The sequence below is a fragment of the Halichoeres trimaculatus genome, unplaced genomic scaffold, assembly GCF_033239565.1.
Source record: "Halichoeres trimaculatus isolate MK-OKI-2021-1 unplaced genomic scaffold, fHalTri1.1 fHalTri1_scaffold_2, whole genome shotgun sequence".
Taxonomy (NCBI): Eukaryota; Metazoa; Chordata; class Actinopteri; order Labriformes; family Labridae; genus Halichoeres; species Halichoeres trimaculatus.
In genome coordinates this window covers 42257501-42328101 of record NW_027437180.1, presented here as the reverse complement: position 1 = coordinate 42328101, position 70601 = coordinate 42257501, and the positions used below count along the sequence as shown (strand labels likewise).

Below are 70601 nucleotides of genomic sequence, written 5' to 3'. Positions count from 1 at the left end.
TCAGAGTTTCTCCAAAGGGCAAAACTTCTTCTCCTCTCCGCTGTGTGTGAGCACACCGTGTATGCACAGCTTTCACAGCTGATTGGCTGTTACTTGAGCCATGGCTCTGTGTGTAACCAATCAAACGGTGCTGTGGCTGGGAAAATGCTAGGGACAAATACGGACTGCAGACAGCGGTGCACCTGCATCAGAGCCAAAATAACACAGTCTGAGTTCATAGTTTGGAATTTTAGATTAAAAAAAGTAGAAACTGATGTACCTCAAAGTGACAAATATCTGCACCAGTAACTAGGGATGGGCAATGAATATTCTAATAGTCCTTTACAGAAAACAAAAAAAGAATTGTTCATGTAACGATGGCTTTGTCCTGTCTGTAGCTGGTTGCAGGTTAATGCCAGAGCTGTTGCGCATCAATTAAAAAAAAAAAAAAGTAGGTTGAGCGGGACAGGAAGTTATGAAGGAAACCATCTAAAATCAGATTGTATTCCATTTGACCACAGCAACAAACTGACAAAATGAACAGAGCCAGACCAGGAAGAAACAGGTTGGTGGATTTACAGCCAAAACAAGAATCAAGAGACGCTCAAAAATGGATTGGAAAGGGTGCAAACTCCAAAAAAATGAGCAAAAATGAGGTACAGAGCAATCTCTGTGAGGTTAGTTTAACATATCACAAGCTGCACAACAAAAACTTAAATCTTATGAAGTGTTTTTGTCTCATTTTGAGCACAAATTATCTTTTTACACCTGATATGATCCACATTCAACTTATCAGTCCAGAAAATGTCTTGATTTCAGTTAAATAAAGTCAAAAATGAGGTCTGAACTGCTTGTAACAAGTAAAAATAAAAATCTGCCAAAGGAACAAGAGAAACTTGCTTGAAAATTTGCTTGAACTAGAATAATGGTTTAATACAAGTGACTTTCTGTTGTTTCATTGGCAAAGTTTCTTTCACTTGGTACAAGCACCTCAGAGCTCATTTTGTCTGTAGATAAATTGAAACAAGACATTTTTCTGGACTGGTCAGGCAAATGTGGCTCATATTAAGTGGGAAAAAGATATTTTCTACTTTAAATAAGACAAAAACACTTGATCAGATTTCAGCTTTTTGCAGTTTGTCACAGATCAACAGTCAGTGGTAGACTTCATCACCCAAGAAGAAGGTTTGATGATTGATGTCATGTCAAAGCGTAGCTCGCTTCCTCCACGGCCACAGACCAGAAATAATCTCTCAGGGGCTAAACTCGTGTTTTTGTGTCTCCACTTTGGCGTCAGCAGTTTTTCTTTAGGGAGGAAAAGCAAAGGTTTTACTGTCAGAGCCCTGATCACCTCCCTTTCCTGCATGTATTCCCACCACATCCCCCTCAGCGCTGCCTTCCTCTCCCTCCGTGTCACTCCATCCCTCTCCTCTAATTACACACATTACACACCGTCTCACTGTCCTCCACCAGCCGCTCCATTTTCACTTGTTTACCTCTCCTTTCTCTCCTTCACCGCCCCAGTCTCTGTCTCTCCTCCTCATCTTCATTCCTGTTGCCTGGCTGCACACACGCATGCCGACACATCACCCTTATTGTGCAGCAGCGCTCCTCCGCCTCCTGTAGGTGACAGGGTGCAGGCAGAGGGTTGGAGGAGCGAAGGAGGAGACGGCAGGTGGAGCGAGGTTACGAGATGTCTGCAGAGAGGAGGGAAGAAATGATGATCAGCTCATTCAGAAAGGGATCATGTATGACGAGCTGGAGCCCTGATGGTAACGAAGGCGTCAGACACAGGCGCCGTGCACCACCTCATGGGCCTCCAGGCGAGTCCAGTGCTGACTTCTGGTTTGGCTGAACATTGTTTTACCATGTCCATGGGATAGACTTATCAAGTCTACTAAATATTAACCTCAAGCAATAATTTAACAGTTGGTCATTGGGCTGATATTCCACTTTTATTAAACACAGAAAGAGAACGGATCATGTGTTGAAATTTGCAGTTTCTGTTCTGTCCACTTTGTCAAATGTCAAGTTTACTCTTCAAGATCAACAGAGGAAAACATGTTTGTAAATACTATTTTCTGTATTATTTGTTTAAAAAATCATTAAAACATGAAAAAGGTGTTTCAAAAAGCATTTTGATAATTTATACAGATAAAATAATTCTCTTTGTGTGTGTCCAAGAAATCTGCGTCAACCTTGTTACCCAATGAAAAAAAAAACCCTATGAATCAGCAATGGTTTGCTCCAAAGTCACATGACCCCAATCAGCTGAGGTCCCATCCTTTTTGGTGTGAACCTTGAAGAAAGTGCGTCATGTTTCAGCTCCTCATCATCAATATTTCATCAGAATGATCGTCTGTACATGGGGCGCGTTAACTGTTCATGAGCTGTTACCAACATCTTCAGGTGTTCGTACTTTAAATGTTTAAAAAAAAAAGACAAAGTGCAGAAATGTGAGCTGATGGAGGTCAGGTGGTGCCATTTTTGAGGTCTGCAGTTAACACAAGGGACAAAAATGCAGAAAATGTTGACTGTTACCCGTCTCAAAAAGGTGATGTTGTAGAGACAGGTTTGTCCTGTCAGCTGTTACATGTGGTTTTTGTGCCATCACTCTTTTAGATTTTGTCTAAACTGTGAAATAAATGATGAGGGACATTTCTAGGGAGTGTAGTCTGACAGAGAAATGTTGAATAATTCTAAATTTAGTATAAAATGGATTATGACTGAATGATTTTGGAAAATAATCTAATTGAGATTTTTTGGACCAATTTTGTGATTGTGACTTAACATGCAATGTTTTAGAGGGTACACTTATCTTCTGCATTATTCACTAATTGAAAAAGAAAAAGGAACACTGTGAAATTTTACTGACGTCCAGTTATCAGGAGAAGCAACAAACCACACAAACAAAGTGAACTATGGGTATTATGGAAGATCGAGGCCACGAGAAATAAATAAATACATAAATAAATAAAAACGTCCACATTTCAGAATTCTTTCTTGAATGTTAAAATTCTGACTTGATCTGAGAATTTTTTTTTCTCATAAAAAAACAAAAACAAAAAACAAAAACAGAAAAAAGATGGATCCTTTTTTTTCAGTGGCCCTAATCCTCTTCCACAGAATTCTGACATCAATCCCAGAGTTTTTACCTTTTTTCCCAGAAAAAGATAGTGATGGACATAAAAAAGATTTTTTAAGATTTATTTTTTATAAATTTATTATTATTATTTTTTTTTTAAGTGGCCCTATTCCTCTTCTGTATGGGATGCTCTGCAGATTAACTTTTGCATGTTTTGAGGAAGAACGAGTTCAAGCTTCTGTATTTTCTCCAGGTCTGTGTACATGAAACTTTTTTTAATTGCAGCGATTTGAAAACTGCAGTACATCACATTGGGATGTAGGTTTCAAATCGATTAATGTTTTTTCATCACTTAAATATTTATGAATTCATCAGAGCTTAAGCTCTCCAACTAATGAATTAAGTACACTCCAGGTATTTCATTTGCAATCAAATACAAGATGAAACAAAAAAGCACATATTTTGTCACTTTTTGTGTACCTGAAATGTTCCCCCGATGTAGGATCACTCCATTACTGCCCCCGTTGTTGGCAACACTGTAAATGATTTCCAGCCTTTGTTTCTCAAAGGAAATCAGGTGACAGCTTTGAGATCACAGAACCAGAAGAACCTCTGAGGGGAAGTGGGGATGCTTCTCCAAACCTCTTCAAACCGCTCCTCTCTTTTTGTTCAGATCTTCGACACAGAGCTGAAGGACCAGGAGAGGGAGGTGTGTTTCGTCGACATCGCCTACGATGAGATCCCCGAGCGCTACTATAAAGAGTCTGAGGTGAGCTGGTGTGTGGGTGGGTGGGTGTAGACGCTCTGGGGGATGGGGGGCTGATCGCGTTACAGAGGTTTCAGTGCAGTGGAAGCTGAAAACGCTGGAAACGCTCTGATTTAAGTCCTTGATTTCCAGTTGAACAGCGCTCATTTCCTTGTGTTTGATCTCCCACTTGACTGTGTTTTTGTTGTTTTGTAGATGCGTCTTCAGAGCTTAAATTCTCACTCTAACAGAAACTTTAGAGGCTCATGTCACTCAGGTTTCCCTGGAGTCTAAAAGCCTTTTGTACCACAGCCTCTTTAAATATCTGAGCTGCTCATTGTTCAAAGATAACACAGTGCCTCAGCTCTGATGAGCCTTAACTGAGATTCATCAAGGATCAAACTAGCGTTCACTCAGGCATCTAATCTGTCCCCCCCAGAGGGATGTTGTTTACCCTCCGATGTTAAAGATATTTATTTTCCATACAGGACCTGAGATATTTCAAGTCAGAGAAGACGTCCCGGGGAATCCTGCAGGAGGGCTGGAGGGACACTCAGGACCCCATCATGTGCTCGTACAAACTGGTCACAGTCAAGTTTGAGGTGTGGGGTCTGCAGACACGGGTGGAGCAGTTCGTACACAAGGTCAGAGGTCACCTGTAGGTCACCTTTTACAGCCTCTAGTCAAAGGTTAAAGTCACCGTGAGGACTTCAACAACAAAAAAGCAGGGCTGCCAGTATTCTACTGTTATTTAACATTCATATGCTGTTATAGAATAGAATAGAATAGAATAGAATAGAATAGAATAGAATAGAATTACTTTATTGATCCCAAACTGCCCAAACTGGGAACTTGTTATTCTGACATCAGCATTTTACGGAGTAAGTAAAAAAATACAAAAATAATAACAATGATAAAATAAAATATATACATATTCACTCTAGTTACAGCTCAACCCACAGTATTATATTGTAAAAATAAATTATAGCACATGCTCTGTAAAATAACAGAAAACTACAATCAGCCCCTGCTGCCAGTATTTTACCCTAAGTTTTCAGAGTGTAGTGAAAAGTTTTACAGTGTAGAAGTTGAGTTAAAAAACAAATATAATTCAACTACACATGAACGTTTTACATAACTGAAAATAATAATTGAGCTGAAACAGAATTTGAACAACTACCTTAACAAGTTAAGTCAACTAACAACTTTAAATCAACCTTAATCAAGTCAACTTCTCCTAACTCATAACTTTAAAGCAGCCCTTTAACTCAATTTATTACATTGAAACAACAAGTTAACCTTTTCAACGTATGGTTATGTATGGTTATCACAAAAACTTCAGAAATCTGTTGTCATATTGACTTAAAATAATATTTTACAGTGTATCAATTTTGGCCAAAGGTGTCTCTGCATTGACACTAAACCAAAAAGCAAAGAACACAGAAATATCACGGTGAATGTCGGTCGTTGTTCTTGTTTTTGACCTTTTGACCGTCTTAGCTGTTCAGTTTGCTTTATTTCTTTACTTGATATTATCTTTAGTAAAGGACAAAATAAAACATAAAGGCATTTACAGTGATCACTGTTATTATTATTATTATTAGTATTAGTGTTAGTATTATTAGTATGACTATAAGTATTATTATTGCTATTATTATTCTTTATGCCTGGGAAAGCAAATGTGTCAACTGTAGATTGCTACAAACACCTGTGTGACCACAGGAGGATTTCAACAGGTGAGATCAAGTCACTACAATGGCCATGGCCGCCAATCTGCTTCAAAAAAAAAAAAAAAACGCCACAGTTTCCGATACTGGGTTTACGATGCGATTTTCTAACAATTTTTTAACAGAATGAGCTCGCAGACAAAATATGACTGAGAAAGATTCCTCAAAGTATTTCTGCAACTGCAAAACACAAACCATGCAGCGAATGCAAAATTTAAAACACACACACACACACAAAAAATTAAAGAGAATTTCTTTTTTAATTCTCTGAAGTTTATTTTAGATAACAAACAAATATATATTTTAAAGTATTTTTTTGAATGAATCTCATATCAAAATGACTAAATGAATAACACGAATGCATAAAAACTATAAAATATTTTTTCTCTTATTAGAAAAAAATCAGAGATAATTCCTTTTTTAACTCTGAACTTTATCTTGAATAACAAAAAAATAATTTTTGATTTTTTTTTTTAAATGAACCTTGCATCAAAATGACTAAATGAAAAATAGAAATTAACAAAATGTTTTCAGATAAACAATCTGAGGTTTGCACATGTTCCTAATTAAAGATTTACATGTTTTATTTAGGGTGCTCTGTTGTTTCGATAGGGCATCAAATTTATTTTTTATCTCATCCAATTTGAATCCTTGCACATTGTTTTTTTGCAGCAGTACGATGCATTTTTACATCCCTTACACAGTCTATGAGCCAAACTGAGACAGTCACATTAATGTTATTTGTTGATGATGCTGTGCTCCAGGTTGTTCGGGATGTGCTGCTGCTGGGACACAGACAGGCCTTTGCCTGGGTGGACGAGTGGATTGGTACGTCTATCACCACCTCCTGTTGGCTATCATTTCTCTTCTGATAATATCAGTCATGTTTGTGTGATAACTGTTTGTTCACCAGTCAAGGTGCATGAAAGTTCACGCCATCTGCATCCAGCTCTGTCATTGCTCACCCTGCTTGTTGCTTTACTGCACGGATCCTCCGCTCAGCGTCTCTTCACTCACCCTAAAGACAAACACTGAGGCCAGACACGCTCAGTGTTTGAGTCGAGTCAAACCTGCACAATAACAAAAATCCTCTGCACCCCCCTCTGACATGTTTCATGTGAGCCAGATTCATTTATTTTGATCAAAGCCAAATAAGATGTCTTTTCTAACTGGATCCACAAAAATGGATTTAAACGTGGAAAACAGGAAATGTATGTGACACACGGCACAAGAGGCAGACGTGTTTGCAGCCACAGATGCAACACGTTTGCCTCTAGATGGTTTTTTCATCGCTGAAGGGCTTGGAATCAGAAAAAGCCATTATCTTTGCCATGAAACATATTCTCCTTCCCTCTGCAAGCGCTAACCTTTCTATCACAACTCCCTCCAGCCTGAGAGCTTCAGATGCTACTTTAGTCCTTTCACATGTGCGGTGATAGCGCCTGGAGGATGAGTGAGCCCCTCCGAGTGTGACTTTCCTGTGCTTCCTGAAATCCAACCTCTTATGAAGGTGTGGATTGTCTTTGCTTCTCCTTTGTCTTGAGACACCATTTCTTTCCTCCTTTTCCTGCTGTGGCTCTGGCTCCTTAAAGCTCTCTCCATCATAGGAGACGGATACTCTGTCACAAAAGCTTTTAACCCTAAAACACTGTCCTGATTTGCTTAAACCCCAACACTTACCTCCCAGAATGCACTCTGGCCACCTAACCCTCTGCGTCCCTTACTGTCTGTCAGCGTGGAGTGCCTTGACAAGCAGAGGCGTTACCAACATTTTGACCCTCGTTCCAACCCCCCTTCCCCTCTTCCAGATATGACTTTGGATGACGTGCGGGATTACGAGAAACAAATGCATGAGAAAACCAACATTAAAGTTTGCCTTGAGCAGCAGGAGCATTCCACAACAAACTCATCTTCACTGGATGACATAGAGATCCATGACAAAGCAAGCGTATGTGTCCTTTTCATTGTTTCCTTACAACATTGCTTGTGTTGTTCCTCATAGTTTACATGTTGGTGACTGGTCAAGTCGTTTTAGAGATGCACAAACTTTACATCCGTTTAGGGCTGGGCGATATGATAAAAATCATTTATTTCATATCAGTCGATATCGATATTTATCACGATCAGCGATGCAGGATATATCGGTGTCAGTATCAGCATCTGCCGATGTTGGTCATTAGCTGCCGGCACTTTCAGAGCATCTTGAATGATCTTTCAAGACCCCAAAAATATTTTTTTTTCTGACTATTTAAACACCAAAACTACCTGAGAAGAGTGGACTCTCCTCTTTCATGTCTCTCTTCCTGTTTTTGATCCAAAAACAGACAAAACGTACTTTTTTGATCGCAATTTTCTCACAATTGTGCCGCTCTTTCTCTCAGAACTACCTCGACACATCATCTCAGAGTGTTTTTTTTTTTTTTTACCGATATCGATATTGGTAAATATCGGTAATCGGCCATAGCAACAATATTAATATCAGTCATCGGTATCAGCCAGGATATATAAATCAAATAACTACTACATCAAGTTTAAATGCTCCATTACTCATAAGTGAGTTGAGACGACGTCAGAAGTTTTTTTTTTTTTGATTTGGTTTATATTTTTTCAGAGGTTGAGAACAGATGTACTGAAGAACATTACACTGCAAAAAACTGAAATCTGATCAAGAGTTTTTAATTTATTTTCAATAGAAAAAATCTTTTTAGACTCGATATGAGCCACGTTTGCATGACCAGTCCAGAAAAATGTCTTGTTTCAAGTTATTCAAAGACATTAATGAGGTAACTTTTAACAAGTTGGAAAAAAAATGCCAATAGAACAAGAGAAAAGTTACTTGCATTTTAACATTATTCTAGTTTTTTTTTTCTGAAATTGTCTTTTTAATTGGAAAAGCACTTTTCGTTTTCCATTACACATAGCTTTCAGTATCTATCCTACTATCAATCAATCAATCAATCAATCAATCAATCAATCAATCAATCAATCAATCAATCTTTATTTATATACCCCCAAATCATAACAAATGTTATTTTAAGACACTTTACAAAAACATTCACAGGTCTAGACCCGTAAATGTTAATAAAATGTTATTAGCAGAAACCCAACATGAAGACAAGATCAGGAGTCTGATCTGATCTTAATCCACCATGAGGACAGGACTCTGCAGTTTTTAGCTAGTCCATGTACGAGTACATAAAGTCTGAGAGACTTTGTCCATAATGCTTTCCAGATTCTTCTTCTTATTTTTTCTTTGTAAGTCTTTTCAGTTTACACTTTAACATGAACCACAGAGCTGGGGAGCTCACCACTTCTAGATCAAATAAAAAAAATAATAATCAAAAAAAAAAAACAATGTGTATTTGGTTTATCTCAACAATTAACAGCTAAAGTCAGTGAAAGTCTGGTCTTGCGTGTTTTTCATACTCGTTCCATTTAGACCACAGTTTGTGATTATCTTCTTGTTGTACTCTGAGGGAAAAATTTTATCTTTTCCATGATCTCATGCACAATATCCATCCATTCCTCTGAGGTGGGTGGATTTACTGTTAACGGTTTCCTCGTTATGGCTTTTTTACTGGCTGCCAATGGTAGACCAAGTCGTTTTTTATCGTTCATATTACAACTCACTGACAAGAAATCACCAAGTTCACAATTTCACACTTGAAAGGAATGTCTGATCCAAACACATTACCAACATGTTGATGGACATTATTCTAGTTTTAAGCAAATTTTTCTTGTTCCATTGGCAGATTTTTTACTTGTTACAGCAACTCAGACCTAACTTTTGTCTGTAATCAACTTGAAACGAGACATTTTTCTGGACTGGTCAGGCGAATGTGGCTCGTATCAAGTGTAATCAGAGCGAGTTTGTACCTGCCTTTCAAACGTGCTAAATAGAGACGCAAGAACAGTGAAGGCTAACAGTTTCAGGTTTGATAAATCACTGTGAGAACGCTAAATGTTCAAGTATTTGCATCTCCTCCTCTCAGATATGATTGGCTCATCATACATCTGTCAAAACATGAACAAATGCAGTCTACTGAAATTCCATGTCTCAGAGACCTTGTCTCATATTTCTATCAAGAAAAAGTTATTTCATAATATATCTTCATCACTTTATCGCCCAGGCCTACATTCATCCATTGTCTAAAGGCGAAGGTCTTAGGTTTATCCTGTGAACGTACTGTTGATGCATGTTGCTCTGATCTTTCCTTTCCTTCCTCTGATTGGTCGAAATCTTCTCCTCCATCCAGACATGACGATGGATGAGGTGAGAGAGTTTGAGCGCACCATCCAGGAGGCCACAAACCAGAAGATTGGGATGTTCCCCCCTTCCATTTCCCTCAATGAGACACCCCTGTCCTCCTGTGCCCTCACCGGCCCCGCCAGCGCCCCCACCACGCCAATGTGCACAGATGCGCCCGAGTCCCTTTCCGTCCCCAAAGACCGTCCCCGCAAAAAATCTGCACCGGAAACCCTCACCCTTCCACATCTTCCAACAAGTGGCGTCCCACAGGGCTCTATGCTTAGCCCACTACCAGATTCCAACCACCTCCCGTCGTCCACGACGCCGTCCTCCAGCTCTGATCTCACTGAGATGGATGAGCAGTAGAGAGACCTCGGGATGTCTTACCTCTCCAGTTTCTCCACATCCGCCCCCAAACCTGGAGTGTGGGTCGTCCAATGAGACCAGCCTAACCTCCAAACAGCTGTGCCCAGATATTTCAGTTTTCAGGCCATATCCGTGGCTTCACAACAATCAATCTTTGTCAGTGTTAATGATCGTTTTGGCAGCTGTGAGTTCAGCCAAACTGCCTACTTTTACAACAATGTCCAATTTAAAAGCCGCCATAGTTACTGTCAGAAAGAGGCAGTTTCCTGTTAGAAAATCTCCCAGTTCTGCTTTTGTTTCTCATTATTTCTCCTGTTTTGATAACGATGAATCAGTTGCCTTACCACCACAGAGCCAGTGTTCCTTAGTCTTCAGTTTTTACAGTCTGCTCTAATTAGCGGCTGACTTTTCCGGCTGTATGATTTAATTAGGAATTAAACCCATTATTTAAACTAGATTAGCACAGCGGACACAAAATGCTTGTTCATTAATGCTTACCAAAAAGTCAGCCAAGTGCCGTCGTCAGAGAAGAGCTTGCCCCTGTTTCCTGAGCTGTCCTAAAAAAACAGGCCTGCAAACCAGGTTGTACCCAACCTCTCCATCGCTAACTCTAGCTAACTAACCGATGCAAGATCAGTACAATCATAGAGAGTTTACTCCTCAGGTCCCCCCCTGACTCTTCCTGAAAAGCAGGGATATAACTCAACCTGCTTTGTTGCCAAACAGCTGCATATGATACCTCTACGGATATTGCAAGATAGCACCTATTGTATGTACTATACCAGTCTACTTAACCCTTGGAATGTTTACACATCTGAAACCTTGGAGCATTTGTGTATTATAGCATGACGATTTAATGATTCTAAAATCCAATTTGATGAAGTTTATTGTTACATATATCTGTGTTCAGGCTGACGGTCAGAACAGCTTGTGAAAAGTTGCCTGAAGTTTATGCTGGACGTCTCACGTGCCGTGAAGGTGATATCATTTTACCGAATCAACACATCACTTTGGCGTCACGTGTAGGAAAAAAGGCCATTTTGGGGAGTTTTTTAAAGCACTCAGAGATCTTTGAATTCAAAGGAGAAGGGCGCGTGCATCAAGCTGACTTGAGTATGTGCCTATTTGCAGAAGTACTTGCCAGCATGGTTAGTGGTATTGAGCCAGTGCTTTGGTTAGCGGGATTCTGGGATGAACATCTGCTGTTATCTTACCTGAGCTCGTCTCAAACCCCTGAAGGAGGAACGTGAACACAGCTACTGCAGGTTCTTCTTCAAACCCCCTTTTTTCAGTTCGGTGTTACGACACAAAGAGGGTTTTCTATGCTGCATGTAATGTTCACAGCATATATACATATTGTGTAAAGGAAATATGTATATACTGTAAATGAATGGATTGGTAATGTTTATTCTGTGATGCAACTGTATGAAAACGCGAATGCCACCTTAGGAAGCTCTGTATTCATTCTGTTTGGTAGGAACATCTGATTTTGAGTAAAAGGTAAGCATGTCCAGAGAATATAGGCCTACAAATTCTTGCAACTCAGTGCCTCTGCATGAAACTATTGTATCATTGCCTACCAGTGCGTAAACCAAAATCTCCTCATATGTTTTCATCTCCTGCACAAAAATCAACTGTTTCTTTGATTTCTTTCTTTTTCAGCTGTTGCATCTGAAAGCAAATTGAAAAACGGGCCACAGCCCTTTAATCCAGAATTTAACCACGCATCATATCAAACCACCAGGGGGCGTGATGAGACTTTCCTGACTGGGGTGGCCCATCTAGGAGTTACACAGGGTGACGCAAAGTTCATCTCCACAAACATATAATCATATTAAGCTTCATTCTTCAGAAACTCCAAGAAGATCAAAATACTTGTGCTGAAAATTTGCCCTGAAATGGATTTCTGACAGTTGGACAATGTGCAGGAGAACTTTGAAAAACTAATTCCTCCCCTATGCAAATCTGTCATGAAATTAAAGAAGCATTTTTCTACAAGTAAAGCTACCAACAAAAGAAATATGCCACATTTAGATAACTATTAGCTACGATATATGCTGCTAGAAACTGGATTTAACTCTTTATATTTTGTTGTGAAATGCTCAGTTAATTACTGTGTAGAGAAACAGAGTTTGGATTCTGTGACTTGAAGTTGAAATAAATGAAACTTAATTTATTCTCTTAGAAATTTATTCTGATGTACCGGAAATTTCAATTCTCTATATATTCTTAAATTTAATGTTACAGTTGAATTACAGTTCAGAGAGACGCACTTCCAGTCCCTGAGTCCTGACACTTCTAATTTAGAAATATAGGGCTGAATTTTCAGGTTTATGAAAAGGGCACATAAATTCAGTTTCAAGGTTTTTGGTGCAAGCGGTCAATAAAATAGTTTAAATCCATTTTCTAGTTGCACATATCTCAGTCCATAAACCAAAACCTGGCATTCACCTGTTGCAAGATGATTGCCCAGTTACTCCAGACTCACACCAGATCTGTCTCCACTCTGTTGCATTTTAACTACGTGTGCTGTCATGTGTCAACTCACACACGCAGACAGCACGAGTCATGTGATGGAGGACACCGCCTGGTGTCCATAAGGTAGTCATGGGCCCCGAGGCTATAGCTCATCTATAGTTCATGCTTTCCCACATCCTCCAGGCAACGCCACCAGATCTTGAAATAAAAATAAGTGACCAGCTTTAAAGAAACTAACCCAAACAAACCCAATCAGTGACTTGCCACATTGCGTAGATGACAGACCTGTTGATATCAGTATAAATATTTATTTTTGTTGGCTGTAAATTGGCAATAAACACAGTCAACATAAAAACATTGAAAAACACATTTTTTTAAACTTAAATTATAAGAAAAAAATTGTGCATTATGCATAAATAACAGGAAACTGACAAAAACAGTCAATATAAAAAAATTAAATTATATATTTTTTCTTTGATTAAAAAAACAATTAATAAAATAGGAATAATTAGAAATAATATAAATTGATTAAATAATTAAAATAATTAAATTGAGTACATAATAATAAATGTTTCTTGCTTTTTCAAAGAGCTGAGAGAGCATCGGTTGGGTATCGGCCTGGGGGGCCCCAGCATACATGGGGCGCCCCGAGGCTGCAGCCTGTGTATTGATCCGCCCCTGCACATGGTGTGTTTTGTTCTGAAAGATGTTTTTAGCCTGGTTTTGGTTCCTGACTTCCTGCTTCGCTAGATCTGCTCTGTGCAAACTGGTGCGCCATAGACAGCGTTTCTGATCTGGAGTGCTCTAAGTGGACAGACCAGGGACAGATCTGGTGTGATTGATGGTTAAAATGTAAGATTTTAGGGTAGTACCTGGAATAAACGAAGTGGGACTGGTACCACACCTCACAGCTCATCTCTACACCCCCCCTGCATACTCGACCACCACACGCTTCAATCACAGTGCTCGTATTCCATCGATCAACCACTTTCCTCCAATCTTACAGCGCAAATGCATTTCTTTTGCACTTTCCAGTCTTCGACACCTTATTTGACAATGAAGAAATGTGTCACATTACAGTCTTTCAGGTTTGTCGGACCAAAGTCCTACAGTACAGCAGTGATTTTAAAAAGAGCAGGTCGAGGAGACAGTCCTCCGTGGTTAAACTGTTAATAATCTGTACAGTTTCTCACTTGCTTTTGTTAAAAAAAACAAACAACTGTAGCTATTTATCTGTAACTGTAGCTTATGTCTTTGCCTTTTGAGGATAACGATGTTATATACCGTTTATGGGCCCTCCGTGCTGGTCTTTTATGTATAGATTATACATACTAACAGCTCTGGTCTTATCCATCTCTCTTTGTCAGGAACACAGAGATCCAGGGATGTTTGATCTACCACAGGCCGTTAAAGATAATGCAAAATCTCCATTTGTGTAACATTAGGCTCTGCTCTGTTTAAAAGAGTAACACGTTAGTTATTGTAAATACTGTTGTTAATGATGATATAGTACGTTTCTTACATTGAACCTGTTCCAAGTCGCATTTCTGATGTGACACGAATGTGCTCAAAGATTTCAATGAAGGATATTCTTTAGTGTCGGGATGACTTCTTCACAGACAGATGAGCGCTTTGTCAGCCTGAAGTAACACCGTGGTATCTATGAAGTCCAGGATTCAGTCGGTTTAGTATGAAGATTCCTCATCGTAGTGGTTTGACTCTTCTTTTGTTGATGAAATTCTTTGTACACGTTGTAAAACAAAATGAAGCTCTTATTTTGGTGGGATGGCTGCTTTGACGTTAGTTGATGTTAGTTGAAAGGTGATCGGCTTTTCTGATGTTTCCTTTGTTTTGTAGTAAATCTGCTGTACTTTGATTTTGTGATTGCTGTATTGTTTGAAGGGAGATTTCAATCCGTTTATCATAGTTTCTTTCGAGACGAGGACCAAGCATTTCACTCCTCCTGGTGCCGTTTGCATTTTGACCTCCCTGTTGTGTTGTTGTCCTGGGACCTGTCTCACAGTGCAGGATCATGGAGCTGGACCCCAGTTCAGCCCAGTATTCCTCACCCTGTTGGAGAGCGGTGGTTCCTGCCGTGTGAAACAGGACCCAGAGGTGCCGTTCTTGTTCGGCTGCTGGAAGTTGCTTTTATTTCTTCAACTTTAATTATAGTTATTGTATTTGGTACATTTTTACTGCCCTTTGGAAATCATTTGGTTCTCTGTTGTAACTTTACTTTTTTCTGACAAATAAATTTACAAGCTATTGCAAAGTGTTGATATTCTGTTTCTTTACCATCAACCTTCCACACAACACACTTATCCATGTGTATTTTACAGACCCCAAACACTTGAATGCACAGGTTGTCGTCTGTGGCTGCTGCTCGAGTCTCAAGACATGTCCACACACAGACAGGAATCTGGGGAACCGCATAAATATTTATACATTTAGGCCTGTCATTCACACCAAACCACAGCTTTACATACAAAAAAAACAAAAAGTTTTCTGAAAACTCCGGCCAAAGTGAAGATTTTGGAAAACTCTGGTTTCATGGTTTGGTGTAGACGCCAGAAAACCTGAGTTTTGGCTCTCAAATGTCACATCTAAGGCCCCGTTTACACGACAACGTTTCATCTGAGAAAAAAATCTGCATTTACACTGAAACGCTAATGGACTGAAAACACTGTAGTGAGCATGCCACGCCTGTAGGTGGTGCTATAACTGTTTTGAGAAGCCGCTTTTGGTATATCTCCCCTGAAGTAGAGTTGAGCCAATCATCTGGGTCCAGTATTTCAAACATAATCCACCAGGATTAATCCTGGTGGATCGGATTAAACCTAGATCTGATCCAAAATTGGGTATTTCAAACAACATTTAATCTTGATAATTTAAATCCAGATTTGGAAATCCAATCCTGCCTTTAATCCAGATTTGAGCCTGTGTTGGGTATTTCAAAACTTCAGTCCCAAATCTGGATCAGGTTTGTCCTGAAAAACAGCATTAAATTAATCCCACCTCAGGGTAGGATCAGAGTGTGATCCCATGTTTTGGTTCCACATATACTCATCCATAGACAGCTTTTACTTGCATTCCTCACAATCATTAGTATAAAAAGATATTTTTAATAAATTAAACCTCTTCATTTTTTTTTATTGAACAGAAAAAATCCAAATTTCACAATTGTCAGAAAAGTAATTCAAACAACACACATTTCCTCAACACAAAATTGTACCACCTAAACTTAAAGTTTTCACACTACTTTTTCATTTGCTTTTCCAGTAACTGTATTTTTAACTGGATGTGTTCTTGCTGAAGCATGGTTAGTTTTATTTGTTCCTTAGCAAGTAGAATTTGCTGGTGTGCCTGCTCAGTTTCCATCTTGAGGAGATTTTGGTAGGTATGATCCTCATCATGACGCCTCTTTCGGTGATGTCTTGGTGGAGGTACAGGAGGAACCTCCCCACTGCTCTGACTTGTGCTTGGCTCCCCTCTGGTCTGTGTGTCTGTGACCCTGAGGGCGGGTTGATCCTAGGGGCGGGATGGATTTGAAAATCTCAATCCAAGAGGATCAGGATTATTCTGATCCAATCTAGCAAAATTTTGAAATACCGGGATAGAAGATCCTGATCCATGGATCAGAAAAGTGGGATTTGGAAATCTGGATCAATTTAATCTGGAATTAATTTTTTGAAATACTGGGCCCAGGTGTGTTGGTGAATACTAAGTTAAAAAGTGGAGCAACAGATGCTCATTTAGTTACAGACAGTCACAGATTCAGCAGATTGAGCAGAACAAGATCAACATGGTAGTTCGTGACGATCATAACAACAGTACTGTTGTCCTGTGTGACGTCAGCGTTTCCACTGAAAACGCCGGCTTACTGTTTACACGGCAACAGTGTCGGGAGTGTTTCAGAAAAATCCCACTCTGAAGAACGTTTTCAAAAGTTTGCGTTGAAGGTTGGCTGAAACGCTGTTTCTGTGTAAACCTGAGGCTGAAACGTAACAAAACCGTTGTGGTGTGAACGGCAGTTAAATGACAGGGGCTTACCTGATTGGTTGGCATGGGTTTCAGGTAAACTGAAATCTTGTCAAGTTTTTTTTTGTTTTGTTTTAGGGAAAAATCCTCTTATTATACTTGATATGAGCCACATTTTGCTGATCAGTCCAGAAAAATCTCTAATTTCAAAGTATTTAGAGACAAAAATAAGGTCTGAAATGCTTGGAGCAAGTAAAAAAAATCTGCCAATAAAATAAGAAAAAATTTCCAGAAACTCTTAATACCAGTAACTTTTCTCTTGTTTCATCTGCAGATTTTTTTCCTTGTTACAGCAATTCAGACCTCATTTTTGTCTTCAAATAACTTGAAATAAGACATTTCTGGACCGACCAGGTGACTGTGGCTCATATCAAGTACGAGACATTTTCTACTGAAAATAAGACAAAAACCTGAGATGAGATTTCAGATTTTTCCAGTGGGCATGCCCCCTGTGTAAACACATATATCTAGTAAGCCAATCACGTGGCAGCATCTCAGTCCATTCACACCCTGTTCACACATAGCCAAGTATTTTCAGAGACGAATATCCTCCTTTCACTTGTTTTTAAAAATACTTCTGTCCACATGCATTGGGCAAATTCGCTGATAAGTGCAGCTTGAAGCATGTCAGAGCATCTCTGAACACACAACACGTCCAACCTTGAGGCAGATGGGCTACAGCAGCAGAAGACCACACCGGGTGACCCTCCTGTCAGCTAAGAACAGGAAACTGAGGCTACAATTCACACAGACACACCAAAACTGGACAATAGAAGATTGGAGAAACGTTGCCTGGTCTGATGAGTCTGGATTTCTGCTCCACATTCAGATGGTAGGCTCAGAATTTGGCCTCAACAACATGAAAGCATGGATCCATCCTGCCTTGTATCAACGGTTCAGGCTGCTGCTGCTGGTGTAATAGGGAGACAGTCCCCAGATCTCAATCCAGTACAGCTCCTTTGGGATGTGGTGGAACGGGAGATTCTCATCACGTCAATATGAAGCAAAATCTCAGAGGAAGGTTTCCAGCAGCTTGAAATATTAAGGCAGTTTTTAGGGTGAAGAGGGTCCGACCTGGTATTGGAAAAGGTAAACCTAATAAAGCCTTTGGTGCACTTTGACTGCAGCATCATAAAAAAACTCTTAAAGCTGAGAAAACATCATCAAGGAAGAAAGACTTTGGTTAAAAATGACAGAAAACAGTAATTCACATTTAAACACATCTGGTGACATTTATCATCCTCACAAACATTTTCTTTAAATCTTTTTTCACATCATAATAACCGTTTTACCTCCAGAGGAGGGAAACCACAACGCTGATCCACAGACTGTGTAAAGTGCTCAAAGTGTGCCCCCTAGAGGACGTTGTATTAATTGAACCGGCAGCTGTAGTCACAGGAACAGCTGTTGTAAGAGCTCTGGCCTGTCCCACACATGAGCCCACATTTCCCACTTTGTCCACAACAGTCAGCTCTACACTCTGTGAACAGCAGAGGGCGCTGTATGTAGCCACAGTGATGTTCTCCCCGGCTGTCCCCGTGGTCGTAGTGGTGTTGAGGGTGCCGTTTCCTTGGCGGATGGTGACGCTGTCGATGCCTGTTCCGTTGACGCCGTCGGTGAGGTTGGCGACGAATGTCCACTGAGAGGACGCACAGAGGGAGGAAGAGGCTGGACAGCTGCTCGATGAGTCCCTGACTGTCTGACACACTGGGCGGGTAACGTCTGTAACCTGAGGACAAAGATAGAGACAAATTAAAGTTTCACTTCATCTCCTGAGCTCATCTTGTGTCTCATAGGATTTTGTGAAAATAACCAAGGGCCAGCAGCTTTGACTAATTACAATTATACAGTGGGGAAAATAAGTATTGAATGTGTCAACTTTTTTCTCATCACATTTATTTCCAAAGATGCAATTCAAACTAAATTTCTCCCAGACATTGGTATTAACTCAAATAATCCACACATGAAAAGAAATCACAACGTTCAGGTCCATAAATAATGATTATGGTGAATTAAGAACGATAACACAGGAAAAAAGTATTGAAGACGCTAACTGAGACTCATCTAATACTGAGTGGAGAAGCCTTTGTTTGCAGTGACAGCTTCCAGAAGCTTCTTGTATGTTTGAACTAATGGCCCACACTGCTCAGGTGTGATTTTGGCCCATTCCTCTGCACAGATTGTCTTTAAATCTGGAATATTCTTTGGTGCCCTCTGGTGAACCCTTTTCTTTACTTCTTTCCACAAATGTTCAGTTGGATTGAAGTCAGGTGATTGACTAGGCCGTTCTAACAGATTGATTTTCTTTTTCTGAAACCATTTGAGAGTCAACTTTGCCGTGTGCTTTGGATGGTTGTCCTGCTGGAAGGTCCAGCCACGTCTCATCTTCATCATCCTGGTGGATGGCAGCAGATTCAGATCAAGAATTTCCCCATACATGGCTCCATTCATTGCTCCGTCAGTTAGATGAAGTTTGCCAACACCATGAGATGAGAAACAACCCCATGCCATGATGCTTCCACCTCCAAACTTCACTGTTGGTGTAGTGTTTTTTGGCTGATGTGCAGAGCCATTTCTCCTCCAAACATGGTCTGTAGTATGACAGCCCAAAAGTTCAGTTTTGGTCTCATCTGACCAGACAACATTCTCCCAGTATTCTACAGGCTTGTCAAGATGCTGTTTAGCAAACTTTAAACCAGCTTCAACATGCCTTTTCTTGAGGAATGGAGTCTTGCAGGCTGAGCGTCCATAGAGGCCATGGTGGTGGAGTGCATTGCCTATTGTTTTCTCTGTAACAATCGTACCTGCTGCCTCCAAGTCTTTCTGGAGCACTTTCAGGGTGGTCCTTGGCTGGTTGAGTCCTCTTCTGACTATCTTTCTGACTCCCTGGTCAGAAATCTTCAAGGAGCTCCTGTGCGTGGCCTGTTGATGGTAAGGTGGTGCTTCTTCCACTTGTGAATAATGGCCCCAACGGTGCTGACTGGAATATTCAGGTGCTTTGATATAAGTCTGTAACCAGTTCCATTCTGATGCTGAGCAACAATCAGGTTGTGAATGTCTTCAGAGAGCTCTTTGCCTTTACCCATCATGAGGTGTGTGCTATTTAACTGCTTGGTGAAAAAAACACCTTTTTTATAGGACCATCAATTTGCTCTAGCCCAGCTGATGTTGGTTTGCACTAATTGGAAGTTCAAGTAATAATTACTGACAGATTTCAGGTGGTATGGTGCATTTCCTGTCCAAAGTATTCAGCCTTTCCATGGTGTGTTCAATACTTTTTTCCTGTGTTATCGTACTTAATTCACCATAATCATTATTTATGGACCTGAACGTTGTGATTTCTTTTCATGTGTGGATTATTTGAGTTAATACCAATGTCTGGGAGAAATTTGGTTTGAATATCAGCTTTGGAAATAAATGTGATGAGGAAAAAGTTGACGCGTTTAATACGTATTTCCCCCACTGTGCATAGTCAGTCACAGGTAGGTTATCCCTCTCACCTTGGCAGTCACAGACAGCCTGATCACTGCGTAGTTGACGTCAGTAGCGTCAGCGTTCTCCGCCTCGATAGTGAGGGTCACGCCTGTCCCTGATGAGGAGTTTTCCGGTATGGATAAAGTCACGGTGCCGTTAGCTTTGCCTCCGCTGCCTTCTGCTGTGGTGACAGAGCGGGGCGAGGTTGAGTTGTAGCTGCGGTCGTTGTTGGCTCGCACTGTGAACGTCCCGGTCCCAGAGCCGCTGACGGCTCCATTGGATGTTGTAGCGACTGTAAAAGGGATGGAGATGGTGGAGCCTGGCTCTACGCTGGTGTCAATGGCTTGAGTCTGGAAAATAAGCGAGGAGAGCTTTAGTGAAGACATTTTTCTAAATGTGTCAGGTAAATTTACAAAAATAAGACAGTGCACACACATCAGTCGAGCACATTCAGTGAACTCTCTATGATCTCACTGGTGAATGTGTGATCTGAAGTGAGTCGACAGTGACTTAGCTCACAGTGACAGAGATGCTGGAGGTCTTGATCTGTGTAGACGCTTGTCTCTGGAAGCTGCTCGGCGTTGACCTGGAGGTGGAGCCGCTGTCCTCTCCTCTCAGACGAACCACAAAGTCGCCAGCAGGGACGTCACTGAATGTCACAAGGAAGTTCCCACTTCCCACCGACTGTGGGGACAGAAAGACAGACGTGTGCAGCTGCTTCGCATGCAGCACTGAAGAGGTTTAGGAGGAGGTTTTAATTCCTCTTTCAAGTGGAGGGAAAGTACACAGATGTCTCAGGCATGAATCATAACATGAACCCGAGCAATAACCTTCAGGAAGAAAACAAGTCTCAGTGAGGAGCTCTGCAGATGCTGTGACACTAAGTGAAGTGAGAGCTGAGGCCTCTGTCTGACCTTTCAAAGAAAACACAGAAATCTGTCACAAGTCTGGGTTTTTACATTTCCACATCAAATAATCACAATGACTGAGACGTTAACCCATGCTGAGATAACAGGATGAGGTTTCATGACAGAAACATGGTGGATTAAGATCAGATCAGACTCCTTATCTTGTCTTCATGTTGGGTTTCTGCTAATAACATTTTATTAACATTTACGGGTCTAGACCTGTGAATGTTTTTGTAAAGTGTCTTGAAATAACATTTGTTATGATTTGGGGGTATACAAATAAAGATTGATTGATTGATTGATTGATTGAAACACTTCAGTATAACACTTTTCAACACAGCAGGTTGACTTAAAGTGAGCGCTCAGGTGGATGCGGTGAATAATTGTTAGTTATTTCAGGCAGCAGGAGGTTAATGAGACTCAAAGCTGGTCACTTTTCACAATCTACGGTGGGGGGGGGGGGGGGGGGGGGGGTATGAGATACATGTGATGATGTCTGAACAGAGGAGGGTTTGAGATGTAACGATCAGAGGGGATAACAAAACCACTCCTTCCATCATTTTACCCATCGTATAAATAAATATAAATATAAATAAATATGAATAAATATAAATATGAATATAAATAAATATAAATAAATGTAAATATAAATATATATAAATAAAAAATAAATAAAATAAAAAGAGATGAAACATTCCTCTTTGTCCAGAGGGGGTGCCAGAGGCTCCTAAAGTGGCTTCTAAATCAACATCTTGTATGTGTTTTAAGTGCGACGTGTGACGTACCTTTAACGACCCGTTGACTTGTGTCGGCCCTGAAGTGTCAACCAGTGTGACCTCTGTGACCTCTACTGAGTCACTTCCTGTCACAGAGACCAAGACGCTGGCGTTGCCTCCTGGATGAAGAGACAAAGAAGGTACAGATGAATTATCCTGACCCACTGTTCTCAGAGCCAGAGGGCGTAAACTGAGTCACAGTCTGACCTGAAAGAGGACGTCCCTCCTTTAGGTCAAAGTCCCCATGGGCCCCTTCATGAGCCTCCACAAGGTCGAAAATGAAGTTCACTGAACTTCGACCTTTAATTCACACAAGGACAGAAAAACCTGAGCGTCAGAGCTGCCACACGACCCACACAGGTGAAGAAAAAACAAAATATGGGTTTTAAAATCACTGACCTGTGACTTTCACAGAGTAAGGCTGACTGGAGTCTACACTGATTCTCCACGACCCCGTTGGGCTGTGGGTGTTAAGAGCCAACCGTTGAAGGTTTCCTACTTTGGTGATGGACGCCAGAGATCCAGTGGACTGACTGGAGCTCTGAGACACACCTGCAGAAGAAGAAAACACGTTTTAATAACCCCTTTAGCTACAAGCACCAATGAATCTAAACTAGTCTTTATCTTAAAGAGACAGTAGCAGATTCGCCACCTGAGGAGCTGGTGAGGGTGAATGTGAGAGACGAGTCTCCTGTGACGTAGGCCGTCATGTTCTTCAGAGAATCATCGACAGGAAATGTGAAATCATCAGGTTTTCCAGGATTCCTCACCACCTGAAAAACGGTCACCTGAGATGAGAAGAAGCAGAAACAGATGTTTAAAAACACACTCCATCATAAAACATCAGCCAGGACTGATCTTCCTGCTCTCGGCGTCTCACCACAGCGCTGGCTGACGTGTCCTCGATCACACTCGTAGCTAGAGACAGATCCGACTTGGTGACCTCGATGGCCTGACCTCCTGAGGCACGGGCAAGGTCGTGGTACAGCTGAGCATCAGATTCGCTCATCAAGCGTGGAGACACGAGCTGAGGGCTTCTGCGGCGGTTGCGGTTGCGGCGGGGGCGAAGACTGGCCACAACGTCTGTCAACATGAAATTGACCTAGAGGTTTGGAGAAGAAAAAACTGTTTGTACAGATTAAACAAGATCTGTCAGGTTTTTCTGAATGTGTCCCATAAAAATAAGCGTGGAGAGCTGGCAGTGTGTTGCACTGAGCAGCCTTGCTGTCCGGTCTTACCACAGACTTGCTGCTCTCTATGAGGGCGGTGATGGTGCTTTTCAGATGAGCATCTTTGGCTGGAGCGTCGGTGAAGACGAAGATCTCAGAGGAGGGTGGAGCAGCAGTCAGGGCAATCTGAAAAGAAAGGTTTTTTTTATTTCACTTTTTCACAATTTGACTAAAAGTGAAGGTAAAAAGTGAAACATGCATGCACGAGGTGTATTCATTTTTTTTTATTTGATGACAGCCCATCTGGAATGACTGGGGAGATGGATTTTTTGACCTATACTGCAGCCAGTCACCAGGGGGAGCAGTTTTTGTGGCCACTTCACTTCGAGCCGAGCAAGATGACCTCCAGTTATTTTTTTTACAGTCAACAAGCGCAGCAGTACATAACAGTATCATCTGCATAAAGATGAAACTCTGCGCCGGGAACTTTATGAACAAAAACTTTTACCCTGACCCATCCCACCAAACTCTTTTAGAAATGGTTTTAGTAAAATGCAGCCTTTCAATACAGGGACTAATTATCAAAAATGATATATTATTCTTAACAGAACTCCTTGAAAATCAGAGAATTGATTTTACCATCTTATTATTATATTGTTATTATAATTATATATATTTTTTACAGCTGCCTGCAGTGGTCTGATCATCCCAAAGAAGGTAGAATATTTAAAAAAAAAAAACATATGTTATATATTAAATTCCTTTTCAATCGTTATTATTATTATTATTATTATTATTATTATTATTATTATTATTATTATTATTATTATTATTATTATTATTATTATTTATTTTTTAATTTATTTATTATTTTTTTTAGGAAACTGTCATGCTGATGAGATGTTATTCTGAATGGAATTCTTTGTAAATTAGAAATTAATTTTTCAATTTTTATTTTTTTATTTTTTTTTCATTTTCTACAACTGCCCGAAGTGATCTGACAATCTTCAAGATGGTAGAATACTTTTTCCTTTTAAATAAATATTCATCTTAAATCAAGTTTTTAAGGAAAATGTTATGCTGATGAGATAAAAAGCTGATGAGATTTTTTTCCTAACGGAACTCCTTGAAAATTAGAAAATAATCTTCAATCTTTTTTTTTAAAATGTTAATCTTTTCACAGCTGCCTGTGGTGGTCTGATGGTCCTCGAGGAGGTAGAATACTTTTTAAAATTAATATTTCTTTTCTAACAGGTTTTTAAGGACACGGTCACGCTGATGAGACAGAAAACTTTGAAACTCATGAGTCAATATGACATTTATGGCGTTATAGGGTTCATGTGTCAGTATGTGAATGATTTAAAAACACTCCTTAGATTAGTGGATGCACTAACCCAGAAATCCTTGGTCAGGACTTCACAGATTACTGCACCTAATCATTTAATGTTAGCTGTGTCTGTTTAGCAACAACTTTTCCTCCTGTGCCTTCAGGATGATTTACAGTGGTGTTTGGTGGCGATGCTTATATGAGTTATATCAATAAAATGATGACTTTGTAGATGTTTTTTCCCTTTTAAAGGTAATTTAAAATCTAATTCAACAAAAACAACTGAAGCTTCTTAGAAATGCCACGTATTCTGACAATATTCTTGTATTAAATAGTGTGTTTTGTTGTGTCTGCGCTCTTTGCCGTCCGTACCTGCAGTCCAGACAAGCTGAGCTCAGGGATGTCTCCTCCTCCTTCTGCCGTCAGCCCGTTGATTCGGTCTTTGAAGATGTCAGCATTGGTCGTTATCAGCAGGGGTCCAAAACCTGAGAACAAAAACAGACTTTGCTGTCACTCGTGCAGCTCGCTGATGACAGGACGCAGCAGGTGTGAATACCTGTGTACCTGGGTCATTGAAAGGCACCAGGATGTAGGCAGACGGCTCCTGCTGGGTCCCCCTCTTACGGTCGATGATATCAAAGGAAACCCTCTTTGCCTCTGCGATGTCATCACTCATACTGCCTGTAGTGTCAATGACAAAACACAGCACAGAGGACTGGGAGAGGCCCATCAACCTGAGGAACAGGAGACACAAAGCATCCTGTGAGTCATCCGTCAAACCAACCAGTGACGCAACGTCTTCACCGTCCTCTTCCAGGAGCAAACTGTGACTCAGGTGAAGATGTCGAGTACCGCAGGAAGTTCTTGTCCCCCACAGCCACTCTGATGTCCTCCAGCAGCTCCATGGTGGCGTCCACAGCTAGACCAGCGGCCTCCTGGTGAAGGAAGCCGTGACTGGAGCCGAGGTCGTCTTTGCTGATTCCACCGACTGGGTCTCGTCTGCTTGTGCGGTCGAAGGTTCCTCCATGGCTACATTTTCCTGCAAAAAGACATTTTCTTTGCTGCCACATACACTTTTCATAATTGTTGTCATACCATGGGTACTTTACAGGCTGCAGATGGTAAATTAGAGGTACCTGCAGGTTTGGATGGAGAAAATATGTTGAAATAGCCAGAAGTGAGGAGGCCCTGCTGCAGGAGGTCAGGCTCAAGATTGTTTTCACAGTTTTCTCCTGTACAGTTTCTACAGGTCGGGGTGCTCAGGCCTTGAGAAAACAAAGTAGAGTAACAAAAAAAGATGTGGTGATTGAAGAAATAAACATAGTAAACAAAACATATTCAGTGTTTCAACCTGAGAAAGCAAACGATGAGAGTAAAAACTGTAATCTAGAGTGGGAGCGTTTCTCTGCTGCAGGACAAGCCCCGACACGGCTGGTGTTTGTGCTGCTGGAAGTACAGAGTCTCTACTGTTGTTTCCCATTCATGCATTTACAGTGGTGTTGACCAAGCAGCTGATGTGTGGACAGCAGTATCTCACCTGCCAGGTTGTGAAGAGGCTCGTCTGGTCTGATCAGAGAGCTGTAAGGGGCTGTTTTCCCCAGCTCCACCCAGTTACTGTGGCTGTAGAAGTCCTAGATGAACAGATACACATGACATTACTCTCCACAGAGGACATTCATTTGTTAAAACCTCTCATATGAAGTGACACACTCATGAATCTCACCTGTAAGGTATGACAGATTCGTCCGAGGGTCCATCTCCCTGAGACAAAGTCCTCCTTTTTAACACTGGCCTTCACAGAGGACACACCTGAACAGAGACATCAGAGCTTCTGAGTTTGAGAAAATAGAGCATGAGTGCTTTGTTTAACTATTTCTTTCAGTGATTTCCTGTCTATAACTTCTTTGTTCTATCATAACAGACTCTTAAATCAAGCCTTTCCTAAAGGTCTCTTCAGATTACATCAGGGGTGTGCAACCTTTGCCCCAGCTCACCTGGATTAAAGTCATTCAGGAGCCACAAACCCTAACTAAACTTCACAATGAAGTCATTACAGTTTTTTTATTTTCCAGGGAATAATTATCAAAACCAGAAGTTTTTGCATTTATAAAATTGAATGAGATGTCTTGTTTTTTGTTTATAAAAACATGTATATATATTTTTTTCAGTTGAAAAATTTGTAATGCCATAACTTACACAAGTTTGCAAAATAATTAAAAAAAAAAAAATATATATATATATATATATATATATATATATATATATATATATATATATATATATATATATATATATATATATATATATATATATATATATATATATATTTGATAAGTTGGTAGAAATTTAAAATTAAAAAAAATTGCAAAAAATTGTAACTTCTGATTTTTTTTTTAATTATCAAAATCGCTGGGATTCCATAAATATGCCAAAAAATAAAAATAAGAAATAAGATTTCACAAATTTGCTCAATTTTCAGAAAAAGTAAAAATAATAAAATAAATAAACTTAGCGATTTTTTTTTTAAAATTTGAATTTTAATGATTCGCAGAAATTGCAGAAACTTAGAGAAAGAAATTAGCTTAATCTTTAAAAAAAGTTGGATTTTTTTGTCTTCATTTCTCTGTAATCTTTAAAAAAAATGAATTTTAGAAATTTTGCAAAAAGTAAAAAAAAAAATTGCAAAAAGTAAAAAATTATACATAAGTTTTATCTCAAGATTGATGCATATACAGCTTGTTAAAATTTTAAAGCTTGAGGTTCCAGAGCCTGCAGGTTGCAGACCTTTGTATTATGATCAGTGGTCAGTTTTCTGCAGTTTTCTGTTGCTGTGTCAACATCAGAAAACTCTGTTCTGACCAAGGAACGATATTCTCCATTAGGGGGCGATATGGAGAAAAATGTCAGGATGTTTTTATGGCAGAACCAGAACCTGGGATTTGTTTTAAGACCATTTTAACATGCTACGAACATTCTCAAATGTTCCATTCTGAAAGGTTTAAAGCACAATATTTGTTTTTTTTTCTGCCACCGTTTCGTCCCTTTAATCTTGTCTTGGTTCTTCTGATGTTTTCTGACTCTCACGTTTCTAATCCTAATAAAAAGATTCATTTAAAGACGTTAGCTCTAAGAGTTGTGGAGTTCTTCTGCAGAATGTTTAGAGCTTTAGCTTTAGACAGGTAGTCAATGCACAGTCCAGATGTAGTTTAGTGAGACGTTACTGGATAGACATGATTCATTTCTATGACATGATTCATGCAGTTACAGATGAAAGCCTGGGGCTGTATGGCAGTGGTGTGCACAGAGGGGGAGCAGGGAGGGGTTTTAGCCCCCCTCGTAGCCTCGTAGAGCCCTGTTTGGAGCTAAGATCTGTGCTCAAGTGCAAAATCCTGCTCTGTGTTCCCTTTTTTGGAGAGGATTTCAGCAATGTTTAAACTGCAGTATTTAATGTTTACCTGAGGTAATGAGCTCTCTTCCTGCCTCAAAGGTCTCATCGTCAAAATGGTGCTTTTCACTCAGCGCAGAAACGACGTCCACTTTGGCGTTGCTGAAGTACATTTTGGCGATGGAGGTTCGGAACTTGAGGGTTGAGAGGATGGAGTTGGGGGAGCCTGTGGAGGAGCAGGCTCTTTGCACCGTGTCAGCTGTCAGACTGTCGTCAATCTGTCAAACATAACCTCAGTTAGTTTTGAAGATATTCAAAGTCATCACATTTCTCCTTTTGAATTATTTTTTGACTCACGGTCAGGCTGAAGTTTCGTCCCTCTGAGGCTGCGATGTCTCTGCACACCTCGGCTGTCTTCCTGAGCACCGCCCTCTGCGTGATGACACGGTGCGTGGTGGAGTTCCCGTCACTTGTGAAGAGGGGCTGGAAGCTGTGGATGAGGCCTGACAGGGAGAGGATCCCTGCCGCTGTGAGCACGACTGCCTGCACGACTGCCTGCGCGGGCCTCATGATGGAGGAAGAGATCTGCGTCCTTCAGCCCGTCTGTCCCCGGCTTTTATCCTCAGCCGTTGTCAGGTCGTCTGTTGTGGTTTTGCTACTGGCAACGCCAAAACTCACCTGAACAATATGATGATAGTTTTGGTTACCTGTCCTCCACTGCTCCCAGTAACTCAGCAATGATTTGCCAGAAAACAGGAAGCAGCAGAGAGAGTGCTGGTGCTGAACCAGGTGTGACGAGGCAGCAGGTGATGAGTGGAATCACCTGAGGAGGAAGAGCAGAGAGACTGCTGGGCAGTGTACATCTGTGATATCTGCATCATTTCCACAAGTTTAAAGGTTTGTTTTCAGTGTTTTTCAACAATTTCTACTTTTACAAACAGGAAGAAGCAAAATGACTCATTGAATCATAAAAAACACGAGGTGAAAAGTTTAAAAAGTATCAAAATAAAGTAAAATGACTCAATCAGAGTGAGGTTCACTCGTACAGACAGCAGTAAACACACCTCTGGTTACTTCAGCCTCTCACCTGTGTGTGACCAGCCCTTCTGCTTCCTGGCACCTCTTCAGGGTTTCTATGCCAGCGCCGTGTGTTTGCACTCAGGCAGATACTATTGAGTGAAGTGGAAAGCGTTTCCTGCGTTATCTGGAAACGAGCGCGAGCTCTGCTTCCTTTTATACTTACGTCCGTCATGACTGAGCAGAGCTGATGTAAAGGATTCCTCAAACTCAACCCACACATGCTGCATTTTTTCTGCATGCTCCTCAGTGACAGAGTGGGTGTGCCTCTCTCGCTCCTGTGATCATATCAAACCAGATCTGTACACCTCCAACAGGTCCAGGTTCCCAGACTCAGATATATGTAAACATATATTTGAAAAAACTCCCATTTATAGAGGAAGTGAACTTTCAAAGTAAGCCAAAAGACTGATTTGTAACTGAGCTGAGCTGCTCTTAAAGAAAAATACATCCTCTTGGTGATTAACGTGCTGGTGTCCCTTTATGTGATACCATGGAATATTTCACAACAGCCTTGTGTGTGAGTTCTCAGGGTTTTGGGAAGTTCAGGAAAGGGTGAAGCAATCACATGTTGTTTGTGTCCACAAACTGACACTTCAGCTTTTTTCTTTGTTCTCTAACATTTGGAGATCGCATCAGGACAGTGGAGCCCTGATTATCAGAGGGAGATTATCAGCGAGTCACATTCCTATGGCTTATAAATGATCTGGTTTGGGGGATTGAGGGGTGTGACTGTCTGCAGGAGGAGGAGGGGGAGGAGTCTTGTGTTGGGGTCTGAAACCTTTACTTTCAAAGGAGCCGTTTTGCTTCAGCTAATCTGGATTAAAGTCATTCAGGAGCCACAAAATCTACTTTATCTTCACAATAAAAACTTTAGAGTGAATAAAATTCTATACAACGTCAAAATGAATGAAAAAGTATAGAAACAAGAAGTTTTTTTTTTTTTTTTTTTTTTTTTTTGGATTGATTGAATTGTACATATGATGTGTTAGATTTTGATTTTTCATTAATTTTGCAAAAATATTCTAAAAAGTTAAAAAATGCAAAAATTTCTGAAAAATTGCAAAAAATTGAAATTTCAAAAATTTGCAAAAAATGGAAAAAAAATGCATTTGATTTATTTTTAGAAATTAAAAACAAATCCAGAACTTGCAAACTTTTTTAATGTCTCCTTTGAAATTCAAGAAAAACTGGAACAATAAAAAAAAAAAAAAAAAAAAAAAAAAAATCCAATAGCTTAAGAAATTTCTGAAATGTCAAAAAATATCTCATTTAAAAAAATCTACAAAAATCAATAAATTAGAATTTCAAAAATTTAAAAAACTTCGAAAGTATACTTAGATTCATTAATATTTATTGATAATGCGTAACTCATGATTTTCTGTTGTTTGCTAATTCAAAATTTTTTTAAGGAGTTAAAAACATTGAAAAAAGAAAAAAAAATCTAGACCTTACAAACATTTTGGATTTTCTCCCGAAAAGCCAGAAAATTTATAACAATTTTTGAATTAAAAACGAAAATCCAATAGCTTCTTAAATTTTTTGAAAAGTCAAAAATATCTCCATTTTTAAAAAACTTAAAATAAAAAGATAAACAGAGATGTTAAAAACTGCAAGCACAAAATGAATCGTATTTCATGGGGATTCAACGTGACAAACCAACAGATAGTGACACATCGTTTTAAAGTGGAAGGAAAACTTTACATGGCGGTAAATAAGCGCAGCAAACAGGTCAGGGTGAGGCTGGGTTAGAAAAACATATTTAGAGCCTTGAAGAGCTCAAAGAGCACTGCTCCATCCAGGAAATGGGAGATAGATCAAGTTTTACGTCTTCCCCAGCGGTGACAGAAATTCTTCTTCATGGCTCAAAAAAACAGCTTTCACAACTTTCACAATCATGTGCTCATTTGTTGCTGTGCTATACAAAATCCCAATAAAATGCATCTAAGTTTGTGCTTGTGACATGACAAACTATGGAAAGGTTGAAGCACGACGTCATTCCATCCCACAGTAATGTCACAGTTTAAAATTGGGAGGACTTGATAAATATGATCACTTTTATCTCACGACTCACTGACTGATGTCGCTCAGCTGATTCTTCATCACAGATCATATCAGTCTCCTCAGACTAATATCAAACATGGGAAATTTGTGTGTTTTTACCTGTTTCTTCAACAAACAGCAGCTCCTTTAAAGAGCATTGGTTAGACTCTCCTCTGTGTGTTTCCTGTAGCGTAAATAAACCTGAATCCTGTACAGCAGCATACTTTCTACATCATCTGTGAGTCAGAGAGCAAGAAGCGAAACAACACCCTGAAGAAGATCAAATAATCCTCATACCACATCACATGCTTGGTTTTAAACTGGGACAGCTTCAGTCAGCTCGACGACAGATCGGAGAAGACAACAGTTTTATCTTGACTCTCTGTGTGTTCATACGTCAAACTGCTTTTGCATGTAGTATGACTGTTCTGTTGGGTGTGTTTTGTTGTATACTCTGGTTTTCAGTTTTGGAAAATGGAGCTGCATGTGATGGATTTTATTTGGCCTTTCTTATAAATGTGCAACACAAACTTTGGGTAGATCTTGGATAAGAAAACAAAATTCATGAAATTAGAAGTGTTTGCTTATAATCATTTGATTTTAAGTGTTTTTTGATCCAAATGATGAACTTTTTCTTGTTGTTTGAACACTGGAGAGTTCTTACTGAGCCTTACCTAGATCTGGATTTAAGATTTTGTTCCAGGATTTCAGATAAAATTAACTTACTGCATGGACAACTAGTCTGAGGGTGGGCCTCATCCTTTGCTCATGGCGCTGCTCCTGACAGACCTCCAGAGGGCTGGCCAATCAGAGGGGAGGGGGATAGTGGAGTGGGGAATCTTAAAGAGACAGCAGCAAAAAACAAGTTTTTCAGAAGAGTTTTGTGCAAGAAAAAGAGTTTTGTTTTGATTTTGGGATAAGATAAGATAAGAAAAGACTTTATTGATCCCCAGGGGGAAGTTGCTGTGCAGTGAAATACATTGCACAGTACGACGTCGTCATCGATGAGTCATGCCTCCAAGTCCTCCATTGTTTGTGTTGTTGTGTCGCGCTCAAAATGACGTGGATGCAGTGTCACCCAGCTGTTTTATGGCGACCCCCGGTGGTCAAAGAACCGGGCCAGTGGAAAACCATCACAAAACGAGTAGAACAGGGCCAAGGCGTGCTAATGAAAAAAGCCCGTGAGCTAACTTTATCGATAAAACTACTAACCTACCTTACCTACTCTCTGGAACAGTCTGCCTCTAGATATCAGGACAGCTCAGACTCTTGAGAGCTTCATGTCCTTATTAAAAACACACTGGCTTTTAATACTGGTTGAGCAAGACATCCATGATTTTACCTTTTTTTCTATTTATCATGGGGTCCTCTTTTGCTTTTTATTGTTTTTTGTTGTTTTTACTGTTTTTTTATTCTCTTTTAACACATTTTTTATTTCTATTTTTTATTTTATTTTATTTATTTTTTAAAACTTGCTTTTATTTGACTGTGTTCTAAGACTGTGCAGCACTTTGGTCAACCTTGGTTGTTTTTAAATGTGCTATATAGATAAACGTGATTGATTGATTGATTGATTGATTGATTGATTGATTGATTGATTGATAAAACAGGAAAAATAAATTAAGGGGAGTATATACATCAATAACACATCATGGGACGGTACCCACTCTTTAAGTTTATGTTCTCAAAAAATAAAAATAAAAATAAAAGTCACTTTGAGATCTAAACTTCTAAACACTGGCTGTTTTCCAAACTGCCGACTGCACTAGCAGTGCCTACAATTTAGACAAAGTTCAGTCAAATTCAGTCAAATCAAATCAAATCAAACTTTATTTATAAAGCACTTTTCCAATATATTAAAATGCATCTCAAAGTGCTTCACACAAATAAATAAAATAACGAAACAGAAAACAATAAAAAATGAAAGCCGTCCCCCACAGATATAAAATAAACATGGTGCAGAGTAGGGCTGCACGATTATCGCAATCACAATGTCAGCACATGCAATTCAGATTTTTCTCCATAACCAAGCAAGTCTGTAGACTCATCATGACACAACTTTTTTTATTAAATTGCAAGCACAATCACAATCGCAATATTGTCCACCTAATCGCAAATCGCACCTTTTCCCCAAATCGTGCAGCTCTAGTGCAGAGCCTCCTCCAGTCCCCAGGTCTGAGGGATCCATGTTCAAGTCCAAATCACAGACTTCCTGTTCAGAACTCACCATGGTCATTAGAGACTTGTTTGCTGGTCTAGGCGTGATAGTTACACCTGCAAAATTTCAGGGCTCTAGCACTAAGTAGTCGAGGGGCTGCAGATTTAGGCCACTAGAGGGCGCTATGGAGCATATTTATCTTGCGCTAATACTGAATTCATACATTTTCACAGCTGACTAAATTTTGTGGCTCGGTGCGTTTGTGTTTATCTCAAGGAAAAGGTACGCAGTTTGGGGTTAAAGAGGGGTAAGAATAATCCCTGATTCTGGGGCTCGGACCCTAATAAATAAATCTGAGAATTTAAATCTCAGATTGTAAGTGCTGAATATTTTGCAGTGTGTTGTTATTTATGCTCATCAGATATTTCTGTCTGCAGTTCCATCAGACCACCACCAGGATACTTGGTGCCTGCACATTCAGCTCCGTAATAAGCCTTTCTCTTTGAGTTTTGTTTCACTTTCATGACTACAAACATCAGCAAAAGTAGCACAATCAAGATACAAGTGATGATGAAAGTCAGCCAGACTCCTCCAACACTGGAGGCAGATATCTGATGCAGCCTATCGCTCTCTCTGTCATACACACAGTTCATGTTGCTCTTCAGTTTATAGAGGACTCTACATTTCTGTGCATCAGTCTCAGCATCAGTGACTGTGAACACCTCGTACGGGGGAATCAGCACCTGGCTGGTTTGGGTCAAAGCTGAGTACAGCGTAACGTCGGCACCAAAACATGTGAAGACCTCAAAACAGGAAGTGACTCCTGAAGAGTTCCACCAATCAGATCCTAACGTGAAGGAGCTGAAGCGCACGAGTCTGTGAGAGATGTTTGGACTGAAGAGGGTGTTGGATCTGTAAGTTGTACTCAGACACGTCACCTGACTGTGCCGTAAAACCTGCAGAGCTTCACTCAGGAGGGAATCAAAAGAGCGGGGTGTAAATATCTCTCTCCCTCCTGAGCTCTGCAGCAGACCACTTGTGAACAGGTAAATAGCCACAGAGTGATCTTTCTCCATGTAGATGTGTGCAGGAGCTCGGGCTTTTCCCTCTGCATCCTTCCAGGCCTGACTGAAGCTTTCACTGAGGTTCCATTTCTGCAGGATTCCCTTGTCCCTGATCACTGCAGCTTTGGATAAACACTCCTCATTTATGCTGTCATTGGAGTCCTGAGCTGGATCCTGAATCAAGCCCTGAAATAAGAGGAAGACATGCAGTTCAGTGTTGATCCAGTAGATGGAGTTACATCCACAGAGAACAGTGTAAAGCTGGTGCACCTCAACTTAAAATGGAGGAAAAGAAAAAAGAAAAAAAAGGGAAATATATGAAACATATGAGGAGTGAAATACCTCTTCTGTAACATTTTGCCACCTGAGGGTCACACATACGATGAAAAACATCAGCAGTCCCACCAGGAGAACAAGTGCAGTGATGGCAAACACAGATAAAATCTTCCTGTGATGTGCTTTTTCCATCCATGGTGACATTGTCCATCTGAAAAGAAGAAACCTGCTGTTAACCAATTTGAGAAATGGATTAACTTTTATTCTCATTTATCACAGTTTATTTTGAATCTCAGGGAAACGTTAATACCTGATACCTGTGCTTTGTTTACCATTTGGATCAGTGTTAGTATTTTCCTGGGATGAAGACCCCATTTCCCATGAGCATCATCACCTGCTGTAGTAAAGACATTACTCCTATCAAGGTGTGTTTGTTTTAGATCTTGTTAAAGTTTTATCTTTTAAAATGTTGTAAACTCAGTTTGTAGTTTAGCACCCAGGAGGTGAGCAGACTATCTGTTGAGTGTTCCTCATCCAACTCCATCCTCACCAAGCAGAGCTGACGAAACCTCACTCTTCATCTGATTGATAGACGCTCAAGTTTGAGCCATGCGGCGACCTACGGTCTAAATATAAGACACAATGCAGAAGTAGTAGTCAGGAGTTTGCTGTGGGTCTGCTTGAGGCTGGCTTGGAAAATACCAGAAACCACAAACACAGCAACCCCCCCCCCCCCCCCCCCCCCCCCCCCCCCAAAAAAAAAAAAAAAAGTTAAATAAAATAACGTAAAATAAAAAATAAATAAATAAATAATATCTACAATAAATAAACAAGATAAATTCAAATATTTAAAAATAAGACTAAAATTAATTAAAATAATAAATAAATAAAACTAAAAATAAATAAATAAGATAAATTAAAACATTTAAAAATAAGATAAAATAAATTAAAATAATGAATAAATAAATAAACAAAACTAAAAAATAAATAAATAAGATAAATTAAAATATTTAAAAATAAGAATAAGATAAATTAAAATAATAATTAAATTAATAAATAAAACTTAAAATAAATAAAGAAGTAAATAAAACTTAAAATAAATAAAGAAGTAAATAAATAAATAAATAAATAAATAAATAAATAAATAAATAAATAAATAAATAAACAAATAAAACAAAAAATAAATAAAGAAGTAAATAAATAAATAAATAAATAAATAAATAAATAAATAAATAAATAAAGTTTTCACAGTAGAAAAAATCATGTTCACAATCAGGAACAACAAATGTCTCCCTAGAAAGCTTATTTCTCTAATGGCACACACTGAATGGAGGGTGAATTTTTTAAGTCCAATCAGAGGCGCAGCTCAGCTGATTGGCAGACAGGCACCTTATAGGTGTTACTGAGGACACTCAAAGCCCATCCCATTTCCAGTATGGCCCTTGTTGAGGACTTTCCTGAAAATTCTGTCAGTTTTCCGAACCACCTACCACACTTATAGTGCCTATGGCTGAAGTTCAGTCTGTAGTAGCTGGTTTGGAAAACAGCCCCACTGTGTCAGAAACAGATGACGTCAGAGACTACATCCATTAAATAAACAGTCTATGGTTTTAGCCTGTGCTCTATCACTCTTCTGCTTAGCTTTTCTCTGCTTGGACCTCTTTCTTTTTGACAGTCCAGCTCCAGTGTCCACCATCACTACAAAATAAATCCAATAAATCCTTGTCAGCAGAGAAAAACACAGATCTCCCTGCTTACTGCTAAACTTTGCTGACCACAGAAGTGCCATCATAGGGACCACAAATACTGAGAAATATAATTCATACACAACACATTTTGGTGCTGAATATCTCATTTTAAATAATGGATTGTAAACAGGCAAAAGTAGGATTATTCTGATATCAATCATAAAGTCCTTACAGGGCCTTTAAAGCTCATCAGTTTCAAATCTATCTTTAAAATCAATTCAAATTCAAGTTAAAACAACCAAAATGATCAATAAATGTTTGTGTGACTCACCACATCCTGAGCAGCCCAAAGTCTCTTCTGTTTTCATCTGTTCTTCCCGTGTTTTTCAACTCTTCCGCCTACCGCTGTTTGTTAAGGAGGCTGCAGAACAGGATTTACCAGCGTCAGCGTGAGTGGTGTTGCACCTCCTACTGGAAATACAAACAGTGGAATTAAAGAAAAAGTGGACCCATGAGTTCATCAGATAAAAAGAAAACATGACCGGAAAAACATGCAGTCAAAATAGAAAAAGCAGCTTCAGGTTATTTTACAGTAAATCTTAATCACAGGGTCAGAGAAAAGTGCACGGTGACACCAAATGGGCTCTTGTGCCTTGGAGCAAAAAGGAGTAAAAGAATGTCTGTGCAGAGTGGTTTTACCTGTAAATCCTGGCTACCTCCTTTAAACACCTTTACACCTGCACACATTTTCTCTCCTCTGTAGAGCAACATGCTACTGTTGGAAGCATCGACCTGCAGAAAGGTAAGACAAAACAATGGCTGTGTTTGTTTTTCTTTTGATGTTAAAAAATATGGTTGAAGAAGTTCAAATCAAAGGGGCTGTGAGGAGTTTCCTGATCGTAATCCACACTTAAAAATCAGACTATTAGCTCCAATATTACTGGTTACAGGTTATTCAAAAATGCTACTTCTTAGCTTCCTGATCAGGTAGAGCAGGACTGGATTGATTGATGGCACGTCTAAGTCTCTATGACAACACCACGCTGGCTGATGAAGTCTAGAAGTGAGAAGAGAGATCTGAGTTTTTCTCTGCTGAAAACTTTTTCTGTGATTAATTTAGTAGTGATGGTGGACACTGGAGCCAAACTGTCAGACAGAAAAAGGAGAGAAGAGCAGAAGAAAGAGAAACAGGAGAGAGATAGAGCACGAGCTAAAGGCTAATTAGCCTTTGTGCTAATGTTGGCTCCAACCCACAGTCAGCAGTTATTCTGCAGTGGTCTGTTCAAACTTGAGAGTCTATCAATAAATGAAGAGTGAGGTTACGTTAGCTCTGATTGGTAGATGACTGGCAGGAAATAATCAGGATTCACTAACGTTACACGTTACAGACACGTCTTAGAGCACCGGGCTAACAGCTGAGCTAAATGTAATATAAAAAATAAATATAAACGGTTACTAAACTACTCACAAACTGACAGTGTTAGCTTGTTGTCACGTTAGCCTACAGAAACGTCAGAGCACCAGGCTGCCGATAGCACTACATATAGCCTGCTACTACGATGTTAGCTTGATGTCACGTTTCAAACCGTACGCTACGTAACTGTCCTGAAACATACTTTACTTCTGCACGTATCCAGTAAAAAGAGCAAACACACGCCTCGCTCAAAGTGATGTAGCATCTTCAAGGTGGAACTTGTTAAATTGGGGGTTGGTATCAGCACCTTTGATTTTGTGTTTTTCTTCTCACACAGATATGAAGTTCCTACGAGGACCGGAGTGCCGGCTGAAGTCCCCGACAAACTGGGGGACCCTTTGTGTGCTCCTCATGGTGGCACTCCTTCTGTATCGTGACCCTTTTGTGCTCCTCTGGTGGCCTCAGAAACCTGCTGAGGTGGATTTACAGAACTGTTTGAAAATGCACCCAAAAAACTTGCAATTCATCGACTACATCAGTGGCTTTTTTTTCACAGCTGATTTTTCTGACTGTAGTTTTTCCCTTTTCCAACCCTGCAGGAAACCTCGACTCCTCCTCTCCCCCTGGATATGGCCTCAGACTCCATTGATGACATGTTTGACGGCTGCTACTCCAGAGCCGCCTCCATCATCGACCTGTTTGGCGTGTTTGAGTGGCACTTCAACAGGAACTTCAGCTTGGCCTGGGCTATATCTGAAAGGAATGCACAGAAACCTGCGCACAAGCAGCTGAAAGACGACCACGCCATCGCTTTGCATACGTTTACAAAAGTGAGGAACGTTCGGAAGGAGTTCAACGAAGCCGTGCGGACAGAGAAACAGAAGTACAGCACACACGGATTTAGGTTTCACTATTTGTACTTCTACCTGACCAACACCATTCAAGTGCTGCGTCAGAATAAGACGGGGTGCAGAGCAGCGTACTTCAGGACACGGTCACACTTTGAACGCAACGTGGTCAACAAAGAGATGCGTTTTGGTGCTTTTATCTGGGCAGCTATGAGCAAGGAGTCGATGAGCTCCAACGGTGATGTCTCCTGCTTTGAGATCGAGTCGTGTTTTGGCGCTGATATCACTCACTACTCCGCGCTGAGGAAGGCGGGTCAGGTGCTGATTCCTCCCTACGAGGTCTTCCAGATCACTCATGTCCTCAGTGACGATCCGTGGTGCTCCGTGGTCTACAAGCTGCAGAGCACCAAAACACCAAAGACAGATTTAAACTGTAAGCTGGACGAGAGGGAGCTGGAGAATTATGTGGAGGGAGATTTGACAAGTTGGAGCGTGAGCAGCAGAGTCTGGACGATGTCTGCGTGTGGAGCTCTGCTGATCCTGATCTCTGCCGTCCTTATCAAACACAGACAGATGAGGTTTTTGGCTGTGGTGCTGGGCGGCCTGCTGCTGTGGATCGTTCTTTTAGTGGGTTTGAGATTTTTAACCAGGGAGTAGGAGTCTCTTATACTCACCTGTTTGTTTTTCACTCCAGTTTAAAGACACTGAAGGTAGTTGAAAGCATATTTAATGTGCACTATAAATTCAAATTACCTCAAAAATCCATATTTTTTATCGCAATGTGTTAGTAACTTACCAGAAACATAGTCTCATAGTAAAGTGTCAACAAATGACACCAATACATTAATCGGATAAGTTTTCTTTTCAAACTGAACATTCGTTTTCAGAACAATCTTTGCATATGTGTATTTTGGATCAATGCTTCTTGAAAAGAAAAGAAGAAATTTCTTTCTGTTAAACATTAATATACTTGTTCAAATGAACGGGATGCTTTGAATTATTTTTATTTTTATTTTTTTTTCAGTTTTTGGTCAGTGTTATTAATGTTTGTCAGTGATGGACGGATCAATGGAGGGATGGATACATGGATAGATGGATGGATGGATGAATGTACAGTTTGTTGAAAGCATAAAAGAATTAATGGATAGTTGTTTGAAAGACTTGATTAAGTGATGGAAAGAAAATAAGATAGATAGACCTATAGGTCGATGTAAGAAGGAAAATACTGATGGACAACGGATGGTGGACAGACGGATGGACAGTTTTGGATTTATGTATCTATATATATATATATATATATATATATATATATATATATATATTTATATAGAAAGATAGATAGATAGACAGATAGATAGATAGATAGATAGATAGATAGATAGATAGATAGATAGATAGATAGATAGATAGATAGATAGATAGACAGATAGACAGATAGATAGACAGATAGATAGATAGATAGATAGATAGATAGATAGATAGATAGATAGATAGATAGAATGGAATAGAATGGTGGAAGGTTGGATTGGTGGATTAATTGATAAATGGGTGAATGACTGAATGATGGATGATGAATAAAAATATGAATCACTGAGTATTGTCTCTTTCTCGCAGTAGAATGTTTAAGATCTGAAATCATAAAAAGGTTTTATTGAAAAAATTAAAATCTACAGTTTTCCCTTTTGTGCACAGACAAAAACTGAACTGAATTTATACATAGTCTGACAAAGCTCATGTTTTCTTGATTGATCTGTTTTTAAGTAAAGTTTCCACCCAAGACCTTCATTGATGGAGTTTCAGAAAGTGCTTCATCACTTCTCAGGTCTTGCATGCACAAGTCTGATATTACGCCCACAGCTTTAAGAAACATCGGTCACCACTGAGGTTAGGATAAAGGTTAAGAGAAGGATCAAGCACGGCTTTGAAACAAGGCGCCTGCAAAAGAAGACAATGCATGTTAACGTACCACACATCCCTGAACGTGGCAGACTCTTCAGAGAAAGGGTAGAGTGGGGGTGACTGAGGGAGGGGCCTGAAGACTGAGCTGCAGTCATGATGAAGATCCCTCCCCTGATTGAAATGCTCTGCAGCTGGAGACAGACAGCAGGAGCTGAACAGCATGTGAGAGCTGAAGAGTGGTGAGTTTGTTTTTTTCCTGTTCGTCTCTGTGAATCCAACATGATGAGTCTGGTTTCTGATGTCTGAGAAAAGATTTTTTTTTCAACCTAAATAAATGGGGCGATAAAGTTGAGTAGTGAGAAGACAGATTTATGTTTTCTCTGTCTGTATTTCTGTATGTTTCCTTAAAGTTTAAGGATACACACCAAACAGAACAGTACCACAGTGTTTCCAATGCGTAGCTTTAGTGAAACACCAAAGAGAAATAACAATGGCAGAACCTTTGCGATGTATTGAACAGCCTCACCAACCACCGCCCTTATACAAAACTGCCTCCATCAGCAATATAGACCTGATTGAAATCTTGAGACCAGTTAAAAAATTGCTAGAATTTACCTTTTGCATGTTTGAACCTTTATGAGGTTCTTAGTAGAGCTACAATATGCAAAACCATCTGGAACTTGTAATTAAAAAACAAAACAAAACAAAGCAAAAACTGAAGTAGGATGTTTATCACCTGATCCAAAGTTTAAGACCACAGGCTATTAAAGCCAAAATCTGCTCCAAATGTTCATTTTCTGTCAGGCATTCTCACGGTCAGTCCCTCCTCATGCTAAAGCTAAGAAGCTGTCTCTTCTTCAACGTGGTCAGATTGAGCTGCATTAGAAAGGCCTCTCACAGCGTGCCATTGCTGCTGAGGTTGGACAAAGTGAGACAGTCACTCTACATTTTTTAAAAAGATCCTGAGCATTATGGGACAAAAAAGTCAAGTTGGAGACGAAAAAAAACTACACTTGCGCTGAGATCGGAGATCCCACCTGAGATGTTTTCTACCCAGCACAGTGGAGGGGGTCCAGGTGGAGCAGGGTGGTCAAACAGTCAGGTAGAGCATGGTGGTCAAACAGTCAGGTGGAGCAGGGTGGTCAAACAGCTCAGGTGGAGCAGGGTGGTCAAACGGTCAGGTGGAGCAGAGTGTCAAACAGTCAGGTGGAGCAGGGTGGTCAAACAGTCAGGTGGAGCAGGGTGGTCAAACAGTCAGGTGGAGCAGGGTGGTCAAACAGTCAGGTGGAGCAGGGTGGTCAAACGGTCAGGTGGAGCAGGGTGTCAAACAGTCAGGTGGAGCAGGGTGGTCGAACAGCTCAGGTGGAGCAGGGTGGTCAAACAGCTCAGGTGGAGCAGGGTGGTCAAACGGTCAGGTGGAGCAGAGTGTCAAACAGTCAGGTGGAGCAGGGTGGTCAAACAGCTCAGGTGGAGCAGGGTGGTCAAACAGTCAGGTGGAGCAGGGTGGTCAAACAGTCAGGTGGAGCAGGGTGGTCAAACAGTCAGGTGGAGCAGGGTGGTCAAACAGTCACGTGGAGCAGGGTGGTCAAACAGTCAGGTGGAGCAGGGTGGTCAAACAGTCAGGTGGAGCAGGGTGGTCAAACAGTCAGGTGGAGCAGGGTGGTCAAACAGTCAGGTGGAGCAGGGTGGTCACACAGTCAGGTGGAGCAGGGTGGACAAACAGTCAGGTGAAGCAGGGTGGTCGAACAGTCAGGTGGAGCAGGGTGGTCAAACAGTCAGGTGGAGCAGGGTGGTCAAACAGTCAGGTGGAGCAGGGTGGTCAAACAGTCAGGTGGAGCAGGGTGGTCGAACAGCTCAGGTGGAGCAGGGTGGTCAAACAGTCAGGTGGAGCAGGGTGGTCGAACAGCTCAGGTGGAGCAGGGTGGTCAAACAGTCAGGTGGAGCAGGGTGGTCAAACAGTCAGGTGGAGCAGGGTGGTCAAACAGTCAGGTGGAGCAGGGTGGTCAAACGGTCAGGTGGAGCAGGGTGGTCAAACAGTCAGGTGGAGCAGGGTGGTTAAACAGTCAGGTGGAGCAGGGTGGTCAAACAGTCAGGTGGAGCAGGGTGGTCAAACAGTCAGGTGGAGCAGGGTGGTCAAACAGTCAGGTGGAGCAGGGTGGTCAAACAGCGGCTGGTTACGTGCAGATGTTGCAGTTGTTGACTCTGGGCAGCGCCCCCTGGAGGATGTATCAGTTAACAGCAATGCCAACATAACAAATGCATAGAAGTAGCATTTTTTGTACAAAAAGGGGTAAAAATGAGCCTTTGTTCCAACCCACAGTCAGCAGTTATTCTGCAGTGGTCGGTTCAACCTTGAGAGTCTATCAATAAATCGAAGAGTGAGGTTATTTTTGCTTTGTTAAACTACCTTACAAACTGACATAGTTTGCGTATTGTCACATTTCAAACTATAGAGCTACATAACTGTTGTCTTCAAGAAAGAAAAGTAATATTAAGATGAAGATCCCACCTGTCCCTCAGGTGTCTCTTACCAGGGGCCTGTCCTACGAAGCTGGATTAGCTCTCAGAGAGATCACTTCCTGGATAAGTTTGGGGTTTCTGTACTACGAATGTGGATCTCTTTTTATCCAGACACGTTGCCACGGTAACTGATGCTGAACGCCAAACCTGGTCTGGAGCAGGTTAAGTTCCAGGATCAGAGCTCTCGGGGTGTGACAGACCGCCCGCTGACCAATCGGTTCTCTCGGGGCATTAAAGACCGCTCAGTCACCAATCTGCTCAGCCGGAGTGAAGTCCTCTGGCGTGGGAGCGCCCCCTGTCTTTCTGGCCCAACATTTTTTCTTATGGGCTGTGAACAAACAATATCTGATCATCATCACTGAGACATCGTCAGGGAAAAGTAGAAATGTGTGAACATGGAATCTTTCATACTGAGCACTTTGAAGGATGTTTTTATATTTATGTTTTATTTGCTCCCACATCCTTTTTTCCCCACTGCTATAACATCAACACAAACTGCCTGGAATGAGCGTTTTCCTTGGGATTTGTAGGAGAGTGACTCTTTCCAATGATGAGGTCGGATATGATGCTGATCACACACACACTGACTGACAACATGAATGAATAAGGACCTGACTGCCCGTGTCGTCACATGATGAGATAGGTCTATTAATATCAGCATTTAGGAGATTTACTCATTCACAGAGTCAGACATTTTTTCCCAGCAATCCCTCCGGCTTCTCGTGGCCGCGGACGTGTTGCTCCTGGCCTGGATTATACTGTGGTACTCCTCATATTTTTACAGGATTATTTGCTGCTCCTCTGCTGTAAAGTAGGCTGCTCTCTTCTCCATTGTGGAAAATGCTCCGGGGCCGCTAACCACACCCATTTCATGTGTGCGCGCACAGATCCCAGCCAGATTCACTGATCGAGTTGATAACGAGCTTCGTAGTACAGCAGATCTGGATGACGGAGATCTGGTGAAGTTCAGTGAGTTGTCACAGAGTTATCCTGGATGATTTAACCCAGCTTTGTAGGACAGGCTCCTGATGAGAAGTGGTCACATGCTGTGTCAACATCAGCAAACTCTGCTTCTGAACATGGAAAATGTTCTCCATTAGGGGGCGATGTGGGGAAAATGTGTCAGGATGTTGTTATGGCAGGATCAGGATCTGGATTTTATCAGGATTGTTTTTCATGCTCAAACTATTTTTGACTTGCAAACATCATTGGCCAAAATACTTTTAATACTGCTTTCTGAACTTTTTCTACTGCACTATCTTTTAACTTTTGTCATAATTTTAACTTTTTGAACTCTCACATTTCTGCAGAATGTACAGAGCTTTAGCTTTGTACAAGCAGCCAAATCCAAATGTAGTTTAAAGAGAAATTACTGGAGATGCTTGTGTTTGTTCTGTGCTCTGGACAAAAATGTAGTTGAACACATGATTTAGAGCATGGTTCATTTCAGTGATATAATTAACACAAGTCTAAAGAAAGCCTCTGTGTGTGCAGGTTTCAACGCAATGATGGCACAGTTGGAAAGGCTGTTGTTATTTGGAGCCTTCATGGGATTATTAAAGGTAGGCAAGTGATTTGACAGTTTTCTAAGTCATGGGTCTTAAGGCAAAGTTTTGATTTCATATTTTTTTCTTCAGATTTCTGCAGCTCTGGGCTTCGACACTCAGGTTCCTCTGGATATGGCTCCAAATGCTGTTGACGACATGTACAGTGGCTGCAAAGATAAGATGGAGTACAGAGTGAAGAAGGAGCATCTGTTGAATGAAAGGAACAGAGACAAAAACTTTACCCTGGCCTGGAGTGAAGCAGAGAAATACTACAACAAAAAATGGAAGCGCCACAAAGGGAAGAGACCCTCCTCCTCCTCCTCTCTGGGGAAGGAACAAGTCATGGCTCTTTATGTTTACAGCCTGGATAAACCGAGAGTGTATCTCAGCTTCAACAACGCAGTGAGAACGCAGAAATCCGAGTACAAGACGACATTCAGGTACCACTCACTGCACTTTTTCCTCACCGACGCGCTTCAAACCCTCAGCGCTCGAAAGCCTGGAGATGAAAGATGTGTGAAAGGCTACAGAAGAGCCAACAGCTACTTCAGCCAAGACGTTCTGAACAAGGCGGTCCGATTCGGCTCTTTCACCTCCAGCTCCATGGGTTGGTACCCCAGCTCGGGGAGATTTGGCAACAAGTCGTGCTTTGAAATCATCACTTGCTTCGGAGCAGATGTCTCGCTGTACTCAAAGCTGGGAGAGTCCGAGAGAGAAGTCCTGATCCCGCCTTATGAGGTCTTTAAAGTCACGAAGGTGGAGAGGAGATCGGAGCAGAAGAGTCTTCCCTGTGAGGTGGTCTATAGGTTGAAGAGCATGGGTAAACCTCTGTCCACTTTGAATTGTGCTCTCTTTTGAAATATCCTGCTCCTTCCTCCGACATATGATACTTTACACAGAAAAAAGGAAACATAAAAGATACCGTTTGACCCTCTGAATTACACAGTCAGAAGGACACACGCCCTGTCACTGTCACTTAAGTAATAAAACTGTGTGATGTTTGTATTGTGCCCTGGTTATTTCAGTCGCTTTAATATTTCCACTTAAATATTGTACTCAAGCACAAGAACAGTTACTTTGATGTAATTGTACCTATGAAATGTAAAATAAAAAGATGTGAGTAAGATAGAAGCTCAAAATCTAGCATTGCATCTTCTGTGCATCTTTGATCGAGCCTTGCTAAACATACTGAAATGAAGTGTTGGGAAGTGCTTGTAGTGCTACTGCCACACCGGACATGAATTTGCAGAGACGTGCGTTGAAATTGCATACAAAGTCAATGCAAAGGAGCGGGACAGGGGCAGAGCCAGGGAAAAGATGGAAGTTCTCTGTGCTCCTCTCTTTCCTCCACCCCTTCATTATCCCCAGGGAGACCTCCGGGAACATGGGTCGGGGGGTCGGGGATGAGGTCGCAGGGAACAGCCAGGCAGGGCCAGCGGAGGTGGATTACCAGGGAGAGGCAGCAGGCCCCTAAGCGGTTGAGTGTAGAGGTTCGTTGAGGGATGATTATGCACACACATACAGCGTCAGCGAGTCACCCCTCGGCTTGTCAAAATAGTCCAGCGTCCAGCCTTGGGCGTTATGCCCGTTTATATCCGCCAATTCGTGTTCGGCATGGCTGCGGCATAAAAGTTCCATCCAGCTAATAGCCATTTTACAAGAAAGAGCAATTAAGCTACAGGTACTAAAGTTTAATGATATGGTAGAGTTCAAAGTGCTGCAAGTTTTCTTCAAAGCTCACCAAGAATTATTACCATCTAGCATTCAGTGTAGATTTGTTAAAAGGAGGATTAATAACAACTTAAAAGGATTTGCAATTTTTGAAGAGCCTAAATTCAGAACCACGCTCAGGCAACACAGTATAAGAGTTAAAGGTGTCTCTCCGTGGAACATCCCGGACAAAGACTTGAAAGAAATCAAATCATTCAGTATTTTTAAAAAACATATCAAAGCAACATACTTAAAAAATACAAGGATGAAATATACTCTTGACCTTGCACCTGAAATAGGAAAAAATAAGCAAAAATAAAAACAAAAGTAAAACAAACAAAAAAATTATAGCATCACCATTTATATCAAGAAAGGGTTTTTGGTGCCTTTTTCTTTTGTTGATGTACTTTTGCACTTGAGTTGCACTTTAGATTACATGATTTATATATATATATATATATATATATATATATATATATATATATATATATATATATATATATATATATATATATATATATATATATATATATATATATTTGCAAAGTGAAAGGCATGCTGGCCTAATTTTTTGGTTGTCTGTTCAAGTGTCTATTTAATCATTGTGTGAGTGAAGGGGCAGATATTAAAAGACTTTTTCTTCTGTCTGCTCCTTTTCCTTCATTTTGAGATTTATTTTGTTTTGTATTGTACTTCTATTTTTATACGTTATCAAGAATGAAATTAAGACAAACTATACCTATAATTATGAATCGTGTCAGAACATCTCTTTCTGCCCCGGTAATATGATAAAATCGACCCGGTTCTTTAGTGGAACTACTCTGGGAGCAAGACAATTTTATCACAGTCATTGTTACGCCTATACAGAGGTTGAGTTCGACTAAACACTTGAGATTAATTGGCCAACAACCATGATTGACACCTCTGTCTCAACCCACAGCTTGAGTCAGTTTTCAGTAAGATGTGCTACCAAAGTGTGTGACTGTTGGATCAGAGCATGGAGCTAGTAGACTTGGTGAAAGTGTATGTAACCCACATAAAACACATGAGCTGTGTCCCAATTTAGGGGCTGCAGCCTACGGAGGCTGGATTTGAAGACCGATTACGTCACAGCAGTGCGTCGGAGGCTGTCCCAATACGGAGGCTCCTCCAAATGCGGCCGACGAATCTGTCCTCCGTTTCGGGGGCCGCGAAGGACGGGTTTGGTGAATCCTTCATAGCCTCACATATCCCAAGATTCATTGCGTATGGATGCCGAACATGATGGACACGGCCGAACTCTAAAAGGAGTCCTGATTTATACAGATATGAAGGATTTCTGGCAACAACTATGTGATTGTGTTTTTAAAACGTGAAAGAATATTTTGTTTTTCTGTGTGGAAAATGTGTTGTTTGGGCTCTTTTCAAGTAATATACAGTGGAAAAACAGTTCTTTATGAATATTCTCATTATTTTATAAAAATATGTCCATAAATGTAAATTCTCTTGGGAAAAAAACTTACTTGGAGTTTTTATTTATTTATTTATTTATGTATTTTTTTACAGGGAATTCACAAAAGACATTAAATCATTTCAGCAGCTTTTATTTTATACTTATTTATTTATCATCCCCCCAGCACTTGTTCAAATGTTGAAAATGTACGTTGTTGCCTTACTCTCATGTAAATGGTAGATCTATACTCTATCAATAGGGATAATAATAATACAAATGATATAATGATAAAAATGATGATAATAATAATAACAACGCAAAGTAATAAAAAGATAGTAAAAATCATCCTGTTTTAAATGTGAGGTTTTGGTTTACGTGTGTTTAAAAGTAATGTAAGCCTGACAGGTGAGGGCGGTGCTGTGTGACGTCGAGGGTGACAAACAGGAAATGCTTCGTAGACCAGACCGTCTCAGTTCAGTTCGGCCTTTGCGGTCTTCGCAGGCTATAAAGGCCGGGTCCTCCGAAGGCTACAGCCTCCGTAGGCTGCAGCCCCTGAATTGGGACACAGCTATTGTTACTAAATCCCTCAATGTCATTTAGAGGTGTAGTTCCGTGTCCTGCCACATGGTGGAGCACCGCGCGTGTCTCACTGTTTTGGTTACGGTTAGTGCTTTCCTGCTGCTCTCCCTCCCTCTTTTCCTCTGAGACGTTGTACTTAGAGCTTGTGTCACAAAAGCAAATTCAAAGAAACCCCTGGTATGAAACGGGATTAAAAACCTCAGAATAAATGAACAGTCCTCATATGTCATGTATTAATAAGTGCATTCTGCTTTATGGATCGATCGTTGTGTATCAAACCGAAGGAGAAGCCGCTACATCCAGCTAGCCCTACGAGCTCCGGTAAGGAAGCTAGCGAGGCTAAATGCTAGTGCTAATTGTTAGTAGGCCTGAAAGACATTTTGGGTTGTTTCTAGTTGTATAATGCTGTTCTGATAGCTATCTTTCTATAAAACAGTCGGGGGTATGATGCCTAATCTTTAGCAGTACAGTGGTATAGCTTATATCATTGTAATTGTAAAGAATCATTGTAGATAAGAGACGCTAATAGCGCTAGCGCTATGCAACAGCTTGCGTTCATAGTCAAATTCAACATGAATGTTAGCATTAAAGCTACCCCACTACTGCAGTGAAGCAGTGATAATGTGGTGTAGCATTAAAGATGCATCACGCCAAGTTCTGTTGACTTATAAGCCATTTTGTTTTAAAGTATTCTCTCAATATGATGTTTATAACTGAGATGCAGTTCAATTCAGGTTGAATGTTAAAATGCATAGATAAGATGAGTGAATCTGCTCATGTAAGTAGATGAAAATAAAAATAGGAAGGTTTGATATTAAAATACAGTGATTACTGGATACTACATGATTTAATTGATGCTACTTGATTTGTTGTTACTTCAGAAAGCTTAATGCTGAATTACTAATTCATGGTGTATTAATTAATTGCACTTGAAAAACATGTTATCAGGATATATGACAGTTTATTTCACTGTGATTCAATTTTGAGAGATTGATTTTACACACAAAAAAGATATTTAGAGTGATTGAAGCACTTTAAGATTACATGGTGAACAGAAAAGGATTGTAATACACATTCTGCACTGTGTGTGTTGATTGTTTTTTTCTTGTAGTGGATTAAGACTCGAATTCTCTGATTCTGATTCCTGGAGAGCCTGTGGATGGACCAGTCGCACGGTGTGGCCAGTGGTGAGTTCTGTCCTTAGCAAACTTTGGAAAATTCATTCACTTCACTCCTTAGACTCAGATAAGACGCAACACTACAAAACCTAGTAGGGTAGTCATAGGTAGTGATGGTGAGATGAAGCCTCATGAGAAAGGGTTCATCTCGCGGGCTTCATTTGCTCACGAAACCACCTGCTGGTCAGGCATATGATCACAGGCAGTTATAGCTACACCACATAATGTGTGATTCATTGAACTTCTGTGCTTTTTTTCGCTATCGGAAACGACTGTTGATTACAAAAATAAAAATAAAAGAATGTTCAACCAAATAATTTCTCTACATAAATGATCACATATTCATATAAAACAGCATTTTTGAACATTCTGTGTGTAAATTTCCCATAAATGGAAGAATCAATGATATGGCAGGTTGTATAATAATGTTTTTCTGTTGCTTTAGGAAAAGTGTATGAGCTCAAACAGGCAGAGCATAATGAAAGTGTGGAACTAGGGAGCACTGAATGTTCTTATATGGGCAGTATAATATAATATACAGTACAGGGGAGATTTTACTCATTTTCATTTTGAGCAAATGGTTCTTCAACTGTTTCAAACTATTTTCAAACTAAAAACGGTATCCCAACTCTAGTATCAACACTATCAGTGACTGATCAACTCTCCATCAAAAGCCTCCTTTTGATTGGAGCCTGACGGGCTTATGCTGCTGTCAAACCTAAGCTCTGAACCACTGTTCGAAGCGATCGCGTGGTACAGTCGGGCAACGAGGCTTCCGATGTCATCATTTTTAGCTCCTCCTCCTAATGAAGCAAGCCTCGATACGCGCTTCGCGGGAACGCCCCCTCCATAACTAGATACACGCTTCGAAGCCTCGGCACATCTTGTAACATCACTAGTCATAGGGACTGTGTACACGAGAACTTTGACCTCCATTTTTCAAGAAGACCTTGAAGACAAACCTAATTTTTACTTTTCTCTCAAAGGTAGGAGACTTCTTATTTCATTTTTATTTTTTGTTTGTTTTTTTTATTTATTTCGGCAACTTATACTTTATTTTATTTTTGTACATTGTGCTAAAGGTGCCAGTTAATCGTTGTAAGGCAATACAAATGTCTCTGTCTAAAGTAACGTTCACTTTCTTTAATGCAGTGATTCCCAACCTGTGGGCCACGGCCCCCTGGTGGGCTGCGAAGGTACTGCAAGTGGGCCACCAAAGCTTTTCCAAAATAGTTTGATTTTTGTGGGGGTGGGGATGTAGTTGTGTAAAAATAAAAATATTGCAACATGTTATAGATGTTGTGTTACTGACTGTGGAGCCTCCAACTCTTGTGTTCAGTTCAGTCCTTCATGTTCAATCTTTATTTTAAAAAAAAGTGCTCTCAGAACGCATTGTATGGCTGGCTTTCCGCTACATGTATAGGATCGTGGCACACCACCACAACAAAGTAAAAGCTGCCATGCCTTCTGAATTATGATCTTTTCTTTTTCCGATGTTTCAGACGTAAATTACATTGCACATGGCTCTTGTATGCATCTAAAACTTTCAGAATGCCACAAACATTTTTTGACGCTGCTCGGGATCAAACAGTTATCTTTCAGAAGCGAATCATCTCTCTGTGTTCTCATGTGAGCTCACACTCATGGTTGGATCATATCACGGTCTGAAATAATAAAAGACAGAGCTCTGGTGGGTATTTGCCGTTCACAGCTCTCAGCTCTCAGCATCGCGCACAGCGGAGTTCCGCTCCGATGCGCACAAGACGCACGGTTACTGGAGAAAACACAACTCCACGCTGACCCTGATCATTCATCAGTGTTTACAGATGCACGTTTTCTGTGTATAAAGTCAGCGCAAGCAGAAGTGCCCCTGTCACTCTGTGGTTTATATTTGCTTTAAACTTCATCCTGATCAGCTCGTGGAGTCTGTGATGATGATCGGTGTGGTGCTTACGCTGAGTTCATTCGCGCATATTACTCAGCAGCTGATCGCTGTTCCTTCTCCCGCTCCTCCAGGAGTCACCTTTCTGCTCTCTTTGGGACAGAAGTTATAGTTTTATTGTTTACATCTCATTCTTCAAAAATCAGCAGAGGAGTTTTCCTCCAGCTTTCAGAGATCAAACCTCAAAGCCTTCATGCCACACTGTACCTCTGTGCAGGGGCGTGTCCAGACTTTCAGACTGGGGGGGCACAATGAGAGCAGCAGCATAGGTGGGTGGGTGGGGGAGACTGTCACACCCTTATAACTTCAGTGACATCAGAACCAGTCTAACCTGTGGCAGAAACCCAGTCAGAGTCAGATTACACACTGATCACGTGATGTAATTCCACTATCTGACCACTAGATGGTTCTGACTAACCTTTCAATGAAACAAGCAGCAGTCAAAGGTTTTGATAATCCTTTAATTGAACAAATATATGATTGTATTGTTCCTCTGTCATCACAAATGATTGATTAATGTAAAATGCTCCTTCTGTGTAACAACAATAATATATAGATGCTAACTGTTTTTTTATGTTTTTATCCTGTGTAACACTGTCACATGAAGAAAACCTGCTCACTGTTTCATTCTGTGCACTGTCCTGGATCATTTTACCGGTATAATATGCAATTAATAGATTATTTATTAATTATTTAGCCTTTATCAAGAGTGTAACTGAATCTCTGAAACTTATCAAATTAAGCTAGTTCATGGTGTCTGTGGAAGACTGGATATTAGTAATTTTTTACATCACAGGAAAAATAGAAACCTTGTTAGTCTTTACAATCTTCATGCTCATGAAAGACTTTTCCCTCAGACTTAAATTATCTTCGTCAAGAAAATGAGAACCAAAGGAAAAATGAAGAACTGACCATGAATATTTCTATTCTATTTTATTTAACAACATGAATTATCTCGTTAGATGATAATCTGAACAAAGCAGTTATAAAAACCGGGTGTTGATCATCTGTTGTATTGATTTCACGATGGTTGTGTTCAGTATTTTGTACTTCAAACTCACATCAAACATTTTTTTTAATCTCCCCTTTATGACCTGTTTTAGAACAATCCTCAGTGACTGTTTTAAGGTTCTCTTTTTGCTATCATTAAATTCAGGTGATGTGAAGTTTCATGTAGACAAGCCCGAGCCACTGAAGTGTTCAAGGGAGGAAGTCGACACTCATCCAGACCATCAAATATCAACAGGACCTGGAACTCTTCAAACCTGCAGAGTCCTGCTTCTTTGGTTTGAGGAAAGAAGTGATGAACCAGTCTCACCAAGCTGAACTTTCTCTCTTTCCTTGATGCTGCTTCAATCTGTCTGACCTCATGTTCCTCATTGACCCCTCGAGTCCCTCCCTCTGTGATGTAGAGCTCTGTGCTCATCTGGTTCAGAAGAGTTGGGTTTCCTGCTTTAGAGATCCCCTCAAACACACACTGGAACTTCTCCTTCAGCCCAGACTTTGTGCCAAAAAAGTGCGCTGAAAGCTCGCCAGCTCCAACCTGGTCTATCCTCAGCACAAAGCGGAGTGCACCCCACGCAGCTGTAATTTGGAGACAGGCGCACATGTGCGCACATGTCATCAAAGCCTCAGAGGCAGGTTTCCAGAGTGTCAGGCACATTTTAATGTAATAAACAATCACAGCAATCACTATTTAATGTAACCGTCTGAACCAGCATATACATTTATATCTATATTAACTGTCCCGTCACATCTGATGTCAGATTAAAGCCGTTTGTCATAATGGAAAGTTAACCTGACGGCAGCTGGAAGTTTGATGCACATCTTACAATTAAACAATAAACAGCCTTAACATCTGATACTGAGTATATATCTGGTTCTCTCATTTCATTTAATTCAAAGAAAAGAGGGAGAGAAAAGACGAAGAAAAAAGAGACAAAATAAATGTTTGTCACTCAGGATTTACCCGTGATTTCCCATATTTCTCTGTTTTAGTCTTTATTTTTAACCTGATCTAAAAAGATGGAGTACATTATTGTAAGGAGGATGAGGTGGAGACACTGGGAGAGTATACAGTATATCACCAAAGGCTCTGCTTGGCGATGACAAACCAGGAGTGCAGGTGGATCAAAAGTATTCTGATTGGATAAGCCAGCTGTGTAACTGTCTCTTCATTTTGTTCTCCTATTAATGACAAAGGAACAGATTAAATCTGTCCCGGGAGCTGGCCCACACGGTGACGTGCGTCATGTCCTCTGATGTGCCCCGCTGTCCATTGACCTGCTGCAGGGACAGCGGCTCTGACCGTCTCTGCTACCAGCACTCTCTCCGCGGTGCTGGAGATCACGCAGACCAATCAGATGCTGCGCCTCGAAAGACTTGGATGTGATCAAATAACAACATTGACTTGCTCATTTTTGCACAAGTCAAGTTGTTTGCCAAATGCCCATAATACAAGAAGTAACAGTTCTTGTATTATGGGCATGTTTTTTCCCCCATCACCATGAACTCAGAAGCATCAACTCTGCACCAGCAGGTGTGGAGATGTGAGGTCACACACAGACAGACAAGTTTTACACAGATAAAACAGCTTGTGGTCAAATGTACCCCAGACAAACAACAATGCGCGTTCACCACGTTGAAAATTATCATCAAGATAATTTTATGCTCAATCAGTTGTTCTCACCAAAGTGGAAAAAGCCACAAAATATGATGCCAAAAAGTATATATATCTTCTTGTTTCTAATGCAGCCACGAAAAAGCACAGCACATGTCTTTCATCACCATCTGTACTGTTTTAAGGTCAGTTTAACAAACCCTTAAACATGATGAACAGTTTGTTATTTTACCTTCTGATGGTGAAAGTGATCCGTGGGAGCTGAGGAGTGACGGTAAAATGAAGCAGCAGCTTCAAACAGGAAGCCAAGCAGAAAGAACAAACATGACCAGAAGGCAGGAGTCACAGTCCAAACTCTCTGAGTTTAACTTCACACTGAGGTGTTCTTTAAGGAGAATAAAACAGCTGTGGACTTTGGACTGAAGCAGCTGAACAACTGCCGTCAAATATTTACAGAAGCAAAGCTTATCAGAAAGATCCTGAGTTTCTTCTCACTGACTTTAATTCAGGGGAAGAAAAAACACGGAGAAAGATGCTGGAAGACTTTAGTTTGAAAAGTTTAAAACGACAAATTTTTGAAAAAAAAAAAAAAAAGTGACTGAGTCTTAAGGCTTGGTGCATTCACATTTAGCTCTAAAGGGACACAATTTGGGGTCAAAGCAGCATGGGAAAGAAAGAAAGAAAGAACCATCCTAAAGGTTTCGGCTCAGGCACTTATTAAACTGCATCACTGAGCTTTGAATAACTTGCAGACTGGATGTGTACTCAGCAGGAGTTTGTGTGCAGGTGTGTGTGAAAACAAAGCAGACATCAGCATGTTAACACAGAGTGGTAGCTAAATAAATAAATGAAATAATCAGTCACAGGAGGTGTGATCATGGTGGAGAAGTGATTTCCATGTGTCAGCCTGTTGACTGCTTGTTATCTTTGTTGGGCCACAGTGCACCAAGCAGCACAGACTGAGAGCTCACTTTGACAAATCCACCTTCAAACTCTGCAGGACCAGGACTCAGGCTCTCTGTCAACACTTCACCAGGTCTGGATTAACCAAGCAACTTTATATCCATGGGTTGGATTATTCTGATTAAGAGTTTCTCTTCTTTGATTCTTGTCATAAAAAGTGTAACCGTGGATTATTAACTTTGATAACAAGCCAAAACTAAAGTGAACCGCCCTCACAATGTGTTGTAACCTTTTGACGTGTTTCTTCTTCTTTACAGTCACAAAATGAACACCACCAGTGCAGTGAACAGCTCATCCAGCCTTCTTGGGTATTTGGACGTTGGATCATCACATTTAACCATCGTCTCTGTGTCAGTGAACCTGATCCTCGGTCTTCCTCTGAATGTTTTTGTCATGTGGCTGATCCTGAGAGCTTCCAGAGAGTCTATAGCCTCTGACTTCTTTTCTCTCAACCTGGCGATGTCTGAGCTCTTTTACTGTTTATCCAGTGTTTGGTTTTTCATAATCGTTGGGTTGAAATCATTTTTGGCTTTCAGAGCCTATGCCTTTTCTCTGGGCCTCCTCTTGACAGCACGTCCTCTCTTTCAGTGCTGCATCTGCATGGAGTACTACGCTGGGGTGGTCCACCCTGTGTTATACCTGAGGTTTAAACCCCTGAGATACAAGCTGGCCTGTTGTTGTGTCATGTGGATCATCATTCTGTCATCTTGCACCTACTACCTGTTCACCTTTTATGACAGTTTGTATTTGTTTGCGTATTTTATACAAACTGTGTTGTTGTTCTGTGTGATGTTGTTCTGCAGCCTCTCAGTCCTCAGAGCTCTGAAACGCCCCGGACCAGGAGATAAAGTCAAGGGGAAGAAGACGACCAACAAGATGAAGAGAAAGGCCTTCAAGATCATTTTACTGATCATGATTTCCATGGCCATGAATTTCTTTTTGTTCATTGTTGCGGTTCCTCTGCTGTGCTGTCATAAGCTAGAGAAGTTTCATCATATCTTCACTATTCTCCTAACTGTAGCTGTGACCACTGGGTTCATCCAGCCGCTCCTCTACCTCCACCGCTCTGGGAAACTCCCCTGTGTGAGAAAGATCTGAATATGAGTTTAGGTGTGATCATTATTGTTGTAGCCAAGTGCTTTTGCTCCTTTCTTTGTTCTTTTCTCTTCTTTTTTCTCTTGCTTTTAGTTCTCTTTGTATCTGGAGCCTGTAATTACTTTATATGTCTCATTTGTTGCCATGGATACTAAACTGGTTATGTTTGCAGGGGTGTTTTTGATAGTTTTATTTGGGTGATTGTATTGTTGACATAAGATCAGCTGTTTAGCGTGTGGATGCTAACTGGTGCTAGGCCTGATGAGAGAGCGAAAAAGAGACAACATCAACCTGTTTTTCCATCCATCGTTGCTGAGAATATAAGAGCTATCTCCAAGAAGATGGATGTGCTATTCAAGAGGGCAGAGTAGCATCATGCTATTTACAGATTGCTTCGTAACAAATGAGTTTCCCTGTCATGGGGAAAAGAAAAGATATTTTTTAACAGAAATTCTAGTTTGTAACGATGGATTGTTGAAATGTTCTTTTCTTAATCTCTGAATAAACATCTCTAAACTCCATCAATGCTTCGGCGCTTTGTTTGTTCTTGAAACAGAGTAAAGGCTGTTGTATACACTTACTGGCCACTTTATTAGGTAGACCTTGCTAGTCAATTCATTGTTCTAGTTTCAAGCAAATTTTCTAGTAAATTTTTCTCTTGCTCCATTGGCAGATTTTTTTTTTACTTGTTACAGCAATTCAGACCTCATTTTTGTCTTTGAACAACTTGAAACAAGACATTTTTTCTGGACTGATAAGTTGAATGTGGCTCATATTGAGTATAATGAAACAGCACCATACAGTTATCCTGCCTGTGATGCAACTTCATTGTAAAATTAACAACACACTGAAGGACCTGATTATGTGCTGGAAACAGGAAACGAAAGGATCCACTGATGAGCTTTACAGAAGTTTAATTCAAAAGCAAAGAGAACAAGATGAGAACAATACTCTATATTCAAAAATAAAAGAAATTATTGCAGCAAATCATGTCACACAATACTTTTAAATCATCTAGATCTTTCTCACACAGGGGAGTTTTCCAGAGCGGTGGAGGTAGAGGAGCGGCTGGATAAACCCAGTAGTTATCGCTATAGTCGACATAATGGTGAAGACGGTATCAAACTTTTTTTGGTTGAGACAGCTCTGCAGAGGAATGGCAGCCACAAACAAAAAGAAATTCATGGTCATGAAAATCATAATTAGTAAAATGATCTTGAAGGCCTTTCTCTTCATCTTGTTGGTCGTCTTCTTCCCCTTGACTTTATCTCCTGGTCCGGGGCGTTTCAGAGCTCTGAGGACTGAGAGGCTGCAGAACAACATCACAAAGAACAACAACAGGCTTTGTATAAAATACGCAAATAAATACAAATCGTCATGAAAAGTGAATAGGTTGTATAAACAAGATGACAGAATGATGATCCACATGACACAACAACAGGCCAGCTTGTATCTCAGGGGTTTAAACCTCAGGTATAACACAGGGTGGACCACCCCAGCATAGTACTCCATGCAGATGCAGCACTGAAAGAGAGGACGTGCTGTCAAGAGGAGGCTGAATGAAAATATGTAAACCTTGAAATATGACACTACTGTCAAATATTTAAAAAGTAAAAACCAAATACTGGATAAAGCAAACAGTGTCTCTGACACAGCCAGGTTGAGAGAAAAGAAGTCAGAGGTCATGGTCTCTCTGGGAGCTCTCAGGATCAGCCACATGACAAAACCGTTCAGAGGAAGACTCAGGATCATGTTGACCGGCGGGGACACTTGGGGCCATTGGAGGTACTGAAAATACGCAGGAAGGTTGAAAGAAATGTTCGCTGCACAGGTGGTGTTCATCATACCGTATCTGTAAAGAAGACAGCATCAGACGCGTCAGTTATTCAATGTGAAGTTAAAGGGGCTGTGAGGAGTTTGAAAGTGATCTTGAAAAGTCTCCCTTCTAGATATCTGCCTGATCCTAATCCACACTTTAACATGAGATTATCAGCACAAATATTACTGGTTAAAGGTTGTTTCAAATTTCTACTTCTTAGCCTCCAGTTTGGGTCATCCAGGACCGGATTGATCAACGGCACGTAGAGGTCTCTATGACAACACCACGTCAGCTGATTAAGTTTATCAGTGAGAAGAGATAAAACAGAGATCTGAGTTTTTCTCTGCTGAAAATGATTTCTGTGATAATTTAGTAGTGATGGTGGACACTGGAGCCTAACTGTCAGACAGAAAAAGGACAGAAGAGCAGAAGAAAGAGAAACAGGAGAGAGATAGAGCACGAGCCAAAGGCTAATACAGGAGCTAAGCTGTTTGTGCTAATGTTGCCTCCAACCCACGTGCAGCAGTTATTCTGCAGTGGTCTGTTCAAACTTGAGAGTCTATCAATAACATGAAGAGTGAGGTTACGTTAGCTCTGATTGGTCAATGACTGGCAGGACATAACCAGGATTCACTAACGTTACATGTTACAGACACGTCTCAGAGCACGGACTGTCAGCTGAGCTAAATATAGACAGCTACTAAACTACATAGAAACTGACAGTGTTTACTCGTTGTCAGGTTAGCTACAGATATGTCCGAGCATTGGGCTGCGGATAGCACTACATCTAGCCATCTATCTCCATTTAATTTCAAAACAAACACACGCCTCACTAAAAGTAATTTACAACAGTGTGCAGAGACTCCGGGCCACAAGGTGGCGAGGGAGTGCAATCAAAACAGATCCTCCTCATAGCATCTTTAATAGAGGCGCAGATAGCCCCATGAGGTTTGCCATCTAGCAGGTGGCCTGGTCTCAAATCCAGCCTGGGGCCCTGCATGTCACCTCCCATTCTCGCCCCCTTTCCTACTCTACCCACTGTCATCTCCTATCTCATTAGAGACATGAACGCCACCCACCAAAAAAACAGTGATAACAAAATGTGAAGTTAACACCAGTATCCCATTCCCTCCATTTAACCAATCACTACATAAATCCAAAGACCTTACACACAAACCTGGTGCAGATCTGGTGCCGACAAAGGATCTTGAGTTCTCCTGCAGCTCTGAAGCAGAATCGACCTGACACGCTGATATAACCCTGTGACATTTGTTTAAGAAATCACTTTGCTGATTGATGTATGGAAATCCAGGTGTCAGGAGCTCTGGATTATGATGTGAGGTGTGCCCTGCCTTTGCCGGGCACACTTTGTCACATCGATCATTGAGCATGTCCAGGTGGGTCTTTAGGGAATTGTCACACATACACATTCAACTCTGCAATATATTGTTTAATTTTTGCATAAGCAAATTCACTTCAAACATAACAATCAGTCAACACTGACATGAAAATCCAGCTGTCGGGAGCTTTGAGATGTGCCTCCCCGGCACGCTTGGTTGGGTAGATGTCCGGGTAGGAGAAGAAAGACTTGAAGGTTGTAGTTACAACTGTTGTTTAAATGTCCAGAGTGTTTATTATTAGTCTCTGATACATTTTCTGAGGAATTCCAGCCCAGTCCTCTTTGGAAAACCTTTCAAGCTCCTCCACAATTGATCCTCTTCTGGCATGAACCCTGCTCGTCAGTTCCAGGTTGATGCCAGGGTTTCAATGTGATTCAAGTCAGGGCTTTGTGTAGGCCAGTCTATACGGTTCACTTTGGTTTTCTGTAACTAGTTCTTCACCTGGAGAGATGTGTATTTAGTTTTGTTGCTGACTGTTTCAGGTTTTCTACACATATCCTTCTGTCTTCATAATCCAACCTTCAATCTTGAGGGGATTCCCAGTTCCAGACTGGGCACTGAAGCCTCCACGCATCATGATCCCCCTGCCTCTGTGCTCAGCTGTGTTTAACACAAACAGTGTCTCTACGACTCTCCAAGGAACTCTAGTTTGGTCTTATCTGTACTCTGCTAATAAATCCAATGAAGAGGAAAAACACAACACAGTAAACAAAAAGCAAATATGGAAGACATCCAGCAATTTGTCTTCTTTGTGATTGGCATGTAGCTCTTTGTTACAAAGAACAATCAAGCTTTGTTTACACGCCAAAAACGCAGTGAAAAAAATCTGGGCTTACATAGAAACGCTGATGGACTGAAAATGCTGTAGTGAGCATGCCAGGCCTGTAGGTGGTGCTATAACTGTCTTGTCCAGAAGCATCTTTTGGTAGATCTCCTCTGAAGTAGAGTTGATCATCTGGTGTGTTGGTGAATGCTAAGAGCAGAAGTGGAGCAACAGATGCTCATTTAGTTACAGACAGTCACAGATTCAGCAGATTGAGCAGAACAAGATCAACACGGTAGTTTGCGACGATCATAAGAACAGTACTGATGTTCTGTAGTATGCGCTCGCGCCAAGTGGAGTGTAAAGTCAGCGTTTCCACTGAAAACGCCGGCTTACTGTGAACACAGCAATGGTGTCGGCAGTGTTTCAGTAAAATCAAACTCTGGAGGCCGTTTTCAAAAGTTTTAGTTTTCGGTCGGCTGAAACGCAGACCTATAACTGTGCGCTGCCAGGAGAGAGACAGCTGCTGTCGCACAGTAAGTGACGATTCTTTCAACCAATCAACAGTCTGCAGCAGGGATGGGTACCTTTCACATCTGGCCAAAGCAAAAGCCTATCTTCCAAAGAAAGACCTTGAGAGGGCTATTCACTGTTTTATTACATCACGCCTGGACTACTGCAACTCTTTATTTGTAGGTCTTAGCCAGTCAGCGTTACGCCCTCTGCAGGTTGTCCAGAATGCCGCTGCCCGCCTGCTGACTGGCAAAAAACACTTTGACCACATTACACCTGTCCTCGCGTCTTTGCACTGGCTGCCTGTTGATTTTAGAGTTCATTTTAAAGTTTTATTGATTGTTTTTAAGTGCTTGAATGGTCTGGCTCCACCTTATTTAACTGAAATTTTAAAGCCTCATCAGACTACCAGGGCGCTAAGGTCATCAGACCAGTTGCTCCTGGCAGTACCTCGGATAGGGCTCTCCACTCGGGGCGATAGAGCATTCGCGGTGGTGGCACCAAAAGCCTACCTATCCAGGTTAGAGCTGCACAGTCAACTGAGCACTTAAAAACATTACTGAAAACCCATCTCTATTCTTTGGCGTTCAATCCCAACTAAATGAGTAACCTTGGTTTTTTTTAATCTCTTTTTTAATCTCTCTTTTTATCTTTTTATCTTTGTATCTTTTATCCCTTACATTTTATTCCCTTTTCAATCTTTTACTCTACTTTTATTGTTTTTATCCTTATCTTATTTTATTTCTGTTTTTTATGTATATTTAAATGTTTGACTCCTTGATATAAAGTGTATGAGAGATTGTTTTGCACCCCTGTAAAGCACTTTGGTCACCGAGGTTGTTTTTAAACGTGCTCTATAAATAAACTTTGACTTGACTTGACATCTGAAACGATACAGTATCAATGCCTGGTACCAGTAATCAAAGGAACCAATTTTCGATACTTCTTGTGTTTGTTTGGAAAAAAAATATCAATTTGTTTGATAATAAAATATGCGTTTTTTTTTTTATTTAACATGTTTATTCTTATATATATATACATTTACAATGCTGTGTTTATGTCCAGCATGGATAATCACCTTCTCTTTTACTCCCTGACTTTCACAAAGATGTGTTAACGTACAGAAACATGGTACCTTTCAATTTTACGTAAACTGGTACCTGGTGCTTTTGACAGAATTTGGTCAGTACCCATCACTAGTCGTCAGTGTTGTAGCTCCAACTTCTGGGATCGGATCAGTTAAGTCTGGCACCCCAACAGAACGGTCTCAAAAGTGGGATCGTCTTGGTTATTTGAGGATCTGTCCCAGGATCAGTCAGTGGCCAGAAAATGTGTGCTGTGCTCAGACAGCACTGGTGGAAATGGGTCTTTTGACACATTGATGATTCCTGACTTGAATGAGGCATAAACTTGAGAAGTTTGGTAGTTGATCTCAGCCTCTTAGAGGACACTTTTTTTTTCCAGAGTCCAGCTCTAAATCTTTGTCTTCATACCTCTACCATAGCTGTAATAACTGTGCATATCCAGTCTAAAGTGGTGTCTTTTGGTTCAGGCCTGATGCTCTCAGCTCCAGGGACAGATCGAAGACTGAGCTGAGGTTTTTCTTCTTCCTTTCCTTTTCTTCAGTTTGAACTGAACTGACTGTGAGCAGTCTATGGTACGTTTCATGAAGGCCTTACTGACCTGGCGTCTTCTGCCATCAATGAATGAATGTATATTAAATGGCTGAATGTGACTAACCATGTAGCAACACTTTGATTGAGCTAAAGACTGAACTTACTGCTTATTGCAAAACCAATAAAACCATGCAGCTGAGATATGCGCCACTGGAATCCGGATTTCAATAGGATTACAAATACTGTAAATATGGAACAATATGACTAATAATATATGAACCCCCCCCCCCCCCCCAAAAAAAAAAAAAAAAGTCAAACAAAGAAACAAAAAAAAAAAAAATCATCATTGAAAACTTGAATTACTGTTTGAATGATTGAATTTATTAACGATATATCAGGTAATCCTTTATTCATCCCACAATGCCCCAATTTGTAGAATTTAAGTAGTGAAACAAGAACGTAAATAGTGCAAATATTATGATAAGAACATATCAAATAGAGTATTAATATTGAAAAAATGATTATCAAAAAAAAAATATTTTTCTTTTAAAAAATAGGGTCAGAAAGTGTCTTTAAAAGGAAAACTGAAAAAAAAAAAATAATGTGAGGAGGACAAGAATAAACAAAAAAAAAACTTAACAGAAAAAAATACAACAATATATAGAAGGCTAAAAACCACCACCGAGTAAAGGAAGGAAAAAACATCAGAAAAATAAAAACAACAAATGATTCAAACAACATATGATGAAGGATTTAAGATCCTGCCTCTGACAGAGAAAAGAGCAAACAGTAAAATAACTGAGGACCTGTGCATGTCTGACTGAGGAGACCAGAAATGCACTGGTTCACATCAATGTGCTACAGGCTGCACACACAATAAACATAAACACACACAAAGAAAACTGGTAGAAGCACCACTGCAGATTTAACTAGTCTGATGTCCATGACCCAGAAATGAACCATAAAAAGACCATTAAATGATCTAGATCTCTACACAGGGGAGTTTCCCAGAGCGGTGGAGGTAGAGGAGCGGCTGGATGAAGCCAGTGGTCAAGGCCAAAGTCGAGAAAATACCAAAGACATGCTTAAACAAATTTGGCTCGAGACAGAACTGCAGAGGAATTACTACAATGTACAAAAAGAAATTCATGGTCATGGAAATCATGATTAGTAAAATGATCTTGAAGGCCTTTCTCTTCATCTTGTTGGTCGTCTTCTTCCCCTTGACTTTATCTCCTGGTCCGGGGCGTTTCAGAGCTCTGAGGACTGAGAGGCTGCAGAACAACATCACACAGAACAACAACACGCTTTGTAAGAAAAGTGCGTGTAAATACAGAGGGTTTAAAAAGATACACAGGCTGGATATGCAAGATAACAGAATGATGATCCACATGACACAACAACAGGCCAGCTTGTATCTCAGGGGTTTAAACCTCAGGTATAACACAGGGTGGACCACCCCAGCGTAGTACTCCATGCAGATGCAGCACTGAAAGAGAGGACGTGCTGTCAAGAGGAGGCCGAGTGAAAACCTGAAGCCTCCCAAAGCTAATAATGATTTAGACTCAAGAAATATGAAAAACCATATAGCGAATAAGCAGACCAAGAAGTCAGACATCGCCAGGTTGAGAGAGAAGAAGTCAGAGGCTACAGACTCTCTGGGAGCTCTCAGGATCAGCCAGATAACAAAACCGTTCAGAGGAGGACTCAGGATCAGGTTCACTAACACTGACGCTAAAACAACCGTTATTGGTACGTAACCATCGTCTGAAGGCTCAGAAAGGCTGGATGAGCTGTTCTCTGCACTGGTGGTGTTCATTTTGAGACTGTAAAGAAGAAGAAGAAAAACACATCAGAACATTACGAAACACAATGAGCAAAAAACCCCCCAAAAAAACAAGATGACAAAAAGACTTCCAATCAGAATAATCCAACCCATGGATATAAAGTTGCTTGGTTAATCCAGACCTGGTGAAGTGTTGACAGAGAGCCTGAGTCCTGGTCCTGCAGAGTTTGAAGGTGGATTTGTCAAAGTGAGCTCTCAGTCTGTGCTGCTTGGTGCACTGTGGCCCAACAAAGATAACAAGCAGTCAACAGGCTGACACATGGAAATCACTTCTCCATCATGATCCCACCTCCTGTGACTGATTATTTCATTTATTTATTTAGCTACCACTCTGTGTTAACATGCTGATGTCTGCTTTGTTTATGCTTTGGTTTCTCTCAGCACGTGTGCCCTATCAGGTCATCAAACTCAGTTAAAAATACAGTTAATGTGAAACATTATTTACCTGATTTCATGAGAGAACAACAAAAACAGTAGACTGAAGTATTGATGGAGATTTCAAAAGTTTATTTATAACATACAGACGAAAAAACTTGAAGATCTTTTGTTGTTTTATCATTTAATATATATAATTTAGTATAAAAATAAATATAAATATTGTAAAATAGTTATTAGATACTCCACTATTCTTCTCTCATATATATATATATATATATATATATATATATATATATATATATATATATATATATATATAGTACAAACGCTTCGTTTTCCCTGCTAATGGCTTGTCATGCATATGGGCCCTGATTTTTTGTGAGAAACAAAAAAAGAATAAACAAAGCGCTGAAGCATTGACGGAGCTTCCGTACATTTATTCAGAATTTAAGAAACAAAAAAAACACAAATCATTGTTGCGAACTTGATCTTTTGTTTCAATGTTTAAAATAATTAATGATAATTTTAGACAATTCTCTATTGGTCCCACAGCGGAGAAATGTACAGAAACAAACAATTCAATGCATCGTGCAAACGTAACAATAGATGAAAATAAATAAGTAAGTAATAGAAAAAGTTAAACCAAGAACAATATATGTCTGTGCACTGTGCTAGCTGGTCCACCTGTGGTGGGCAACAAAGAATTATTCTATTCCTATCTATTCTATTCTATTCTATTCTATTCTATTCTATTCTATTCTAGTCAAGATAGACTTTACATTACCCATAACCAAGTCTGGAAGAACAGGTTCAATGTCGTCTCTTAATAGCTCACATTGGGCATAGCACCGGTTAGCATTCACATGCTAAAGGCTGCTAACAGCTGATCTCCTGTGTAAAAAATGCAACTAAAGTTACATTCAGCATCCCTGGACACACCGGATCAGAGATAGTGAAAAAGAAAAACCACTGCAGACAAAACCAGTTTGGTATCCATGGCAACATAGACATTAAAAGTAATTACAGGATTCAAATACAAGGAGAACAAAAACAAGAAGAAAAATGTAGAGAAAAAAGGACAAGAAGGGAACGACAATGCATCACAACAATCATAATGATTATACACTCACCAGCCACTTTATTAGCACACCTGTCCAACTGCTCATTAACGTAAATTTCCAATCAGCCAATCACATGGCAGCAGCTCAATGCATTTATTAATGGAGACATGGTGAAGAGGATCTGCTGCAGTTCAAAGCATCAGAATGGAGAAGAAAGGTGATTTAAGGGACTTTAAACGTGGCATGGTTGTTGGTCTGAGTATTTCAGAAACTGTTGATCTACTGGGATTTGAACCCACAACCATCTCTAGGGTTTACAGAGAATGGTCCCAAACAGAGAAAATATCCAGTGAGCAGCAGTTCTGTGGGACAAAATGCCTTGTTGATGCCAGAGGTCAGAGGAGAATGGACAGACTGGTTGGAGCTGATAGAAAGGCAACAGTAACTCAAATAACCACTGGTTACAACCGAGGTCTGCAGAAGAGCATCTCTGAACACACAACACGTCCAACCTTGAGGCAGATGGGCTACAGCAGCAGAAGACCACACCGGGTGACCCTCCTGTCAGCTAAGAACAGGAAACTGAGGCTACAATTCACACAGCAACACCAAAACTGGACAATAGAAGATTGGAGAAACGTTGCCTGGTCTGATGAGTCTGGATTTCTGCTCCACATTCAGATGGTAGGCTCAGAATTTGGCCTCAACAACATGAAAGCATGGATCCATCCTGCCTTGTATCAAGGGTTCAGGCTGCTGCTGCTGGTGTAATGGTGTGGGGGAGATTTTCTTGGCTCACTTTGGGCCCCTTAGTACCAACTGAGCATGGTTTAAAGTCCACAGGAAAAAAAGAAGAGAAAAAAGGAAAAAAAAAAAAAGAAACGAAAAAAAAAAAGAAAAAAAAGGGAAAAAAAGAAGAAAAAAGAAACGAAAAAAAGAGAAAAAAGAAGAAAGAGGAAAAAAGGAGAAAAAATAAAAAAAAGGAATAAAGAAAAAAAAGAGAAAAGAACAAAAAAGAGAAAAAAGAAAGGAAAAAAGGAAAAAGGTAAAAATGGAAAAATGACATGAAAAAAGAAGGAAAAATGAAAAAAAAGAAGAAAAAAAAGAAAAAAAAAAGAAAAAAAAAAGAAAAAAAAAAAAAGAAAAAAAAGTCCCCAGCCTCCCTGAGTATTGTTGCTGACCATGTCCATCCCTTTATGAGCACAGTGTACCCATCTTCTGATGGCTACTTCCAGCAGGATAACGCTCCATGTCATAAAGCTGGAATCATCTCAGACTGCTTTCTTCAACATGACAATGAGTTCCCTGTACTCAAATGTCCTCCACAGTCCCCAGATCTCAATCCAATAGAGCACCTTTGGGATGTGGTGGAACGGGAGATTCTCATCATGGATGTTCAGACCACAAATCTGCAGCAACTGTTGATGCTATCATGTCAATATGGACCAAACTCTCTGAGGAAGGTTTCCAGGACCTTGTTGAATCTGTGACACCAAGGATTAAGGCCGTTCTGAAGGAAAAAGTGGGACCAACCTGGTACTAGCAAGGTGCACCTAACATAGTGGCCAGTGAATGTACATCTACTTATATGTATGTCCAGGTGATGATCCAGATATCTAGATCTTTCTCACACAGGGGAGTTTCCCAGAGCGGTGGAGGTAGAGGAGCGGCTGGATAAACCCAGTGGTCATGGCAAAAGTTGAGAAAATTTTGAAGAGCTGATCAAATCTCTTTGGCTCGAGACAGCACTGCAGAGGAATCACAATAATGAACAAAAAGAAAGCCATGGCCATGGAAATCATGATCAGTAAAATGATCTTGAAGGCCTTTCTCTTCATCTTGTTGGTCGTCTTCTTCCCCGTGACTTTATCTCCTGGTCCGGGGCGTTTCAGAGCTCTGAGGACTGAGAGGCTGCAGAACAACATCACACAGAGCATCAACACAATTTCTATGAAATACACAAACAAATACAGAGGGTTTAAAAAGATGGACAGGTAGTAGATACAAGATGACAGAATGATGATCCACATGACACAACAACAGGCCAGCTTGTATCTCAGGGGTTTAAACCTCAGGTATAACACAGGGTGGACCACCCCAGCGTAGTACTCCATGCAGATGCAGCACTGAAAGAGAGGACGTGCTGTCAAGAGGAGGCCCAGAGAAAACATGAAGACTCCTAAAGCTACAAATGACTTCAACTTAAGAATGATAAAAAGCGAAGTACTGGATAAACAGAAAAAGAAGTCAGACATCGCCAAGTTGAGAGAAAAGAAGTCAGAGGCTACAGACTTCCTGGAAGCTCTCAGGATCAGCCACATGACAAAAACATTCAGAGGAAGACCGAGGATCAGGTTCACTGACACTGAAACAATGGCTAAGTTTAATGAACCAAAGTTTAAAGGCTCAGAAAGGCTGGATGAGCTGTTCTCTGCACTGGTGGTGTTCATTTTGAGACTGTAAAGAAGAAGAAGAAAAATATCAGAAGACTACAAAACATGAAGAGCAAAAAAACAAAACAAAACAAGCAAACATAAAGACTGTCAGTCAAAATAATCCAACCCATGGATATAAAGTTGCTTGGTTAATCCAGACCTGGTGAAGTGTTGACAGAGAGCCTGAGTCCTGGTCCTGCAGAGTTTGAAGGTGGATTTGTCAGTCTGTGCTGCTTGGTGCACTGTGGCCCAACAAAGATAACAAGCAGTCAACAGGCTGACACATGGAAATCACTTCTCCATCATGATCCCACCTCCTGTGACTGATTATTTCATTTATTTATTATTTTAGCAGTCATTTCTGTTTGCATGTTGATACCTGCTTTGTTTATGCTTTGGTTTCTCTCAGCACACCTGTGCACTCAGGTCAACTCCTGCTGGGTACACACCAGAGGCAGAACCAGTCAGTTATTTGAAAGTCCCAAATGATTGTTTTCTTTCGCTGAGCTATTAACATATGCTAGTTGCTGATCGCCACTTGAGCAACGGATTGTTGCAGCAGCTTTCTTTGGTTTATTTTTCTCCTTTTTTCTTCTCCTTTTCATTCTTCACATGTGGGGCCTGTCATTACGATTTAACGCTGTCATTTTGGACGTGGTCACTAAACTGGTTACGTTTGCAGTGGCGTTTTGTAACCGTTTGTGTCCTGAGATCCTACACAAAACCATGGCCGCATTGTCTGCACAGGAGATTTCAGCTGTTAGCAGTCTGTAGCATGTCCATGCTAATCGGTGCTAGGTCCAGTGTTCTCTGCAAGCTGAAGACGACCTGCTGGTATTGTGGTATGAGCTGAGAGATAGTATTGAACTGTTCTTCCATCCATGGTTATGAGGATGTAAAGCCCCGTTTCCATCGAGTGGTCTGGTATGGATCAGTACATCTCGGTACGGGTCGGATATAAAGCCTGATCCTGTTTTGGTTTCCTCAGCTATCCGTGCCCTTCATGGTAGGCGGTGTGTAAGCCAGATGGTGATAGCCTGGTCAGCTACATAAAAGCATGACGACACTTTGTACCCTGCTTATAAATCCAATAAAGAAGACAAATATGACACAGAGAGCAAAGAGCAGCGATGGAAGACATCCAGCATTTCATCTTCGTTATAACTGGCATATGGCTCTTTGTTACAAAGTGCAGTCAAACATCAAACATGGCCGTGTTATGTGTTGTTCTCTATTACTGCTGTGGCACAGGAAGTGACGATTCTTTTGACCAGTTAAAGCAGTGGAGCCCAAACTTTCAGGAGTGTGGTGAAGTTCTTTGACTGAAACATTTATGAGGCTGGGACCCTTTTAGGCTCACCTGCAGATTGTTAATGATGTGATTGACACATGTCAAACCTGCTGCTCTTCAAAGATAATGCTCCGATCATTGTTAGATTTAGATAGTGGAGAAATATACATACGTTTTTCTCAGAACATCCCGACTCTCCCCAAGAAAACCCCTCTTTTTGGTGGTTTGTAAGGATCATGATTTGTGAAAATAGACTGAATGGAGAGAGACGGGACGATGACGGTGATTGCAGAGCAGTGCGCTGCTCGGACATAAACACTTGAGAAGTTGTTTGACTTTTACCTGGGGAAAGCTGAGTCCTGTCTTTCTCTGTAACTCACCCATCAAATTCATAACTGTACCCTGTGTTTTTTTGTTTATTAAAACTCATATATCTATTTAGGTAGGGCCACAGTGACTCCATCAGCTGCTCCTCTTCTCCTTCCTTTTTTTGCCGCTAACACTACCACGTCGTTTACAAAATCAGCGCTATTTGTAGTGACCTTACTGCCCAACACTGGTGACCATGAAAACATAAGCAGTTTGATGTCCATGGCAATAAATGGGACATAAAAAGTTAACACAGGATTCAAAGACAAAGATAATTGAATGGTTGAGAAAAAAAGTACAGGACAGGACAAGAAGAACTACCACAACGTACCACTTGGACAGCACCTAGCTACAATGATTTTATAACAATAATAATAATAATAATAATAAAAATAATTCTTTATTTAACCAGATAAAAAGCCTCAATCCAAGAGTAGAATCGTACACTTGTTTTCTTTTGTAGATTTCCTTGTTGTGGGGCGAATAGAGAATAATCCAGTCTGACACTCAATTTGCATTCACCACAAAGAAATTATAACAAAAACACAATAAATCATAAAAATACAATAAATCTTTACATGCACTTATATCTCTGTCCAAACAGTTGTCAGGACATCTAGATCTTTCTCACACAGGGGAGTTTCCCAGAGCGGTGGAGGTAGAGGAGCGGCTGGATAAACCCAGTGGTCATGGCAAAAGTTAAGAAAATGCTGAAGACGTGCTCAAAGTCTTTTGGCTCCAGACAGAACTGCAGAGGAATGGCAGCTACAACCAAAGAGAAATTCATGGTCATGGAAATCATGATCAGTAAAATGATCTTGAAGGCCTTTCTCTTCATCTTGTTGGTCGTCTTCTTCCCCTTGACTTTATCTCCTGGTCCGGGGCGTTTCAGAGCTCTGAGGACTGAGAGGCTGCAGAACAACATCACACAGAACAGCAACACAGTTTGTATAAAATACACAAACAAATACAAACTGTCATAAAAGGTGAACAGGTTGTATAAACAAGATGACAGAATGATGATCCACATGACACAACAACAGGCCAGCTTGTATCTCAGGGGTTTAAACCTCAGGTATAACACAGGGTGGACCACCCCAGCATAGTACTCCATGCAGATGCAGCACTGAAAGAGAGGACGTGCTGTCAAGAGAAGGCCCAGAGAAAACATGTAGCCCTCCAAATACCACTCTGATTTCAGACTGCTAAAAAGCAAAAACCAAATGCTAGATAAAGAACAAAATGTCTCTGACACAGCCAGGTTGAGAGAAAAGAAGTCAGAGGTCATGGTCTCTCTGGGAGCTCTCAGGATCAGCCACATGGTGTATCCATTCAGAGGAAGACTGAGGAT

The 70601-nt window shown here is 40.5% G+C and overlaps 5 protein-coding genes and 1 long non-coding RNA gene across 10 annotated transcripts in view; 4 read left to right on the top strand and 2 right to left on the bottom strand.

Annotated features, from left to right (window-relative positions):
- LOC141805494 (cytoplasmic phosphatidylinositol transfer protein 1-like) overlaps positions 1-14886 on the top strand; it is a 120192-nt gene extending 105306 nt beyond the window's left edge. Inside the window, exons 6-9 of the mRNA XM_074690587.1 lie at positions 3738-3833; positions 4298-4453; positions 6301-6364; positions 9793-14886. Coding sequence (XP_074546688.1) covers positions 3738-3833; positions 4298-4453; positions 6301-6364; positions 9793-10151 — 675 coding nt within the window. The 3' untranslated portion in view covers positions 10152-14886. The remainder of the gene's footprint in view (positions 1-3737; positions 3834-4297; positions 4454-6300; positions 6365-9792) is intronic.
- A 2676-nt stretch (positions 14887-17562) lies between these two features.
- vwa10.2 (von Willebrand factor A domain containing 10, tandem duplicate 2) lies at positions 17563-29170 on the bottom strand. Of its 4 annotated transcripts, none has more exons than XM_074665470.1 (18): positions 28950-29170; positions 28064-28384; positions 27777-27984; positions 26045-26130; positions 25859-25952; positions 25458-25586; positions 25174-25360; positions 24886-25055; positions 24694-24806; positions 23064-23180; positions 22706-22927; positions 22478-22613; positions 22225-22377; positions 22033-22125; positions 21835-21944; positions 20661-20825; positions 20168-20491; positions 17563-18396 (listed from the first exon to the last, which is right to left on the bottom strand). In XM_074665470.1, the coding sequence occupies exons 2-18, from the start codon at positions 28274-28276 to the stop codon at positions 17956-17958; spliced, it is 2961 nt and encodes a 986-aa protein (XP_074521571.1). In that variant the 5' UTR covers positions 28277-28384; positions 28950-29170; the 3' UTR covers positions 17563-17955. The 4 variants fall into 4 exon arrangements, with proteins under 4 accessions (XP_074521571.1, XP_074521570.1, XP_074521568.1 ...); XM_074665469.1 differs by lacking the exon at positions 28950-29170 and adding an exon at positions 28794-28929; XM_074665467.1 differs by lacking the exon at positions 28950-29170 and adding an exon at positions 28794-28929 and having other exon boundaries at positions 17564-18396; positions 28064-28529.
- A 3768-nt stretch (positions 29171-32938) lies between these two features.
- LOC141787183 (ecto-ADP-ribosyltransferase 5-like) lies at positions 32939-36386 on the bottom strand. Its single transcript, XM_074665471.1, has 3 exons — positions 36344-36386; positions 34391-34535; positions 32939-34234 (listed from the first exon to the last, which is right to left on the bottom strand). The coding sequence occupies exons 2-3, from the start codon at positions 34526-34528 to the stop codon at positions 33389-33391; spliced, it is 984 nt and encodes a 327-aa protein (XP_074521572.1). The 5' UTR covers positions 34529-34535; positions 36344-36386; the 3' UTR covers positions 32939-33388.
- Positions 36387-37765: 1379 nt separating this feature from the next.
- Positions 37766-38931, top strand: LOC141800660 (ecto-ADP-ribosyltransferase 4-like). Its single transcript, XM_074683349.1, has 2 exons — positions 37766-37903; positions 38026-38931. Exons 1-2 carry the CDS (start codon positions 37766-37768, stop codon positions 38929-38931), a joined length of 1044 nt encoding a protein of 347 aa, XP_074539450.1.
- Positions 38932-40323: 1392 nt separating this feature from the next.
- Positions 40324-45366, top strand: LOC141810010 (NAD(P)(+)--arginine ADP-ribosyltransferase 1-like). Of its 2 annotated transcripts, XM_074697307.1 has the most exons (3): positions 40324-40412; positions 44188-44255; positions 44331-45366. In XM_074697307.1, the coding sequence occupies exons 2-3, from the start codon at positions 44199-44201 to the stop codon at positions 45096-45098; spliced, it is 825 nt and encodes a 274-aa protein (XP_074553408.1). In that variant the 5' UTR covers positions 40324-40412; positions 44188-44198; the 3' UTR covers positions 45099-45366. The 2 variants fall into 2 exon arrangements, with proteins under 2 accessions (XP_074553408.1, XP_074553415.1); XM_074697314.1 differs by lacking the exon at positions 44188-44255 and having other exon boundaries at positions 40363-40412.
- Positions 45367-48053: 2687 nt separating this feature from the next.
- Positions 48054-54981, top strand: LOC141786450 (uncharacterized). Its single transcript, XR_012597769.1, has 4 exons — positions 48054-48282; positions 49073-49148; positions 54643-54737; positions 54922-54981. It is a non-coding gene; the product is annotated as an uncharacterized LOC141786450 (long non-coding RNA).
- Positions 54982-70601: the final 15620 nt, after the last annotated feature.

Excerpts from the sequence above, each read along its gene's own strand:
- LOC141787183 (XM_074665471.1), bottom strand. The coding sequence starts at position 34,528 with ATGTCACCATGGATGGAAAAAGCACATCACAGGAAGATTTTATCTGTG. Across the intron at positions 34,235-34,390 it reads GGCAAAATGTTACAGAAGAG|GGCTTGATTCAGGATCCAGC; the intron begins GTATTTCACTCC and ends CTCTTATTTCAG.
- LOC141800660 (XM_074683349.1), top strand. The coding sequence starts at position 37,766 with ATGAAGTTCCTACGAGGACCGGAGTGCCGGCTGAAGTCCCCGACAAAC. Across the intron at positions 37,904-38,025 it reads GGCCTCAGAAACCTGCTGAG|GAAACCTCGACTCCTCCTCT; the intron begins GTGGATTTACAG and ends CCAACCCTGCAG.
- vwa10.2 (XM_074665470.1), bottom strand. The coding sequence starts at position 28,276 with ATGAGGCCCGCGCAGGCAGTCGTGCAGGCAGTCGTGCTCACAGCGGCA. Across the intron at positions 20,826-21,834 it reads AAGTCAACGGGTCGTTAAAG|TCGGTGGGAAGTGGGAACTT; the intron begins GTACGTCACACG and ends CTGTCCCCACAG. Across the intron at positions 18,397-20,167 it reads GGCTGTCTGTGACTGCCAAG|GTTACAGACGTTACCCGCCC; the intron begins GTGAGAGGGATA and ends CTTTGTCCTCAG.
- LOC141810010 (XM_074697307.1), top strand. The coding sequence starts at position 44,199 with ATGATGGCACAGTTGGAAAGGCTGTTGTTATTTGGAGCCTTCATGGGA. Across the intron at positions 44,256-44,330 it reads CCTTCATGGGATTATTAAAG|ATTTCTGCAGCTCTGGGCTT; the intron begins GTAGGCAAGTGA and ends TTTTTTCTTCAG.